Here is a 71,785-nt window from a genome sequence, read left to right on the forward strand (position 1 = left end):
TACTGGAAAAAAACACCAGCATGTGAGGAAGGTGTAAGCACTGAGCAAAATAAAAAAATAAAAAATAAAATTATGCATGGATTGAAGTGAGAAAAGAAAGATTGGAGAGTTTATTATTTTTTATCGGACAAAATTAATTGGCAAAAAATAATTGACAAGTACCTATTAATGGAAATGTTTTTTTTCAAATATTACACTATCAATTTTACCATATTATTCAAATCAGCTTTAATTTTCTATTTATTTTTATCGTAATCATTGTCAATTTATTAACATTAACATTTAATTATTAAAGGTTCCATTTTTATCTATTTTTTTCCCATTACTTTTTAGTAAACTAAACACTATTGATGGAGGGATATTGTTGTCTACTCTGCTCATCTTACACATTCCCTGCTATGCTCATCTCATATTTATTTGCTTGCTTATTCCAGTGCTTATGTTTTACAGACCATGTAATATCCATGTTCTGTTTTCAGATTTACTTGATCATAAAAAATAAAATAAAAAACTTATCCCACCATGCTGTGACCTTTCAATATTTTTGCTTCTAATTATTGAACATTTTAGTTTTTTAAAGTTACGGGGAAAAGTTTTTTGTTTTTTCCTAACCTTTGTGTTTTGCATTTTCGTTTCCCACAAAATTACCCTTCTTCACTAAATAAGAAAGCCAATGGTAACATAAGCAATGGATTCTCTCATTCTCGTCCTGCATTTGGAAAACAACAGCACAGAGTAAAAAAAAGAAAAAAAATATACAAAAAATTAAAGATTAAACAAAAATTGTGGATTTTTAAAGATATAAAAACCAAATATTTATATTTTGCAATAAAGAGATCATAGTTGTGAATTTTTAAAAATAGAATAATAAAATGTTTTAATTATAAAATAAAGAGATCATATGCCCACTAATTTTTTTTTAAAAACAAACACTACAAAATTATTTTTCAAAAAAAATTATTTTTTTTAAGTGTCAATTATCTTTTACAATGAAAATATTACTTTCATATGTCTATTAATTATGAAAATTTAGTCCCTCTTCACAATAAAATACATCTAAAATAAAAATTTTCTTGCAAAATCACACTATTTTTTAATTTATTTCCTATGTTTCTTTTATATAATTTAAATCAATTTTGAAATATTTTCAACACAATCAACTCTTATACAAATTATCTTTATGTTATATACAAACAGCATCCTGACAAATAGTATTTATGTCACTTACAGTAAAATTATACAAACAGCACCCTGACAAATATTATTTATGTCACTTATAGTCTAATGATACAAACAGCACCCTGACAAATAGTATTTATTTCGCTTATAGTTAAATACCGACCCGTGCATCACACGGGCACTCCACTAGTATACTATCTATAAAAGAGAACCCTCTGGAAATTCCTAAAATACCCCTACCTAAGATTGTGACAGCTGTCCATTTCCTTGATTTTTTGGTCTTTTAGGCTTTTCATTTCCCACTCCCTTGGTTGCTCCACGTATTGTTCCAGGTGTCCTCTTTTCTAACCTTTTCATTTTCCACTCCCTTGGTTGCTCCACGTATTGGTGTCTCCTTTTCCAATCTTCATCCCAAGTCTTTTCAGTTTTCTTTTTTATTTTTCCATTTCTCTTTCTCCCGTGGCAAAAGGCTCCTTTCTCTTTCTCTCTCACTCACTTTCTTTCTCTGTACAACTTGGAAGCTTTCTCTCTCTCAAAACAAAGCTCCTCGAGAGGGGTTTTGACAAAAATGCAGTTGAGGTTTCAGCTTCAGGGGAGAAACTCTGTAACGAAGGGAAAACAAGGGAGGGTTAAGGAGACAGAGGGTGTTTTGAATGGAGTAGTTTATTCTCACTGCCATGGCTTCTTCTCAGTTCAGAAGATTCTCAGGTTTCATTGCTTTGCAGTTTTCTTCACGAGTGTCCTTTTGTCGTGGCCATCCTTTCCAATGGATAGCATTAACATCTCGGTGTTATATTTTTTCTTACTGATTTTTCAATTTTGTTTTTGGTTCCTTTTTATTTTGTCGGGCTATCGATGAAGAAGCATCCAGCAGGCATGTTTTTTCCTCTTTTGCTGTTATGCATGTTTGTTTCATTACTATTTATTTTTATTTGCAAGGTTCTAATTTTGTTTGTTGTTATGCATGTTTGCTTCTTAATAATAGTTATTTTTTTTTACTGATTTTTCAACTCTGTTTTTGGTTCTTTTTTATTTTTCCGGGCTAATTTTTTCGTCATCTTCCCCATATGGGTTGTAAGTTATGTGTTTGATGAAATGCCTAAATGAAGTTTTAGTTTTTAATCTTAAAAATTCATGTGCATCAGTGCGCATCCTGCATTCCATGCTGGGTGTCTAATGAATGATACATGCAAGATTTTGATGATAATCATTGTAACAATTGGTTGGTATTGATATCATTTATATTCTTTAATTATTTTAATCTATTGTTCAACAGGAAGAAGCCCAGGTTTTTTGTTCAACAGGAAGAAGCGCGGGTTTTTTTCTTGCTCTCTCTTAGTTTGTGTTTTTTTTCTTCTTTAATTTTTGTTGTTGTTGTTGTTACTATTATTATTATTATTATTATTATTATTATTATTATTATTATTATTATTATTATTATTATTATTATTATGTAGTTGGGTGTCCTTTTTTATGTTATAATGACCGAGTGAACTTTGAAATTTTTCTTTGAGGTTCCTGGTGTATGTAGGTGGTGATAACAAAGAAAACCAAAAAAGATCTTAGAAGATTAAAAAGGTACTCCCTTGACTTGATTCCATTGTCTGTGTTTAAAGTCTTTATAACTATTGTTAGTCAAAAGCTTTAAAAAAAAGTGATTTTAAGATTTTGAAAAATGTGAGTTTTTATAGAGACTGTTTTAGAAGCTATTATTATTATTATTATTATTATTATTATTATTATTATTATTATTATGTAGTTGGATGTCTTTTTTTTTTGTTATAATGACCGAGTGAACTTTGAAATTAAATAGTCTCTAATATCTATTTTAAGTTTATAACATATGAAGGAAATTCTTTGGGCAATTATTTTTAACATTTTGCTTCTCAAGCAGTAGAAAAGAAGCACACTTTATTTTATTTTGATTGGTTCACTTCTTTTAATGGGTTCGAGTAACTAATGCACCTAAATCATTGTCCTTCTTTTAAGTTTGGCTTAGGACGTGGATAAACAGCACAGGTGTGGATAAGCATTCTTTAGGGAAAATGGCATCAGTAAAGAGACAAATGACAAAGCCAATCACATTTTACTTTTGTGTGTTCTGCCAACCATTGTTAGCCTTCCGAGAGACTTGATGGTTAAGAGCATTGATCTCTTTCTTGCATTATTGATGCTAAAAATGATGTGGTGTATTGCTAATGTGTTGTCGTGGCATATACTATGAAGATAATGTGGGGTATTGTTAATTTGTTCTTATTCATTTAAAGTTTTGTTTGAATTTTTTATTTTGATTTTGATATGGTGGGTGCAGCTGAGGGTTACACACATGGGGATGTATTTTTACATTAAAAAAGAACTTCTATCATTTCATAATATATCCATTGTACTGATTGTTCACTTTTATTTGATGAGGCTACAAACTTTTGCTTCCCTGTTTCATTCTTTTAGTCAATATTTTGTATTTAATTAAAAAAATGTTTAAATTGCATCTCTTGATATAAAAAATTATAATGTATGTACCTGTTTCATTCTTTTGAAAAATAACTCCTCGCCATCTGCTAAAATTTGTCCCTTTTTTATACATTTACCTCGGCGAACCTGGGGTTTTTGATGCATACAAGTATTTTTGTTGGAACGTTGATATATAGTTATAGAAATTGCTTAGTACTTTACTGATATTTCTCAATTCTTTTAAACACATTCTTTGCCTTGCTCTATTTTCCCATTTTTTTCCTAAATCATGCACACATATTGGCTGATAATATTAATGTATTGTTGCAGGCTTTAATATGTCGAATTGGTTGCCTTGAGCAGCTAGTGTTAACATGCAAAGCCGGGTGGGGATTCCGATGATATGTCGGCTGAGGTTGTCAAGAATTCTTGGAAAAATGAGCAAAGGAATCAATCGTGATTAGCAAAGGGGAGGTAAAAATTGCATCTGTAGGCTCTTCTTAGATGTGGTTTGATGCTGATGACTCAAATGGTTACCCTAAATTAGGGAAGAATTACAACTATATAATAATCGCTCAACTCTTGCTATATGGATACCGTGTAATCATGACAACTTTCTCTTTCTTTTTCCTCCTTTTAGGCTCTTTGGAATTTTTTACAATAGTAGTTACTGCTTTATATATCAAAATTTAGTGCTTTTTCTTATGCATCAATATAGGGCTCTGATTTTGTGGCAAAAGCTATGGATTTAGCAGCCAGAGAATTAATAACAAGTGCATCACTAGGACAAGGTTTGATCTGCGTTGCTTTTTGTCTCTTGCTGTGAATCCTGATATGTGCCAAATTAAATATAGGCTTCCTGCAATGGTAGTTACACAGGTACAGCTTGACCGTGCCAAGGTATCCACGAAGTCTGCAGTTCTAATGAATTTAGAGTCCAGAGTATGCTCTTTCTAACTCTCACGGGTAGTTTGAATGATATCTAATTTATTTCATTTACTCTTCTCTCTGCACCTAAATTAAAAATAATGTGTCCCTCTTGCATCTTTGCTTCCTTCTATATTATGATATATTTTGCCAAATCCCCAAAGCAACAAAAAAAATGATTGAATGTAAATAGGGAAATTAGGTATATTATTAATCTTCTTTATAAAGGAAATCTTGAATAATTCATTATTTATATTATTACAATAATTACTATTTTTTATATTCTTTGGTTTATCAGAAGGAGTAGTGGATACGGTTTAGGATCATTGTTATAATAGACAAAATTGATGGTGATCGTACATAGTGGCTAGGAAGGGATATAATGGCTACTGCGGTAGTTATTGGACTCAGTGGAGGAAAGAGACTCTTGAGTTCATCATACCATTACTTTGATATTATAGAAAAGCTTTCTTATGATAGTGATTTTGGATCCACACACTACCAAATTGGATTTAAGTATTATGACTTTTTCATCATAACCATGAACATATTTCATTTTATGTTGAGTATTGGCAATTGTTCCTTATGTTATCCTGTGCTTGGCAGGATATCAGAAGAGAGCTTGGAATGGAAATAATTGAGGAACATACGGTGATGAAATATTCTAAGGTGATGCATCCTGCAATACTTAGTAGTTTTTTTAGCAGATTTTTGTTTGTTTAAATGCTATTGTTTTTTGACAGGTCAACAAGAAATGTGAAAAATGTGGCCATGGGGAAGCTACCTATTATACTAGATAGGTATCTTTAATGTAGATTTGCCAATTCAATTTGAAGCTCTTATTTAACAGTCTAAATTTATTTATTTTAATCATTCTAATTTCAGATGAGATCAGCAGACAAAGAGCAAACTACTTTCTACACATGTACCGGCTGTGGTCATCAGTCTCAGGAGAATTAGTGGTTTACTTTAAGGTTATGCTTAGTTTGGGAGAGAAAAGTGGAAGGAATAAGAAAGATAAAGAGTGAAAACTGAGATGATTTTTTGGTAGGAGAGAAAATGAAAACAAAGTTAATTTTTCTTCTTCTTATTTGATTGTGTATAAAGAAAAAAAAAGCATGTAGGTGAAATGTAATAAATACTTAAAACTTGGAATCAAATGTAGCAATTAATCTTTTCATAAAAAAAAATATTTACAAGATTTTTTTTTTGTGCAGAATTATTTTTTTAATATATTTATTTTACTAATTATTTTTATTATTTATCACTATATATTAATATTGAATTACTGATGTACTCATGCTTAAAATTTAGACAGGCCTATAACACCGGATTCCTCTGGAAGTGCCAATTGCTTCTTGACTTTGTCATACACCTTCTTCACTGTCTCTGGTTTTGATGATTACAAAATAAGGTTTGGTCTTTAATTAAATAAAGTGTTACAGACTACGATAAAATATAAATTATAAAGCACCCAGAGTCACAGAGAGAGATTCCTCTTTCAGAGATGTTTGGTGTGTTTAAAAGGATAGCATGGAAGATCTCCCCATACGAACAAACAAAGAAAAGGGACGGTGGAAAGATTACCAAAGGAAAATAAAATCTTCTTTTGACATGCCTCTTAAGACTGAGCTTACCAAAGACAAACACCACAACACACATCTAGCCTATTACAATTTGTTGTCATCAAAGTGACTATGTGGGCTTCATCCAAACTCATGAAGCTACATATATTAAAAGTATTTGATTTCTAACATTTATTATTGTGGTTTCTCAGCCCATAATTGATGTTTCATATACCAACTTTAATACTGAGATTCGCACGGGAAACAAATCAAGTCGGTAGTGCAATGAAAATTAGAAATTTTCCTTACTTTCTCTTTTTGTATTTAATTAATTAATTAATTAATTTTGTTATTATTATTATTATTATTATTATTATTACTATTATCATTATTATTATTATTATTATTATCATTATTATTTAGTTATTATTGTTTGTTTCATGTTTTTTCTTCCTTACTGATTTTTTCCCTTTTTTCCACTTTCTAATTTTCTTGCTTGCAAGGTTCTTTCTTTGTACTTTGTTTTATGCATGTTTATTATTATTATTATTATTATTTTTTAAAAAAAATTTATGGAAGGTTCAAGCTATTTGAGAGGTACTTCAACTTCAAATTTCATGATATTGTGCTATGGATTTATATCTTCTTTCTTCATTCTTATTAATTCGTCTTTCATTTTCTTCTTTACAATTGCAGTCATGCTATTATCATACTTTTTTGTTTGCTTCTCTGATCCCTTCTCTCCACCATGAGTAGGTCAGAACAATCACGGAATTTTAAAATATTAGGATTCCTCTCATTTTTCACTTGGATTTTTTTTGGTGGTGAAGTGAATGACAATGAAAAAAATCCCATAGAAATGGTGGTGAGTTCTATTCTTTTGCATTGTCTTTTAAATTTAAGTTGTTAAGATAGTACAGTTAATAGAACATGAACATGGATTTGAAATTGTTAATTTTTCTCTATTATTGCAGGTAATTAGAGGAAATAGTGTGGTCATTGTTGAGGTGCTTCAAATTCAAGTATTTAAGTGTAAATTAACAATTGTTAAGTGACCTGACAAATGTAAATATGGAGTAATTTATATTATAATTGACATGATGTCATATATTTATAAAAAAAAACTATTTTACTTATTTGAAATTTCAATTCTCAATTTAATTACACTTTTTTTTTACTTTTTAATCCTTTTAGTTTTAAACATTTATTTTGTTTATTATGTTTAAGCCTTATGAGATTCATCTTAATATAGTTTATTAATTTTGTGATCTGAAACAATTGTTTTGCATGAACATCAAGTTTCCTTAATCAAGTGATCCATGCATATACACAGGTTTTAAATTCGCATAAACATCAACCTTTGAAGTCCCTTAATCAAGTGACTCATACGTATGCACGGGTTTCAAATTCACATGAATATCAACCTTTGAAGTTTGGTTAATCAAATGACTCAAACAATTTAACAATTGATCAACTCTATTATTTACAACTATTTAATATGAATGTTAGTTCTTTTATCTTTTTACAATCTCTTTCTTTTTATTCTTCCATCGAAAATCATTTAGACAAAAGACTCGTGCATGCGCACGGGTTACCGACTAGTAACTTTATAAATCACAGCCCTTCCTTATAGATAAATATGCTATACGTTATTCCATTTTAATGTTTATATTAGTTTAAGCTGTTCAATAATAACTCACCAGTTCAAATGTTCAATCAATAATTCAGTGAACTACTATTCCTACCGAGTCAATTATCCATTAATTCAATGTTTAAAACACAAAATTCAGCTATTTTATATGGACTAGCCGTCTAGACCTGGACTCAATTAATAGCAAATTAAGTCTTAATTAACTTATTGTTACTTAATCTTTAAAAAGATTATTATTATAATTGAGTAATTTTTACTAAATAATTCTATTAACAAATAAATATTTAAAGATGAGACATAAAATTTATTCTTGATTATAAGTTCTTTGTAATCAAACAAGTAATTTCATGATTTTTAACTTATCAAAGAGTTTTCTAATACTTAATACATATGGTAATAGTGATTTCGATACAAATATCCATAGATAATTATAATTATATCATATAATGATCTGTAATATAGTTTCTAAGTAAATTTTATAATAGTATTTTTTATTTAAAAGTTAATCTTGATAATCATTAGATTTGGATAGTAATTATAATAATAAAACACAAGAGATTGAAAAAGTAGAGATTTCAAGAAGAAATAGAGATTGAAAATAGTAAAAGGGTTTAGAAAGATGCATTAAAATAAACAAACATAAATTCATTAAAAGTAAAAATGAATGCATACACGATGATCATCTAAACTAGTAGTCAATTTTGATGTGCTACATTATCAGTGTTTGAGGAGTTAAGTGATAGTAATTCAAATTCATTGAAAATTAACAATCATAGGTCTTATTTATAAAATTCTAATACCAACAATTGAATTCTATGATTTTAACATGTATACAATCCTAAATACATAAATCTAACGTTATTTGATAACTTCATATAACTTTTTCCATAACTACTTCAACTCATATTTCGAATTTCGAAACGATCATGCTTTTGAGCATTTTCCAACCCCACCTGCCTTAAATAGAGTCATTAAAATTATCAATTTCTATCAAAATAAATTCCTTTGATGGCACATTCAACTTCTCAAATTTTAGTTCACGTATTGATCACCTTTGAATGCACTCTTAGGGGGTGTTTGATTTGGTTGTTTTCTGTTTTCATTTTCACTGAAAACAGAAAACGGTGATGAAAATGTGTTTGGTTTGATTTCTGAAAACATTTTCAGTGAAAATGAAAACAGTAAACAACTAGAAAATGAAAACAAAAAATTTTCGTTTTCAGTATTTTCAATTGAGAATAGAAACCTCATTTTGGTTAAAATGAAATTGCGGTGACAATGAATGTAGTTTTAAGCAAATCTAAAAATACAAAAAGACAATAAGTCAATATATCATAAATTTTCAGTATTTTTATTTCATGAAAACAGAAAACAAGAAATCAAACCAAACATGTTTTCAGAATTCAAATCTTTTGAAAATAAAAACAGTTTTCAGAAAATGAAAACAGGAAATGAAAACAGAAAATGAAAATGTAAACCAAACACACCCTTATTTTTCTTTAGAGACAAATTCATCAAAATTATATAAATTTCATATCTTAGAAAAATTTCACATAACAAAGATAACACTTATTTAACTCTATTTATTCTTTATATTATTTCAGCTAAATCATTTTGTGGTTTAAATTAAGAAAAAAGGGTGATATTAAAAAGAATTATATTGTGCATGATTACTAAACTAGCTACTTAGCCCTAAAGACTACCCTAGACTTTGCTTTCACTTTCACGGATATCACCCCCAAGTCACTCAAGTGAGGATTCTTGGGAGTGAGGAAATGATTGCTCATATACGACAAAGTTGGCTTACTCACATTTTTAGGTTAACAAGCTTGTACACAGAAGAAAATGAAACACTTCAGCTAGTTTGGGATCTAAAAATACCGCCAAAGGTGGCAACTTTTCATGTGGAGATTGATCCTAAATAGGTTGCCATCGCGAGATAAACTTCTTCAGCACAACATCATCACTAATGTAACTGATGTTTGTTGGAGCAAAATAGGAGAAACAAGAAACACAAAAATCAATCTAAACACATGAACTCGTGAGAGAGAAAGATTGGAGGGAAATTTTTTTTATTCTATTGTATGTATTCTGTTACACATAATGATATGTCTATATATAGACTAACTCAACTAACTAACCACCATAATTACTAACAAACTAGTAACTGTTTTTTGAATTATCCTTAACACCCCCCTTTGATTCAAAAACAGTGAATCAACAACAAGAACATTACAACAACATTTACTGAACAAAACTTCTTAATCCTCCAAACTCTGAACTCCTATTTTCCTTCTCAGCTCCTTGAATTTGTCAGCCTTAGTCATTATGTCAGCTAGTTGAACCTCAGTTCTGTAATGCACTAGCTTAACCTTTCCTTTAGCCACTTGATCTCTTAGAAAATGAAATTTAGTCTCAATGTGCTTGCTTTGATCATGAGAGACTGGATTCCTTGCAAGATCAATTGCAGATTTACTGTTTACTAACAATTCAATAGCCATTCCAGTAATGATTCCAAGTTCTTGAAGCAAAGAAGACAGCCATGAAGCTTGACAAGCAGCTGAACATGCTACAATATACTCAGCTTCACAGGTTGAAATAGCTACAACACTTTGCTTCTTTGAGCTCCAGGATATAGGTGCACCAGCAATCATGAATATATATCCCATGGTACTTTTTCTGTCCAAAACATCTCCACACCAATCAGAGTCTGAATAAGCCACAAGATGTGGTCTAACCTTCTCATCTTGATGTGGGAATAAAATGCCCATATTCAGTGTACCTCTAAGATATCTCAAAATTCTTTTGACTGCAACCATGTGAGAGTGTCTAGGATCACTCATGAATTTGCTAATCATCCCAACACTGAATGCTAACTCAGGTCTTGTATGACAAATATACCTCAAACTTCCCACAATTTGTCTGAATACCGTTCCATACACCGTAGCCTCATTCTCACACTTATCCAACTTCAAATTCACCTCAGCTGGTGTAAGTGAAACATTACAGTCCATCATATTAAACTTATGTAGTACTTCAAGTAAGTACTTTCTCTTATGCATGAATAGACCTTTCTCAGAATGCTGAAATTCTAAGCCCAGAAAATAGGATATGGTTCCTAAATCAGTCATTTCAAATTCATTTTTCAAATTCTGTTTCAGCTCTTTAATTCTCTTGGAGCTGCTTCCAGTTATGAGTAGATCATCTACATATAGGCAAATGAACAATGCCTCCTGATCCTGGTCAGTAAGCTTGACATACACACCATGCTCAACTGAACATTTCTCAAAACCAGAATTAGAGAGAAATTTATCAATTCTCTTGTTCCAGGCCCTAGGTGTCTGTTTCAACCCATAGAGTGTCTTTCTTAATCTCAACACCTTTTCCTCATTACCTTTACTAATGAAACCATGGGGTTGGTGTACATATACTTTCTCTTCTAAAGGACCATTTAGAAAAGCTGATTTTACATCCAATTGCCATAATTTCCAATTTTTCCAACTAGCTATAGCTACCAATAGTCTTACTGTTTCCAACCTAGCCACTGGTGCAAAGACCTCTGAGTAATCAAGTCTTTCCTTCTGCATGAAGCCTTTTGCCACTAACCTGGCTTTGTATTTTGCCACTGTGCCATCAGGTTTCAGCTTGACTTTAAAAACCCATTTAACAGCTATTGGTGTCTTGTTAATTGGTAAATTGACCAATTCCCAAGTACCATTCCTCTCTATGGATTTAATCTCTTCAGTCATTGCTTCTCTCCATTTACCATCTGATATTGCTTCCTCAAAACTCAAGGGTTCAGCATCAGCTAACAGCACCAAGTGTTGTGCTAAGTCATTTTTTGCAGTCACAGTACTTGAACTTGCCTGATATAATTGAAAATCTTTAAGTCTGGATGGTAGATTCCTTTGTCTTTGTGGTCTTTCTACATTTAAGTGACGTGGAGGTGAATGATTATTATTAGGAATTAAGGCATTGGGATTTACCTCAATAGCAACCTCTTCCCTCGCTGAATCATCAGAAATGTCATTTTTCCAATCCAAGTTCAAACTAGTCATAGGAGTAATACTGTCCTTAGACCAGTTTCAAGCTTCTGTTTCCACATGATGAACATCTCTACTATACACCACTTGTTTAGTCATTGGATTATACAGTTTGTATGAACCAATGGGGTTGTAGCCAATAAAGATCATTACTTCACTCTTGTTGTCTAGCTTCTTCCTTTTCTGATCAGGAATATGTTTATAGCATAAAGAGCCAAATACCTTAAAGTGTTTGATTGAAGGTTTCAATCCATACCAGGCTTCTTCAGGTGCCATCGAATCTAGCTTCTTAGTAGGACACCTATTTAGCTAATAGACAGCAATAGTAGCAGCTTCACCCCAAAAACTGTGTGGTAGATTCTTTGTTTTCAACATACTTCTCACCATATTAAGTATAGTTCTGTTTCTTCTCTCAACAAACCCATTATGTTGGGGTGTATAAGGTGCAGTGACTTCATGCATGATACCTTGATCGTTACAGTACATGTCAAACTCACTTGAGTTGAATTCTCCACCTGCATCTGTTCTGAGGATCTTCAATTTCCTTCCTGATTGCTTTTCTACCAGTGCTTTAAATTGTTTGAACACAGTAAAGACTTCACTTTTGAGTTTGATGAGATAAATCCAAACTTTCCTGCTCAGGTCATCAATAAAAGAGACAAAGTATTTATTGCCTCCAAGTGAAATAGCATCAAAAGGACCACACACGCCGGAATATACAACATGCAACAAATCACTGGCCTTGGAAGCAGTATATGAGCTGAAAGAATTTCTTGATTGCTTGCTGATCAAACAATTGTCACAGATCTTTTTTGGAGTCTGAATTGATGGTAATCCCAAAACCATATTCTTTGATTTCAGGGTTCCTAAATCTCTGAAATTAAGATGCCCTAGTCTTTGATGCCACAACCAAGATTCCTCATTTAAAGAAGTAGCATTCAGACACTGAGTTTCCATTGATGTTAGACTAACTTGAAAGGTTTTGTTTGAAGCCATAGTTGCCCTCATGACCAGCCTTTCATTCTGATCATAGATTTCCAGAAAGCCTTTTGGAAATCCTATGGTGAAGCCTTTCTCTAGGAGTTGCCCTAGACTAATCAAGTTAGTATCCATCTTTGGTACAAACAGCACATCAGTTATCATAGCATCCTTACCATCTCTTCTTTTTAACAATACATCACCTACTCCTTCAGCTTGAATTGATCTATTATCAGCAAATCTGACTGTGCTTTTTCTATTCTCATCAAAGTTAATTAACCAGTTTCTATTTCCAGTCATATGATTAGAGCAGCCTGAATCTATATACCAATTATTCTCACAGCTACTCATATCAAAATTTGTAGTCATCATAAGCAAGAGAGGTTGGTCATCAGACTTTACCTCGGTATCCTCTTTAGCCAAATATGCTTCATCATGTTGCCTGCCTTTGTTTTCATTCTGAGTGGCAGGGGCTCTGCATTCAGTAGAGAAATGCTCAAGCTTTCCACAGTTGAAGCACTTCAGTTTCTTTCTATCCACTATCTTTCTTCCACCTTTCCATTGACTGTTGCCACCTCTTCTTTCTGAGTTTTCTGACTTGTCTTGATCAGATCTTTCTTGATCCTGATAGTGAGAGTTCTTGTAATTTCCACCTCTGGAACCTTTGCCCCTTCCTCTTCCTCGAGATCCATTTCTTCCACCATTTCTCCCTTTCTTAGAAGTTTGAGCAAACAAAGCCTGATCACCAGACCTTTATGTGGATCTCTCCATGAGCCGCTGCTCATGAGCTTCAAGTGAGCCTTGAAGGTCTTCTGCCTTCAACTCATCTAGCTTCCTGGATTCTTCGATCGCCACAACAATATGGTCAAAATATGGGGTTGGCGTTCTCAATATCTTTTCAACAATAGATTGGTCAGAAACTATCTCACCACATGCCTTCATGGCATTGGTATGAGAGATAATCCGATTAAAGAACTGAGCTATCTTTTCATTTGACTCCATTTGCATCAATTCATATTGGCGGCGAAGAGTTTGTAGCCGGACCTTTTTCAATTGCTCCCCTCCTTTGTTACAAGTTTCAAGAATTGTCCATGCTTGTTTCGCATTCTTTGCATTGGAGATCTTTTCAAAATGTGCATCATCTATGCACTGGTGTAAGAGAACCAAAGTTCTACAGTCTTTCTTCTTGTTGTCCTTGAACGTGGCGCGTTGTTCTTCAATTGCCCCTTCAGCAAGATCAGGGAATCCTTGTTCCACAATGTCGTTTACATCTTGTGATCCCAACAATGCCTTCATCTGAACTCGCCATCGATCCCAATTCTTGCCGTCTAACATTGGAAAGTTCGTCGGAAAGTTTGCTCCTCCGTTTGGCCCCATGATCGCAGCGACAATCAAAACGAAACAGATGAAAGGAATGAATGATCCCTAGATCATGAACCAATGCTCTTGATACCAATTTGTTAGAACAAAATAGGAGAAACAAGAAACACAAAAATCAATCTAAACACATGAACTCATGAGAGAGAAGGATTGGAGGAAAATTTCTGTTATTCTATTGTATGTATTCTATTACACGTAATGATTTGTCTATATATAGACTAACTCAACTAACTAACCACCATCAATTACTAACAAACTAGTAACTGTTTTTTGAATTATCCCTAACAATGTTTGCTACCTGTGGTGTAATACAACGCAAGAGACAGTGGCACATGTGATCCTCTCCTACCCGAAAATATCTCAACTGTGGATGGATTGGTATATATAGACAAGAAAATGTCATAACAACTTTGCCAAACTCAATGAAGACTCACCTCTGGCAGCACATGTTCCCAGTAAGTTCGATCAAGGAGGCATGATTGAGAGCTTTGATCTGGACAAGATAGGCATTGTGTATATGGCGTGTGAGGAACAACAATATTTTTGAAGGCATGGATTTGGATACTGGAAAAATCAAGGAAGAATTCACTCTCTGCACATGGTCATGGCTCCGGTTCCTTGGAAAAGCTACCAGTTTGTCTTTCAATCAATGGTCGGCTTGTCTAGTAACATGCATTCTTGGCATTAGGTAATTGACATGCACGTTGCACATTGGTTTACCTAGCTGCATGAATTTCTATGGCAAGTGGGATTGAGGTAGTTTCACTCCATCCATAATTCTATGTTAGGACATTTATTACGTTTTGTTTTCAGGGGATTTATTACAGGTGAATCAATGGTAGGGACATTTGATAGGTAGTTGGGAAATACACAGGTTTGACTTCTTGGTGGGTTAACTCTCATTAGTGGCAACCAAAGCTATTAAAGCTATTAATGATATGTAACCCATATAGAAACACTAACAAATAGTTTGGTTAGCCCTGGTTGGGTATTTGCTTGTACCCTTTTTTTGTAATTAAACTCATATGGTATCAATACAACACTTTTTATTTGGCAAACAAAAAAAAAACCTTTAACCGATCTTATTTTAAATGATGTATCATTTTTTATTATTGGTGGAATAAATTATAAGGGAATATTTATTGTACGAAATCTTGTTGGATTTTGAGAAATGTTATTCCTAAGAATATTAGATAGAAATGACATTTCTGATTATTTCAAGAAAAATGTGTTTGATTAACTATTTGAAATCTTTTTTATATTTTTAGGAATATTTAAAATATATGTTTAATTCATATTATTATTTCTAGGAATATATGTTATATTACTAAAATATCTTTTTTATATTAAATAAATCATTATATTTTATATCAACAATCAATTATATCATGAATTGATCTACATAACTTGAATGTTGTGGATCATTAAAACATACATATATAAAATTAAATTCACACTTAAATCATAATTGAAGATGTTTGTACAATTTTCATAGGATGTGAAACAAACCAAAAAGAATCATAGAAGAAGATATAAAATGAAATTCTAATTTACAAATTAGCAAAAATATACAGTAGCGGGAATAATAAAATTGGTAGCTAAGTAAAGAAGTAGTTGAAAAATGGATATTAATAAGGAGTTACATAAGCCAAATGGGCAGGCCAGCAAAAATAGGTCACCTACTCTCTTTTTTTTCGTTTTCTTGTTTTCTTTTTGTTTTTGTTTTATTAATCAAATGATTGTATTTTTTTATTATTTTTAACATAAGTCTAACTTCTTTATTTTTTATTATTATTATTAATTTTGACGCACACCATGTTGCTCTATTCTATTTAGAGAGATAAAAATGATAATGAGAATGAGATACTTCTGTGCACATGGTAGAGAAGAGAGTTTCATAGCTTATATTCTATTTCCTAGTTCTTTGGTTTGATGGCAACACCTTCAATGACAAGCCCTGTCTTCCACATGCCACCTTCATGTTCATACATAGATATCTCCATCTCACCAACATCTTTCTCAGATGCCACAAACTCACCTACTAGAATCTCTATCCAGCTCTCCCTAGACTTCTCCATTAAATTTTCCTTGTGTTGTTGTTTCTTTCCTCCAGGAAGGACAAGTCTAACATTTATTGGAAGTTCCCACCCCTGAGCCGAATCTTTCAACATTACAATAAATGACACTTGATATAGAATTCCAGGTGAAAGCATTCCAGTGCCAAATTTTCCATTCACTTCTAGCCAGCATACCATTTTCAGTTTAGCCAACTCTATCATTGAGCCACTGCAACCAACATGCATATACATATAAAACAAGTTTAACTAGCCATATTGGACTAAGTTAACTAGACATATATATATATATATATATATATATATATATATATATATATATATATATATATATATATATATATATATATATATATATGTGTGTGTGTGTGTAACAAATTGTTATGAAGGCAAAAACAAACAATATAACTAACCTGCTTGTGAATTTTAATTTATAGATATACTCTGTTGATCATTTTTCTCTCAATTTTAATTTGAGATGATATTTTAAGGTTAAATTAGTTTTTTTTCTTTAATTTATTTTTTAGATTTAATTTGATTTTTTAATTTTTTTTTCAATTTGATTCTCTAATTTTTAAAATCGATTCAATTTGATCTTACCATCTAAATTAGGTTAATGGTATTAATAAATTATATTTTGTGGCAGTTTAAAATCGTTCAATAATTTTAAATCCCACAAAATACATATTTTTCAATATTGTTAGATTAATTTAAACGAAAAAATTAAATTGAATCAGTTTTAAAAATTAGATAATCAAATTAAATTAAAAAAAATTAAAGAATCAAATCGAACCTAAATAATAAATTAAAAAGACAAAAAATTAATTTAACATATTCTTAATTAGTATTTTTAATTTATATATCTATATATATTTTTTAGTGAAACTCTTACATAATTTGTGAAAAGTGTGTACCTTTCTTCTTTGTGCTGTACCCATTTCCAATAGTTTGGATTTTCTGCCCAGGTGATTGAGAGTGCTCTTGCGTACAGCATGAAACAGTTGCCGTTGGACTTCTTCTCTACCCAATATTTCTGTGTTACAAATAATGATAATCACTATGAAAATTGTTCAATCTGTAATTAAATAAACTCTTAAATTGCAGTTAGGGGATCGCGGTTGCAGTGAGTCAAAAAATCTTTACCTTATGAGCAATTGCAAAAAAATGCAACTAATATGGTTGTGATGCAATTGTGGTGATTCAAAAAACCTTTGCGTTGCAGCCATAATTACTATTGCAGACCACAATTTAAAACCATGAACAGAACTCTTAAATCGAATTATTAGCTCAAACTCTGGTAGCAGGAAATAATCATAATTTAAAGAACAAATTTCAATGGCTCTCAAGAATCTTTCAATTGTCAACCTAGGGAGAAAGGGTGAGGTAAGAAATTAAAGAAACTACTCTTGAAACTGATCATGAACGAATTTAAACTTGCCTTTGTTTTGTGGTCTAAGAACACCCCAGCATATAGCTTATCCAACAGAGATTTATCAACTGGTGAATCTGCATTACTTTTCAGTATATGTTCATAGTTGTGTGGGATCGGTAGTCCTTTCAAAGATTTCACTGGCATCATAGTGGCATTATTATCTACTACTGCCTTTGTTCTATCCTTGGAAGCTTTTGTGTTCCCTTGATCAGGAGGCAGCAACGATGATTCCCTTCTTCTGGTGGGTTCATGTAGCTGTGGCTGTGGCTGTTGGTGCTGTACATGTTGTGACTGTGGCTGAGGCTGTTGAGATTGCAGTTTTTCATGTGATTCAGAAGCCCCCATTTTTCTTCCTCTACTATACACGTTCAGAGTTGATTATATAGGTTTCCCTAGCTAGTTGATATATCTAAACCTAATTTTTGTGTATACAAAAATAAAATCTAAGCATTTTGTAGTGTATATTTCAAATTAGTTTAATTACCTATTTAGTCTCTATAATTTTTAAACTTATATTTTTTAGTTTATATAATTAATAAGAAAAAATTTTAATCTATAAAGTTTATACTTTAATTCTTAAAAGGTCTCTGTCTTTAATTTAACTATCATATTAAAAAATTTTAACAATAAATATCTTTTAAGAATTAAAATGTAATTTTCAGAGAATAAAAAATTTATTTATTAAACTTCAGAGACTAAAAAATTCAGTTATTAACTATATAAATTAAAATAAATAAATTTAAAAATTATAAAAACAATTAAACTTATCAAATTTCTGAACCGTTGTTATTACTTTTTCTTTTTTTATTCTAAAGGATAAGATGCTTTATGATAATGAGGAGATATATAAGAAAGACTAGTTTTTTTTTATCATTCAAGAAAGACTAGTTAAGTAGTTATATATGGTTATACGGTTTAACTTTTATAAAGGGTTAAACATATTTTTACTTATTAAAGAGTGTAGTTCAATTGGTTTTATATTTAATTCCTACGATAAAAAAAATGTTTTTTATTTTTTATAATATGTAAATGACTAAATGAACAGTGATTTTTTAACTTCATTTTGCTAAACATTTCATTAACATTCATCTTTTTATCTATCTATTTTTTCTATTACATTACTAGATGTCAAATAAGTTTTTAAGTGTAAAAGAATAAATTTTATATGAAAATATGATAAAAAATTATTTTTCTAAAATAAATAATCTTTCTATTTATCTCTCATTCATGAAAATGTTATAGATGTGATCATTGTCTTTTTCAAAAAATGCTCCTGGTCAATTCTTTTATTTATAAAAATAAAGATCACCACTCAATAGGTGTAACATAATTAACAACACATGTTATATTTGTGAGGAATGATCAGAACTTGAATCCCCACAGAATTCATTTTTAGAGAGTATAAAGAACTTTATATATGACTATATTTAAGATTAGAATGAAGTGTTCAAAATTGAGCTAAATTGTTTATCAACCATGAAACCGGTCCAAAAAAATCGAAAACCACAAAAAAATTAAAAATCACATATTTTTTGTAATTTGGTTTGATTTTTTAAATCTTTTAGTAAAAATCTGAATTAGATCACATATTATAATTATATTAATTTTATTTAATAAATGTTGAACATATTATGTAGTTAGTTTTATTTTAAATTTTTAATGATTATAGTATGTAATTTATAGTATACTTCTTTTTATAATAACTCTATAATATGTTATTTTGTTGTGCTAATTAATAATAAATATTACATAATTTATGATAATTTTTTTTGTTTTGTAATTAAGATGCATATATAATTTTTATATATCAAAAAAAAAATGTACCAATATTATGAAAAATTAATGTTAAATATCAAATGATGTATAATTTATCATTATTTTAAAAAAGAATTTGTAATTTCATTTTATAATCATGCTAAATAAAAATAAAAATAATAATTTTCAATTAAAATATGTTTTTCAAAATTAAAGAAAAAGAAAATTTATTTTAAAATAATCTAATAATCATGTAAGTTTAATTAATAAATTTTAAATTATGATAATAGATTAAGAAAAAGTAAAAACGCACGAGTGTTAATGATACTCAATGAACTATCTATGTTTTGACAACCGAAATAGTTATAAAAAAATATTCTTTACTTTCAGAAAGTTAAAATGTTATTCCAAGATAAGGCATCAGGTGCATGTGTGTGAGTTACACTACGCCAGAAGTGCAAATAGTGTCACAATCCATGTTATTCTGATTCCTTGTCATGTCTTTATCTTTCATGGTGCTCTTTGCATCTTTGCCACCAAAACACCTTTAAATAAATTACAGTTGTTCGCTTCAATTATCTTGGCATGTCAATTCACAATCCATCACGCAAGCATAAACATCGTCAAAACCTTATCAAAGGGTAGGCTTGGATACTTTTGAATAAAAAAATAACTTAATATGCAGCAGACCAAAAAAAAATATGAAAATTAAATTTGAAAACTAAAGAACAGATTGTCGTTCCCCTAACAATTGATACTATTGCATATAGTAAGTGGCAGATCCAGGACCTGTGTGTCAGTGGGGTAATTTATTTTTAAAAATAAATTTAATAATAATTACCATATGTACGATGATAAATACATAAACAGATCGAGATACAAGAAGAGTGAAAAAAAATAATGAAATATTTGTGATTTTATTAAAAATAAGAGGATTTATTTACTATTTATTTATGCAGAATCTGAAATTTTAATAAAAATTAATATTTTTATTTTATTAACTTTTAATTATTAGATAATTAAGAGTTTATATTCTACTTTGGAAGGCTTTTTAAACATTGTACGTGATCTGCGGGCTTTATCCTTAAAAAAATATAGGATAAAATTTTGAAGCATTAATTTAAAAAAATTGAAATTTTTAAATTCTTTTATTAGTAGAAATGTAAAACATAACATATTGAATTAGGTAACCGATATAAACTTACACAAATATAATATAAGAGTTTAATGATTATATATTGTTAATATAAAATAATTTTATACCGTCATTTAATTACAAATTATCATTTATAACTTTTTAGTTATTATAAAAAGTCAACAAATTTATTATATAAAATAGTTTTATAAAATTATTTTACATTATTAATGAATATTTCTTTTTCTCATATTGTAATATTAGCAAGCATGTTTGATAGTTTTATTTGTTTCGTATCTCATAAAATGAAGTTTTTTTATTTCCATGCGTTAACTTGTATTGTATGTGAAAAAATGTAACTAATTTAAATATTTATGTACATAATTTATTTATTTTTAATTTCTTGTATTAATCAATTGCTTGTTAGTGAAAAATAAAAATAAATCGGTTGTTAGTTATGATGTGGTTGGCTATTGGTGGTTATTGATCCAATATGAACTGATTTTTCTTTTAAACTATTGATTGTTATGGATAATATTTTCAAAGTTTATAAAACTTAGTTTTCTCTCTTTTAATTTTAAATCATTTGTTTGCATGTGTTATTTTGTTTTGATAAGTTTATCCATGAACGCATGTGGTTATTATCATGATGATCTCGAACTACACATTTGGGAGAGTATACTTCTAGGAGGTTGTGCTCAACTAAAAAGCATTAAAGTTAGATCACTCGTTTGAAATCACTTTAAACTAGACTTCTAAGTTTTTGCTTTTGATAACATCAATATTTATGGTTAATTTTAAACATTAATATTACTTTCTATACATTTTTTTTCATCCTTCAAACTCATTTTTTTATGACTTTTATAATATCTTTATTCTTTAAGAAAGTGTATATAACATAACTTAAATCTATAGGTTTTTCTTGCATATGAAATTTTCTTGTGTTTTTCATGTAAATTTCTTTTGTTTTTTTTATTTTCTTCTATTTTTAATATGTTTGTGCTGAATTTTCTATGATTTTGATAAAAATATTACTATTTCCTTAAATTCATTAAATTGATCCATATAAAATTTCGATATTTTTACATATTCTTGTGCAAATTTTGTTTGCATAAAAAAACATAATGTCTTGTGTAACACCCTAAAATTTCCTTCTTAATTTATTTTTTTCTATACGTGTAAAATTGCATTGTTGAGGATTTGACAACAAAAATTATGTATTGTGTAATTTAGTTATATGCTTACCTAATTTAATTTATTCTTTGTATGATATTAATTGTATAAGTTTTGTGTTAGTCATATTTATTTTTAGTGTAAATAATTTATTTAGTTAGTTAACAGAAATTTGAAAACTGTCTGAACAAAAATTTCATCTGTAGCAAAATTACATCACGCACTAAACAGTAGTGTAATTTAATTATGGGTACACGTATTCCTAGAAAGTTTAGCCCAATAACCTAATCGATTAAGATAAATTTACTAACTTTTGTATAAAAAAACAAAAATACTCATTTTTGGCAAATCATATCCCTTCCATTTTTGCTAGTTTTGCAAAAAGAAAAATCACCCATTTGAGGCATGGAGTGGCAAGTTGAAACATGGCCAACTAGGGGTCATTCAAGTGTCAATGAACATGTCAACATTGAAGCCTAAACCTTACCTCCTAGCTCATTAAAAAAAATCAAATTAGAACCCTTCATTCTCCTATTTTACACAAGTTCTACCACTACTAAAAAAAGGAGCTTCAACGACGCACCTTCAACAATGGTCACAAGCCAACTGTCTTAGTAAGGATGCAGTGGCATTTAGGTAAATAAATGTCAACTCAATAAAGACGGTGTTCAAAAACCCGTCTTTAAATGAACTATACAGCGAAGGTTGTTGCAAAGATCGTCTTAGTATGGTCTTCAGTGGCATTTTTGAATTAATGACATACAAAGACGGTGTTATTAATACATTGTCGTTAAATTCAATTATATAATTGAATTTTCGATGGGCCCTGTGTCTCGCTCAATCGAAAGCTTGGAGATCGAAATACGGTATTTGAGATTACCTATAACTTTGGAGATTGAAAGACTAGCCATGTGCCCACTTTGTTAGAAAGCGCTTGGAGATCAAAATTGTGAAGCCCTTTCTACGGCGTCTTCTGTATCATATTGTGAAGCCCTTTCCACGGAACGAACCCTCAGTCCCTGTTTTCCAGGAAATGAGCCTCTGTCGCACCACCGTGAGCTGAGGCTGGTGTCGTGGCCTTAGTGTGGCGCGCGCCCTAGCTAGGCTAAAGTTATTGTGAGCTGCAACTATTTGTTAAATTGTTCGTTCGGTAAGCTTCCCTTATGTTGTGCTTAATGTTTCAAAGTTGTAAGCACTATATTCTTATTGTTTTGTGTGCTAACCATCGTTTCAACGGTTTTCGTGTGCAAGGAAATTCTCCAAGTCTACTAAGTTGTTGCATGAAGCAAAACCAACCCACATCATCTCTCTCTGTCTCTCATTTTGATTGAGGTAATGATAAATGTTTATTACTAAAACAAGCTACATGGTTATATATTTCTTTATTATTGAATAGTGAAAAAAAGGAATATATGGCTTGAATTGGTTCTTTGCATATAAGTATGCTTTTGTTTTATTTTAACTTTTAACTATTACTATTATTAGTTGAAGACACACAGAAACATGTTCATATATTGCGTTTATTATAGTTTATAGTATATACTAGTCATTGCAAAATGGATAAGTGTTTATACTCATAGCGTAAACCTTGCACAAGGTGGCTTGATGAAGGTGCAGATCTTAAGGAGCAAATTGTTTTATCACACATTTGGGAATGTTCAATCTCAAAAAAGTGGTTGTTTGTTTGCAACCCAAAATGCTCAAAGCAGTGCTCTAAACTTCAAAATAGTAGCAATAGAAACAAGAACAGTAGCATATGGTGAGACTTGAGAGAATAAAATACAGAGTTCATACCTAAGATATTTGCCCAAATGACATATTTAGGAAAGTCTCGTACCACATACTCGATTCTTTCAAAGAGAGACATTTTTCTCACCCCAACAAATGCAAAATCTGTATTTCTGTTGGTTCTCAAAGGTCTACCTACCACAACCCCTGTACAATATTTACTTGGTCGTTTTGGATGGATCTTACGATAGATAAATCTTCTAAGATATTGAATCCAAGAATTGCAGTCACCACCTTCTGATTTCTTGACCAAGGTTTTGAAGATTGCAGTCATCACCTTCTGATTGCAGTCACCACCAAGAATTTATCTTTTTAAGTTCAAACACTCAGACTTGCATATTTCTCACATTACTAGATAGTTTTCAGATTTAGAAACCAGAGATAATTTAGCCAAAAAAAATTGCAACTAAGCCATGCCACAGGTCACAAGCAATGTAGTTTACACCTATGGCTTAAACGATTTGGGGAAATAATACAATATAATCATAATTCCAAGATGTAAAGAAAATAATCAACCTAATTTATTATGATATAAAGGATTTCTTCATTTAAAAGAATTAGTGAATGGATAATTACTTACAGAAGACAATTCTTATTGTTGATTTCCTGGCCCATGCACTCCTTGTGTTTGTTGTTGTTGTATCTGTTAGAGAAGGCTGGCAACAAACTATAGTGTTGATAGGTACCTCTGGTTCTTATCAGCCTCCAATTTTGACACTCCTTGGCCAACTCCAAATAAAGCTGGTTGAAGTTGTTGATTTGTGGGCCCTAAATTAACTTTGTCCACTGTAAAGGGCATCACAGATTATTGTTGTGATGCAGCATTGGCAACTTGATTTGATGAGGAAATAAAATTATTAGGTTGTCAGAACGCGTTAGAACTATATAAAACAGAGGCATCTGTTCCCTAAACAACTTCATAGTCTTTCTCAGTGTCATGGGGGACTTCCACCTGATATTGTTAACTGACTTGAGGAGACACAGCTACCTGTCCATTTTGAGGAGGTAAGATGAAATTAGTCATGGGTGTACACGAAACAGCACCTAGCTGCTAGAGGCTGGAATTGGTATCTTGGAAACAAGAACTGCCAGAGACCACTTGAGCAGGGTGGTCAGTAGAAGATGCATGTGGATAAGGTTGATATTGAACATTATGAATACTCCCAAATTGTTGAGGAGGATGACTAGAAGGATCAGGGATTTGCTGAGCTTGTTTCCACAAATGAGATTGATTTCCATCATTAGGTGCAACAGAAGGAAAAGATGGCTTCACAATAGAGGGACCAGCCATTTCCATTGGGCCACCTGTGGTTGATGATTGCGTAGTTGCAAGGAGTAAAGAAGTTAAACTTGCAATAAGTTCAGGTGTCCATGTAACAGCTTAGGATGCAGAAGTAGTATAAGTAGGAGCATAATCAGAAGGAACAGAATGAGCTGAAAGGGGGACATTTGTAGCTAGATGAAGTGGTTTTGGCAGATGCTTAGAATCCTCATGCAACAATCTGTTATAATCCATTGGTAAAACATGTTCCTCCTTTACCGATATTGAACCATATTCAGCTTGCAAAAGAGGAATCTGTTGCATATACTGAGTAGAGGGTGAAGGCAAATGCATTGGTTGTTGCATAGATGTGCTACTTGGAACTAATGGAAATTTAAGAACCACACCATATAAGCGTTCAGGTCCTGTGACTTTCAAAACCTTGGTTAAGAAATCAGAAGTTGGTACTCAAGAGCTATCATGTACAATTACCACAATCACACACCTCTCAGCCTATAACAACTATATGTTTTTGCTATTTTTGCATATAATTATAAATGCTATGCTCCATCAAGCACAAGGATTAACATAATATATATCATAGTTTATATGTGTACAAATATTAATAGCAAAGCTTTTACACAAGGACAATAAATGCAAATATTAGCTTTTACACCCAAAAAAAAGGCAAATGAGCATCATCATGCAGATTTTGGGCTTGTTGGTTAAACATGCAAATAAGTTATTGTAAGATTGTTGATATCTTTTTTGAATAAGAAAATTTTAATTAGCATCCACACCATGAATTAACGGATGCGAAATCAATTTAGCTTAACAAATAATCTTAGAGTCAATAATTATGGGTATAATTTTTAGAGTCAATAATAATCTTATCTTACTCAAAACACTATTACCTTTAATATAAATTGCATGTGATTTATAAAATAAGAAAAGAATTATTTTTGTAATTCACATCTAGTTAGTAAGCACAACATGAAAACTGACATGAAATTAATTCAGTTTAACCAATAATATTAAATTTTAAGACTTGAGTATAATATATTAATTACTTAGAGGCATTGTGTACACTGATAACAGTGTGAACATATCAGCTGGGGTGGTGAATGCCACACTCACAGATATTGTGTATACTGATAAGTCACTTGCCATATATCATGTGGAGCAACCTCTCATTCCTTTAGACTTCTCTAAGCCTAAGCCTATAGCTTCAGCACCAGCTATGGCCAAGGCTCCTAAAGCTGATAAGGAGAACTCTTCAGCAGAAGATGAGGATCAGGCTCAGGCAGCCAAGGACAACTCAGATACAACACGTTTTGTTGGCATTCATGGAACAATGTTGGTGTCCATTGGAGTAGCTCTGCTTACAGTAACAACTACAATGTCATTTGGAATGTTTGAGCAACATCCATTTCCAATTTCCTCCCATATTTTGTTGCTCACTTTGAATACTAAATACTAAAATGTACTTTGAAATGTGATCAAATCTTTTAACTAAATTTCAAATTTTGATATGTTGAACTTATGATTCTTATTTAATCCATCCTCATTATTGATGTATATATTTATTTTTTGGTTCGCAAATGAAACCAAAATATTAGGTTAAGCAGCTAAAGTTAATACATGTTAGAAAATACTAATTATTAACAACAAATAAATAATATCATAAATCATTTACCTCTCATTGACCATTTGTGTATGCTTTACCAATTTGTTTTAGTTGTGCCACTGCTTTGTTTGGAGGAATGGAATTACCTCTATTTGTAATGTTATACCCAATGGAACACAATATGCAATAATATTGCAATGTAGTTCATGTTGTTGAATGTGGTTTTATATTTTATATATTATGGAGTAATGAGAATAATGTTAATGCTAATTTAGTGATGTTCAACCATATTTGACTTCTTACTACTTCAATATTTTGCTTGATACTACAGTGTTGTGTACAAAAGGAGGAATTATGTTGTGTGTTCTGGACTGTGTCGTCTGCTTCCCATTCAAGACTGGAAGTGACATACTCCTTGTATTTGGTGACTATCTTTCGAGGTATGTTGTTGTATGTCCCACACTCCAAAATTGTTACATGCTTAGCTTGTTGCTTTCTGTGTATTGTTTTATATAAACACTTATGTGCATTGTGAGCGAACCTTAGTTTCCCGTTTGAGATTCAATACATTGATTAATACGGACATTTTGCATTAATCAATGTGTTGAATCTTAAATTGTCCGTTTGGACAGCTTAGGAGGGCTCTTTGTTTATAGTACTTTCATACGCATGGGTTAACTATTTATTTGTTATATTGGTCAAAATTTTGGTATACTACATTTCACTTAGTTCTCTAGGTGCATACTTGAAAGTGGTGGATCCTTAGATTTCATCACTTTCATGTCGTGTACTTAGAGATCAATGCAAAATGCTGCCGAAATTTAGGCAAAATTAATAAATAACCAAGCGTACCCATTCGTCCGAATGTACTTTAAACAGGGGCTTTCTGAACGGGATAAGGCCACACCTTTAAGGAAAAAAGTGAGATTTTCATGCATGTCGGATAACTTAGAATGGTGTTGAAGATTTTCTGCAGTTTGCTCAATCTAATGCTCTATCTCTGTGGGGGAAATATTTTTGTCCATGTGTCAGCTATGCAAATGGGAGACGACAAACAGTAAAGGACATAAGATCTCATCTTATCTGTGATGGGATAGTTCCGACTTACACAAAATGGATATGACATGGGGAATCGTCGAACATGGCAACAGTCTCACAGGCTAAGCCGGTAAATGAAGACATTGGAAATCGATTCCTGTTGTACCTGTTACAGATGGCTATGTTATTGGGAGTAGCATCAAATCGATTCCTATTGTTGGAAAGGATATTACTCTTTTTGTTCAACAGCTTATGCGGGTGGGTAATCCTTTTGGTATAAAATTAAAAGGTTATTGTGCCTGTATTATTCCCATATTTGAATATCTGTGAATTTTTGTAAACCTCTTTTTAATGTTTAAAGCTTTTAAGAGTTCACCCTATTATGAGAATATGGCATAGAATATGGTTTACTTTCTCCAGCAAGTAATGAATAATTTAAAAGCAGTATACTCTTTTGTGTTTAATTTATGTGAATCTTTTTTATTCTTTTTGTAGGGGTTCGAGGGTTCTGTCATAACATGGAAAAGAAAGATCCCTTAGAAGGCAAGCTTCTCATCTTTTTCCAAGATATATGTTGCCTACTATTTGATTATATGATTTCCTAATTTAAAATGTTATTCTTTAGTGCTCAATTTATCACTTCCTATTGTTTCTTGTGTTTCTATATTTTTTTCAGAGGTGGCAGATAAAGTTTTTGTTAGTTCCATCAATAAAGAAGCTACAAACAAGGAAATTGAAGAAGTATGTTTCACCATTCACACTCATCCATAATCCATATATATTTTTCCATTGCCTGAACTTGAGTTACTATTTTTCATGACAATGACCATATCCATGGTTTTGTATTTAGCTGAAGGATACGTAAATTCTAGTTGTAGAAATGTGTCTAGACCCACATCCTAGGTTGGCTGGATGGAAATGTTGCCCTAGTGGCTCCTATTAAATTGGAACAGATATAGATATTAGATACAAAAATATTAGTTATCATGTGGACACTTCTCATGATGTTGGTATGTGGCTAACAGCTAGCAAAAAATGATAGTTACCAATAGGTACATATGTAACCATTTGCAGCCTAATTTAGTTTAAGCGGGTTGGTATGATAATTTTTTTCTTTATGGTAGCCCTGCATTTTCTTTTATATGTGATATTGTGGAATATCCTTTATAATATTCATGTTGTGTTTCTGAGTTTTGTATGCATATTCATGCAGATATTTTCCCCTTACGGGCATGTTGAACATATCTTCTTTAAAAGCACTCATGGTTGGTCCTTGATCTTTTCATGCTATGTTTTTCATACTATATCTGTGGCTTTAAGGAATGGACTTGTATTTGATTCTGTCTTTTATTTCTTATCCAACATTTCCATTATAAGGAAAGAAGTTGTAGATAGAGCTAGAATAATAAATAGGAGAGATAGTGTGAGGCAGTGGGTGAAAATGAACTCTTTCTCTTTCTGTCAAATCTCACTTAACTAAATTTTGCTTCAACAATGACAGCTTTTGTAGAAAAAAGTACTAGTAAAATGTTAGGAGATCCCTACCGTTAATTGCTTAGTTGGAGAAAGGAATGACAATATAAATAATATGAGGGGAAAGCAAAGAGCAAGCATTGGATTTTTGGAGTGGAATTTGATTTGGGAGGGTAGAGTCCAGGTGTCTTGAATATCTGGGTATTGGGGAATATGTAGGGGATCATACTAATGTATCTTTCTTGATGTTTGTTTTTTTACCTCTCTAATACTGAACAGAGGCTATCTATTACCATAAATGTTTATATTCCAAATCAACAGACTTATTAATCAACTCATGAATTGAGTAAACTAATCTAATGATAATGAATATCTTTCGTATTATTTTATATATCATTCTAGAATAGAATTCTATTTCTATTAGAAAGAAAAATGAATATTAAAACAAAAACAAAGAAAAATAACTTTGTTATTTCAATTTATTTAATTTTGAATTAATATAGAAGAAAATAGAAAAAATATTTATACCATAAAATTACTTAAAATTTGGAACATATATGTCATCAATTTATTATTCATGGCCATGGTTTTCATTTTAACCTAACTTGTTATGTGGATGCCTTTCTTGATTTTGAAGGATATGCTTTTGTCAAATTTTCTAATAGAGAAATGGCATTGGCTACAATCAAACGGCTAAATAAAACCTTCATGATGAGAGTAAAACTAATTTATTTAATTGATACATATTACTTTATCCACTTTCAAATGCTAGCTAAAGTCTTATTTTTAATCACCTAGGGTTGTGATCATCCTTTAATTGTTCATTTTGTGGATCCTAAGAAGCCTAAGACTGGAGAATCAAGGTTTTTCTTTCTCACCCCCTTATCTTTCATATAACTATGTTTATTACAATATTTATTGTTAATATACTAATGCAGTGTTAAGATGATTCAAATTTTAATTTTAATTTTAATTTGTATAGGATGAAGGACTTGATATCATATCAGAGGGATTGGATACCTTGAAGGATCTGGCACATGAAATGAATGAGGTTTGTTGTGTTATGCATCTAGCTCTGATTAGGAATTGTGCTGAAAGATGTTGGATTTTAAGAGGATGAAGGACTTCATATCATACTGATTATTCACCTGAGAGAGTTGATTATGTTGAAATGGTTTGTTCACGCATAAATCTTATTTCAGTTGGTGACCCTAGTTTAAGTCATTCATAATATGTTTTTTAGTACACAATTTGTGAATATGGCTTAGCACCACATACTTTAGTACAATATTTATAGTGAAAGCTTGAACATATAGAGCTACTGCACAATTGCAAAACTAAATAACCAACTAAGTGGTATACATGTACAATTTTGTTATAACAGATTCTATTATTAGTGGTGTTCATGGTTATGCACTCTGCTTGTTGCTTGTCTTACCCACGTGACTAAATGTAGTCATTGAGATGGGTTGGTTTCCTAATGCACCTATTGGGCCTGTTAGTAGATGTTGGACTGGTGTTGCTAACATCACCTTCTCCTGATAAGTTTGGCTTAATGAAATAGATTCAGTCAGCTTCTATGTGGCTTTACCTGCTGGTGTATTTTTTGTTCGTGAAATGATTACTTTTGTTATTCAAATTACCGTCTTGAAATGGATTCACTTAGCTTTAGTATACCTTATTTGCTTGCTTGGATGATTGGAATTGTATTCGTTAGGTATACCTGTATCTCCTAACAAAGAACAGAAAGAATGATAACTAGTCATTTGGAATGATTAGTTATGAGTTCTTGTATATTCAATGATAACTTAGCTTTTTTTATGTGATGACTTAATTGATATGCAATGGATGGTAGAATAAATTCTTAGTTCTAGGGTTAATACATTTTTACTATAACAAGGGAATATATGTGTTGTAATTACCAATGAATACATATGTGTTGTAATTACTTAATTGATAATATTTTATACATATATGTATAAAATATTGACCTATTAAACGAACGCATTCAAAGACAGTTATTAGCGAATAACCTTCGTTGAATGGTATCATTTCTACGATGGTGTATACTTAAAAATCGTCTTAGAAATGATACCATTCAATGACGGGTTTCATCATAACCACCATCGTTGAATGATACAATTCAATGACGATATTTACGTAAAATCTGTCGTTAAATGGTTACTTGCAAAGACGGTGTTGAACAAAAAACGTCTTTGTAACGATGACCTTTCGACAATGGTGGTTTACGACCGTCATTGAAAGTCTTTGCTTTCAACGATGGCGGCTTCGAAGACGGTGCAAAATCGACGTAGAATGTTGCTAATAACTTATGTAGAAGGCATTTTCTGCACTGGTGTACCTTCAGGGAGAGAGGTCCATTTTGCTTCTTCTTCCAAGATCTTTCTAGTGCTCTTGAGTCATTAATCCATCAAGCTTAAGTAAATAAGTTACATTCTCTATTCTAGACTTGAGTTGTCTTCATTTTCTTATTCTATCTTTTCTATTAACTTAAAATTGTCATTTTTACTCATGAAGGGAAACCTTTGAAAGCTAAACATCCTTCATTCTTCCTTCTAAATTTTGTGAGTTTCATCAACAGGTAAGGAGGATCTCTCTAACTCTTGAACCCCATGCTTGTTGTTAAACTTCCTTGAATATGTTGTCTTGAAATTTTGTGCTTGTTCTCCTTCCCTAAATTTGTTTGCTGAGTTGTTTTCCTTTATTTATTTTTTATGCCAAAAATGAGCTATTTGCATGTTAAAATATAGAGTTAGCCTTAAATTGCGCTTAAATAAGAGTTTCCTAACAAAAGCTATGAATTAAACAAGCTTAAAGACCTTTTGTAGAATGAAAATTTGTCACAAACTTGGACTGAGTGTTCAGCAATATAAACTATTTTCTTAAAATTTTGACCTCAAAAATGAGGTTTTTTTGGTTTAAAAATGTAGGGCAGTATATAAGATTTATGAAAATCTAATTCCCAAAGCACCCAGAACATTAAAAAAAAGCTAAGAGTGAAACTTTATAAATTGGAGTGGCAAAGTAACTTTTGATAGCTTAACATTGAAATTTGTGCTTCTAGATAAATTACTTTAGAATTATTTATTTTTGAAATTATTGATTTAATTGTTATATGATTGTTGAGATAAACAGCAAACTCTAATGATTGATGCATGTTCTGAAATTGTGATGATTCTCTATTGATAAAATTACTTAAATGCATGCACGTATATTTATTATTGTTGTTGTTGAATGGTAAGACCGACAAAGTGTGAACTCTAACAATTATATCTATGGCATGTGAATTTATTTTATATCATATATATGTCTACATATTACCATTTTTATTTGTACGCGTTGTAGTTTGGGTCCGGAGGTGTTCGACCCTCGACAAATTATTTGTTATGTTTGTTTAGATATCTATAATTATAGTCGTTATGTTGTCCGATTGTTTTATGTGACAAGTGGTTTTACCACTTAAGGGGTCGTGACTAGTTCCTTGAGAATAGTACATAGGCTTAGTCTCGTCCCTATTTCTTGTTGGTTTGTATGTGTTCGTTGATGCACGTGGCACAAGGGCTACGCAAGCAATGCTGCAGTAACAGTCAAGAGGATTGGATAAAGATTAAGGAAACAATGGTTCTATTTTCTTCTATGAGAATGTGAGGTTACATTGAGGAAGTGGATGATGGACAGAAATACACTAGAGTATAGTGGACAGAGAGGTTGAAAGAACCTAGGAAAATTAGCGAGTGGTGACTAACCAAAATTTCGTGCACTCATTTGGCACGGGTAACTCACAGGCCTGACTTTGCTACTCTTGACATGTTGGAGTATAAGTGTGAGGTGAAGTCCCACATCCAGTAGAAGTGAAAAAATTGAGCACCATATAAGTGAGGAGAAGACCCATAAACTTGAGTCTTAAGATTTTGGGTTAAAGTGTGGTGTCAAATTCTCTTATGTGGTTGCTCATGGCTCATTGGTGTAAATCTTCCCGGTGTTTACTCCCCTCAATTTTCCAACAATTGGTATCAGAGTCGACGGCATGTTAAAGTGGAAAAGTTGAGCGCCATATAAGTGAGCCTTATGGTTTTGGGTTAAAGTGTGGTGTCAAGTTCCCTTATGTGGTTACTCATGACTCATTAGTGCAAAACTCCTCGAAAATGACAATAACTTTCAAAATGATTTTTCAATATAGAACGCTTTTTGACAATATATTTTATTCATGAGCATTTTAATTATATGTGCATCCCTTAATATATATGTGTACATATTCCTTCTTTTCCCAAAAGAAAAAAAAAGATATTTTAAAATATTTTATCAACTTAGAAATGAAAACTAAATTTAATGAAGTGTATTTCACAATATTTATTATTTAAATAATTTTAAAACTATATTTTAGAAAGAAAAAAAATTAAGGTGTTACATCTTATATTTTTTTTAATTCAGTAGTATATACATGAGAGCCCAAGGCATAAAAAAACTAAAAAGTGTTATTAATAAAGTAGAAAAAAAATTAAAAATATAGTTAAATATCAAAAAATATTTAATTAACAAAAAAATAATATCATTAAATGCTCAAAATTACCTATAAAATGCCTTTAAAAAGAAATACCTATAAAATAATATTATCAAAATTATTATATTTAATATACACGTTATAATTTTTATTATTTTGGTCCCTAAAGAAAAATTGTCAAGTGCTTCCCTTGATCGTCTATGCTTTATAGTTTTAATCTTTGCCACTAAAAAAATGGGTCAGACTGCAAACCTGCTGGACCCCTTGATGACGCCGGCAACTGCAGATGGCAAATATAATATGAACGTAAAATGTTTCAAGGATGCATTTGATTCGCATCTTTAGTAGAATGATGCAGTCATGGGTTTTACTTAAAACCCAATTGGTTCTTCACAACATTAGGCATTGACTTAAAATCCAATTAATTTTCCCTACAATTTCCTCGATAAATACAACAAATTAATCTCACGAGAAAATAGCATATACGCCAACAAGCCCGAACCTTCCCCGCTAAAGCACAAACATCAATTTTGGCCCTTATATTATTAGGTGCCTCAGTTCATACTTAGGCAAAATATATGATTACACATATATATTGAGACCAATTAACAAAAGTCAGAACCTAAACGACCATGGCACAAAACTCCCATAGGCCTTAGTAACCACAAACATTTTGACACATATCATATATATAGACTTTAAGAAAATAATATTGAAGAAGCTAAATGGCTAGGTTGAAGGTGTTGTCTGCCCTAGACACAGCAAGGACACAATACTACCACTTCAAAGCCATCATCATTGCAGGGATGGGGCTCTTCACCGATGCCTACGACCTCTTCTCAATCACTCTCATCATCAAGATAATTGGAAGGGTATATTACGGCCACCGCGAAGGTGAAAACCGGTACGAAACCCCACCGGAGGTCGTGTCCGCCTTGGTCGCCGTCGCCCTGCTGGGCACCGCCGTCGGCCAGCTGGTATTTGGCCGGCTTGGCGACCTCAAGGGGCGACGGCGAGTGTACGGATTCGCTCTTTTGTTGATGGTCTTCAGCTCCTTGGCTTCTGGCTTCTCCATTTGCATAAGAAAAACCTGCGTTCTCCTCACTCTTGGCTTCTTCAGGTCTGCCTTGCATTGTTACCAATAATTCAAAATATTAACTTGGCCAAACTTAGGACAAAATTTATATATAGTTTGTTTTTTTAACGGTTTTTAATGCTTTCTCTAATTAGAGTGGGCTAGGTTTCATTTCCTTAATTTAAGTTTCATTTACATGTGTGTACACGCGTGTGTTTAACATTTAATATATAAATTTTACCTGGATTACCAAAACTAAATCCAATTATGAAAGAATAACAACACTATATTTTATTCTCAAACTTAATGTAATGAACAACTTAAGTTATATATCAAATTAAACCATATAATTTATTGAAATAATTTTTAAAAAAAATCTTTCTTATGAATTCTTTAAATCTTCTTTATATACTATTTAGTGTGTAAATCAATTGTCATGCATTATTCCAACAAACTTAACGAGTAATTTTTGATTTGATTGTTTGAATTTCTTTTTCTAGTATATATTATTAACTGTGTAGAATAAATGATATGAAATTATTTCAATTTAATTAGTAATTTTAGTTTATCATTATATTACTATCAAGCATGTGAATTAATTCAATTATTTCAATTTAATCAAATATTTCAAATTTAAGTTATAAGTATATAATTATATTAAATATTTAAAAGAAGAATTTTATCATTTATAATAATCATACTCAACTCAACCGAGTTATTTTTTAACAAGAATACATAAGTTTAGAAAAAAAATTATTTTTATACAACTTATTAAATATTTAGATGGCGAATTTTGTCATATATATAAATTTCATCTGATTTAAGCAAATTCTAAAAAAAAATATTTTTTCTATCAAGTTTTTGTTAATAAGTAGTACTAATAATTATAATGGTTGATTTGGTTTAGGTTTTTCTTGGGGCTGGGTATTGGAGGAGACTACCCTCTGTCTTCTACCATAATGTCGGAGTTTGCGAACAAGAAGACAAGAGGGTCGTTCATAGCGGCGGTGTTTTCGATGCAAGGCTTCGGCATATTGGCCAGCTCCACCGTGACCATGGCAGTGTGCTCCATATTCGGCGCAGCGTCCAAGAATTCCGAGGCTGACGTGGCATGGAGACTCATACTCATGCTCGGTTCTGTCCCCGCAGCCATGACTTACTACTGGCGCATGATGATGCCCGAAACCGCCAGGTACCTGCTCCCATTCACTTCTTCACTTTCCACCTTCATCTTTTCTTTTAATTTATTCATTATTCAATAAAACTATACACGCACAGTATAAAAATTTGACACATATTCATTCATAATATATTTTTAAATTTATTATATCGTAAAATATAATTGAATGAAAGTATAAAATTATTTTTGATAGACATTAAACTCTTATTATTATCACTTATTTCTTGCGTCCATCCATTGAATAGGCGTGAAAGGGATGTTGTCTCGCTGTGTTTATATAATAAATTGCTTGTTCTGGTGCATAACCTTATAAAACGGAATTGACAAAGACAAGCTGATGTTTTTCCTTGTTGAATTTCTTTCACAATTAATGTGTAAATAAGAAGCAAAAACATAAAATAAGATGAATGAGTATCATCACTTTTGTTAATTAGCATAATAGTTATGTTGTAATAGTTACAAAGTTATACATAGCTTTCGCTTAAGAGTCAAATTCAAGAGATTGCTTGTAAATGCATTTTCCTCTTATGAAATGTCTTCTACAAAGATAAAATTGTAACAATTAATTGAGCATCTAAAGGACAATCCCTTGAATACATATATCCTAGATGTCGGTTGAATTTAAGGTCGAAACATTAACACTAACTTATCTAGTTCACTCTTTTCCTTTAGCCTCGACTGAAGAGCTTGTAAGTCACTTTTGCTCTTTAGTCTTAGTCTCAACTTGGGATCACAACTTCTCTCATTACTTAGGAGTTTAATAAATTATATAATTAAAATTATTCAAAAAATAATAGAAAATTAAAATGTAAAAATATAATATTTATCATTATGAATTTATTGAAATATAATATTGAAATACTAAAGTAAATATTATATATAGTACAATGATTAAAATAAAATAGTGTAATATAAAAAATCGTGCAGGAGAAATGAGTGAAAATAAATAATAAATTCATGTTTTATTTAACAAGGATAATTAAATATACTTAATAAATATTTTAAGGATAAATCCGAATAAAATATAAAAAGTTAGAAATTAATGTTTTAAGTAATATTTCAAAAAAAAGATATTAAAAGTTATTAGAAAAATTTATTTATCAAATATTCAAATAAGTTTATCACTAGTAAAAAAAATTAAAATTAACTTAAATAATTTGTCATACAATCTTTATTAATAAATAATGTGTATGTATTTCCATAAATGTTTCTTGAGCCTTTTAAGGTATGCCTTAATTAATTTTAGTAAATCTCCGAAACTCAATTCAACTAAATTTTTTAATTTAAAAAAATGTAACTCATTTTATTTTGTGTATGCACTTATTAATCCTTGTCTTTGGCGTGCAAGGAATCAGTTATTCAGTTTAGCCACTTATTAATTAGAATTGTTTTAGTCAAGGGAAAAATAGAGTTTGAAGGAACCTATGGCTTCGTATTCTTATTCATCAGGTCCATCATCCATGTCGTTGAAATTTTCGCATTTATCAAATCAAGTTGATTACACCAAAAAGACCAAGAACTGTACGTGCACCCTTAAAATTAAAGAATGCCAGGTTGCGTTAGCCGAAAAGAAAAAATGGCAAGGTTGATTAATTATAGAGTTGTTTAAGGAGCTCTCGTGATTCATGTTTGATATTATAAAAAAATCAAAATATTATCAATCGTTTGTTTGAATTTAGGTTGAATTTATTACTTTAACCACCCTCAACCATTATTTGTCTTATTTATAATAAATATATTATATATAAGAGTTTTAGGAATTGACTAAAGGCAAGAATATATAATTAAAAAATAATAATTAATATTATCTTAAAAATATCAGTAGTATTTTTCGTCTATCACTATTCACTAAGGATGTGTTTGTGATAATTGTGAAAAACTAAGGATGTGTTTGTGATAATTGTGAAAATTATATTATTTTAATAATCAATTATATGTAAAATTGATGATTATTATAATCAATTGTAATCATAATCAAATTTTATTTGGATAAGTTTGTTGAAAAATAATAATTTCGTTTGAATGAAAAAAAAAGAAATTACCTTCGTCATAGTGTTTAGGAAAAAGTAAGAGTATTTTTTGGTCAAAGTCAAACATTTCATAAACAATGCATTACTGAATTTGAATATGTATTTTATGCCTTGTCTTAACCAGCACGCACCAAGTACCAATCAGACTGTGCGCCATGCGATCAGATACAATAAATAAATAAATAAACATATATTGTATTATACTAAGGTTTAAAAAGATAAGAATTTAATTAAAATATAAACTAACCATAAAGTTTTACATCCTATTAGACTCGACCTAACAGTGAAATTTGGATAATAATTTGTAGGTCTCAAGTTTAAATCTCATTTTTTTCAATCCAGACTTAAAAAAAAAAAGACTTTTAATGTTATTCAATAATAATATCATACATTGTATGACTGTTGGCTATTATAATAGAGTTTAATCATCATTTAATAATGATATAAAATATTTTTACATTTTCGTTTAATTACAAAAAAATTGTTAATATAATTTTTAAAATAATTATCATAAAAGTTAATAAATTTATCATATATAATAAATTATAATTAAATAACGATATAAAATATTTTAAATTTTCAATATATAATCTTTTTTTCCATTATTTTAAATGTTATATATACAGGACTATTTTTAATTAATAGTCAATCTTTGCATCATCGGTATATTAAAGTTAAACTCACATAATAATGTCAATATACATTAAGATATTTAGTATGTTTCTTAACTAAAGATTGTGATGTGCAATCATTAGGTACACAGCATTAGTGGAGCAAAATGTGATGCAAGCAGCAAAGGACATGGAGAAAGTCCTTGATGTAACACTGAGCCAGATTGCTGAAGAAGATCCTTTGCCACCAACCCCGCATCCTTACCCTCTACTTTCAAGGGAATTCTTGCGTAGGCACGGTCCTGACCTATTTGCATGTTCTTCCACATGGTTCCTTGTGGACATTGTGTTCTATAGCCAAGTTTTGTTCCAAAGTGAAATATACAAACGCTACCTAGACAAAAAGGAGGACGTGGATGTGTATCAAGAGACTTTCCATGCTGCATGGATCCAAGCCGTTATTGCTGTTTGTTCCACAATTCCTGGCTACTTCTTCTCAATGTATTTCATTGACAAATGGGGAAGGGTCAAAATCCAAATGATGGGCTTTTTCTTCATGGCATTGGCCTTTTTCTCCATTGGAATTCCCTATTACTCTTATTGGACCACCAAGGAACATCATAAGAATAAAGTGTTCATGGTGTTGTATGGACTTGCTTTTTTCTTTGCCAATTTTGGGCCCAACACTACTACTTTCATAGTCCCGGCTGAGCTTTTTCCTGCTAGGTTTAGGTCAAGTTGTCATGGCATTTCTGGGGCAGTTGGCAAGGTTGGGGCAATTATTGGGTCTGTGGGGTTTCTTTGGGCTTCACATAGAAAGAAGGAGGATGGGTACCCTAAGGGAATTGGGATGAAAGTGTCCCTTATTATACTTGGAGGGGTGTGCTTATTGGGAATGGTGATCACCTACTTTTTCACGAGGGAAACCATGGGAAGGTCTTTGGAAGAGAATGAGGTTGAGATTGAAGAGCAAGATAATCTTTGATTTAAGGGTATGTATAAGGTAGTATTATGGAGCATGGTAAATGATAAGTTTCTGTTAATAAGTATTAGATATGATAGTATGACATTAAAAAAAATATCTAACAGTTATTAATGGAAAATTATTAGATTACCTTATCCAAATCCTTGATGTATTGCACCTTTTGTTATTTCTATTTAATTTTGTATAAGTAGCAATGAAAATAGGTTAGATTGTTCGGTAGAAGTCTATGGCCTAACCTACATCTGGCCTAAACTAAACCTTTTTAGAAAATAGGTCAAGATAATTTTTTTTGTAAATTAAAGTCTATCTAGTTAAACAGATTAGGCCTTAGGTCATTTATTAAAATCTTACACTTTGACTTTTTAAATGTTAATCATGTTAATTTACAAAAAAAAAAAAAAAACAAGTTAAAGTTTATAATTAAATTTATTGGGAAAAAAACTGTCATATTTAAATACCTTATTACAATTTTTTTTTAAAATAAAATAATGAATATTATATATATTAAACCTTAAAAATATGTTAATATCATATAAATAAGTTAAATTTGATTCTTATAAAGTCTTGCATACATATTTTTACATCTATCTTAGTATTAAAATATCACAAACTAATCCCTTAAAATATATTTGTAGGTCAGGCAAGACTTTTATATAGGTCATACTCGAACCCTTAAAAAAATCTTTGGCGGGTAAACATGCCAAACTCATATATATTTTTAATCCAAGTTAAGCTTAAGCCTAGCTCAACTCGGCCTATTTTCACCCCTAAGTACAAGGTTTAGGATTTTTTTTTTTTCGTGTAATGGTGACACTAAAATTTGAACCTAAAATTTTATGTGAGCTACCTACTTCTGCTTATCCCTAAGCACGTACTAGCAAGGTTTTTTTTTTTTTACAATATTTCTAGTATAAAAATAAAACGAAAGAATTAAACATACTAGTAGTTATTAATGGAAAATTTTTGTATTATCTTACACAAACCCTCATTTATTGGACCTTTTGATATCTCTATTTTATTTTGTATAAGATTCAATGTTTAGGATTTATTTTTTTGTACAATGGCAGCTCTAAAATTTGAACCTAAGACTTTAATAATTAAGTTCCTTAATTTCTCTTTACAACTAATCCAATACTAGTGAGTTTCTTATGATAAATGTAGTATAAAAACTAAATTACAGAAGAAGAAAAAATCAATGGTAAACACTATATGAAGATTTGTGTATATTATAAAATCTATTCTTCAAGATTTCACAATTAAGAATTGATTGATATGCACTAAGGTATAACATAGGGAGAAGATAAACATTCAAGTTACAACACAAGTTTTTATCATGTACATGTTGTTGAGTCTGCAACCCTTTCTGTGTTTAAATTTTTACAAACCTTCTAAACACAAATTCTAAGAAACCAAATCATTAGCCTTTTGAATCTAGCCTATTGATGAGTTTTTTTAAGTGTATTTAGAAATACAGGTTCTGAAAAGAATAGCAATTGAAATATACTCAAAGGGATGATATGAGTCACTCAGAAAGATGACAGGCTTGAAAGCTCAAAAAAAAAAAAGACTCAGAGTGTCCTTGAATATATACACTACAATGAAGTCAATAACTCACTAAATGAAGAGAAAATTCCACACATGAAAAGTAATCACCAACTCAAGGACAAGAAGAACATTTCTCTCAATAAAAAAATTATAAGAAAGCAACAAGTTCAAAAATAGACAAGATTGAAAAATCAACTTCATCTCAAAGTAAAAATCAACTAAAGTTATAGATGTTGATCTACCTTGATAATTTGACATGTGTGTAGTAATTTGAAGATTGCTTGAGTCGTATAAGTGTGTTTGAGATTATCTCATTGGTTGTGGATAGCTAAAATAAAGATGTACAACTTTCATGAAGAAGTCTTGAGCTAATATGGCTTCAATTTTGGATGAAATTTATCATGAAGATAGAGATATTATTTTTTCCTCACATTATAATACAACTACAATACTTTGAAGATTGTTTATGTTATAGTGGTCTATCTAATCTGAGACCAATGCTTAAATGTCAAGGATATAATTATCAACAAGCTCACACTAGTAGACATAACAAGTTGCAACAAGCTCACACTAGAATGTTTGGAATAGAAGTTTATGATGTTATCTCATCAAATATTCCTATAAGAACATTTAATGATTTTCCATCTACATTATCATAATAATGGAACAACAACATGTCTTTCATATGATTCACAAGTAATGAGATTTCATGAGAAAACTGGAGTTAACATCATAATGATGCATGAAACTGGAGTTAACATCATAATGATGCATGAAGCAACATTATATTTTTCATATGAATCACATTGAATAAAGATTCGTCAGATTATTGAAGTTGCCAGTAGTAGAAAATACATGAAGCAACATTATGTCTTTCATATGAATCACAATGAATGAGGATTCATCAAAAAGACTAAAGTTAACATCATTTGAAGATGCATTTTAGCCAATAAATAAATAAAAATTCTTCTTTTAATTATTTAACCAATCTTCTAAGGATGCTAGTTAGCATTTATCATATAATAAATGTAAATATGAATGCATTTCAAAAATTAATTTACCTAACATATTTAATGCATTCTCAGTAAAAAAAAAAAAACATTTAATGCATTCCAGAAATTAATTTATGAAACGCATTTAAAGCATTCTGGAAATTAATTTTCAAAATGCATTAACTTTTGCATTTAATATACTTTCATAAATGAATTTTTTAAATGCATTTAATATACTTTCATAAATGAAATTTGAAATGCATTTAATTAATTTTATTAAACACATTCAATAATTTTTATGAAACTCATTTAATGCATTCGGGGAAGAGGTATCAAGGATGAGAGGAAAGAAACATTTTTAGCATATAAAATATTAAAAGGGAATGTGCAAAAAGAAAGAGCCATCATCAAAATATGTCGACCAAAAATATATCAATCAATACAAAAAAAAAAACGGGAATAGAGAAACCCAAGCCACCTTACCCTCCTTTCAAAATATACACATGAGATATCAATCTACACTTACTCTTGGACCCTAATTTAAATCCAAGGGATCTTCCTATCCCCTAGCACGGTCTATGAACATGTCCTACAATATGCCATGACATTGCAAATTTGATAACTGAGGACACTTACATTTTTCTCAAAATCTCAAACTACAACTACTCTATATTTTAAATAATCCAGAGAGAAAAAAAAAATCAATTATCTGGATCAGACAAGTTAGAGGGGCTGTCAAGTTCGGCCATGCTAGCAGATGCAAAAGACTCGGTTGATTCCATAGAAGACAGGGATGAAACAGTATCAGAGTCTGAGACAACTTCGTCATGATGAACAATGATGTGATCTTCATCGGTGTCGGATGCCTCAGACCCTGATGCCCCAAGCAAGAGCTTGTTTATTGCTGACTTTGCAGTTTCCACAAACCATTCATCCTCAGGAAGTGCACTGATAATTGATCATGAAAAATGATTGGTGTTAGAATACTAGAACACAATACAACTGAGGACAAGGAATGGTAAATGCAGAAATCAAGAATACCTTTGTGGATCAATGCCCCTAGCAGAGAAGGTCCGGATGGCACGCGCAGTGATAGCTGATGCTATCTGATGGATGTGTCGAGATGGATACCCCGCAAAGCGAGCAATTTCAACAGTAAAGTGCATATCAAGAATTAACTGTCACAAAAAGACAGCTATGGGTGAGAGGAGTGCAGAGAAAGAAACCCTATCCACAAAATTTTACCAAACTAAAGAGAAAGACAATAATTCTCTATAATAATTTTTCCAATGGGAAAGAGCAATAATAGCATGATATTAAGTAATTTTCTCTTAAGACATAGGTTTTATTGCATAATGATACTGAAGACATACATCAAATGAATGAATGATGAATGATATGCATTATATCTTCAATTGTGGTTGATAACAAATTCTCGAGATGCAATCTACGGCTCCCATGATAACCATCACAATTATTTATTTGACAAGCCAAATAAACGACACTATTTGTGAGAAAATATTGATTTAACCAAATATTCTACAAATGATGCATCAAGACTGTGCTGGGTAAAGCTTAAGACCTAAAAGTATTTTGGATGACAGAATTTGGACATAAAAGTGTTCAATTATATATATATTTATATATATATAAAATACCTGCTGCAAACCAAGTGGCTTTAGAGGAACTGAATTATCCTCTAATGCACCCCAGAACTCTTGCTCATCAGACAACCACATGACAAGAGTCTCTGTTAACCTAGCTAGCAACATTTTCTGTATTTTCTCTTTCCCAAGTAATACATCTCCAGCCACAGTTGCTAATTGTTGCAGCTTTGCAAATAATGCCTGAAAATATAGCTATACTTGTCAGTACTAAAACAAAACACCAGAATTCAATATGAACATGTAAATAAATATATAGACACAGACCGACAGATGCACAGATACATACCTCGGTAAAATAGCATAATGCAAGAAATTATCAAATTAGTGAGCAAATAACAGCCACAGCTTCATTCAGAAAATCAATTTCTAATAATGACTGAAAAAACATGCAATCAACAGCAACATTACCAAAAAGGAAACATGGAAACGCAAAAGGATGATCAAAGAAACAAATAGAGAACAAAAACAAGGGCAGCAGCAAAAGCAGAAAAATAAGAATAATGACCTGAAATGGCAGCGAAGGCAGTGGGTCAGAATCCCAGTAAAGATCCTCTCTGTTATCACTCAAGTAAATATGTGCATTCAACCGTGTTTTTCCCTCTCTTGAATAGATGAAAGTAACAATATATTGCAGACAGAAGTGATCCCGAAGTTTGTCAAAAGAATGCTGAAGATGTTTCCTCCACTCCTTCAATTCTACACTAGCATTTGTATTGAAGGTTACATTCTCTGTTGCTCCACTATTTGGTTCCTTGGCCTTGCTTTCACTTTGCAGCATCCACCTTGATAACACAGCATTTGGTAACAGTTCATCCAATATCGTAAATGCTATTCCCAATATTGCAAGTTGTTCTGAGTCAGTCTCAGCTCTGAAAAGCGCGACCTCTTTCAGTTCTGGAAGATTGTCATCATCAGAAGGACCTGGTAGTGCTCTGGTAAGAGCATCCATGTATTTATCAAATAGTTGTAAGATTCTGTTCAGTACATTTCCTCCGAAATGCAAACTAACCGTTGGCGTTAGCTGTTCCAATATCTCCTGTTATAGCAAGACAGAGAAAAATTCCAGGCAAGTTCATTCATTTACGCTGAAGTGAAGACAATCTCTAACATACATAATAAGATATAAACAAAACAAGTGAACATACATAAAAGGAACATATTGACATTATCGCAAAAGTATGCACATATGTTGCACTGTCATTAGCACTAGTTACACATCAACTGTCAATACTTTAGCTAATTCCTCATGCCCAGAAGATCATGGATATCAAGGAACATTTACTAAAGGTCTAAAACCTGATATTATGAGGACCTTAATCAATAGTTTCTTATCAAACAGACCAATTTATTACATATTTTGTTGAGATGAGGATCAACAGTATGCTGCATATCTCTAGAATAAATGTTTTAATAACAGAGCTAGCAGGGAGAAAATGGAAAAGGAAACGAGGACAAAATTTAAAGCAAAGGCTTTTCTTATCCTGCAAAACTTTACATAATTCCATCACAGAAAAGAGTGCGTAGGCAAAATAACATAATTATTATCCATTTGAAAATAGCCACATCATGTGATATAGTTACTTACTTCAACTATGTGCATAAATCGCATTCCACTCTCAACAAGCATGCTACTAGATGAACTAGCAATTGCAGAAAGTGAAGATGCAAACTGTGGTGACAACGGGCAACATTCAGCCATGTCAAGCACTACTCTTCTAGCACGTCTAAAATTTGATTCTAAAACTTCTTCAACAGAAGGGCGCAGAAGCACCAACAGTAATTTAGACAATTTCAATCCTTGTGATTCCAAGATTGAGCAGTAGTTCAGACTAGCCTGAATGCTGATGCTAGCAGCACGTAAGGCAGAAACAGTCTCAGATAAGGGTGCATTCTCTTTCACCACTCGTACAAAATATTCAATTTCCCACTCTGCCCACTGAACAACTCTGTTGGTATAAACAGTATTATCTCCAAAAATCAAAGCAGATTCCTTTATTGTCAGTGATATTACAGAAAACACAATCTTGGATAATGTAGAAGGAAATGTTTCAGGACAGAGAGAACTTGAGGGAAGCAAAGCCTCAATTCTCTTCTGGAGGTGAGACTGATAAAACTTCAGCATTAGTTGATGTGCTAGAGGACCTTTTCCAAGTTTTATTAAACCATTTAAGGCTGTTTTCAGCTCAGGGAAACTAACAGAAGGTTGTTCAGCAATTCCAACCAGCTGGTCTTCAAGCATTGCCTTCCTTTCCAACAAGGAAGACTTGTACAAGGAAACATCATCTGAAGAGTTATTCCCTGAGCCCTTCAACTCTGCAGAATTTATTTCTTCAGCATCTAATGCTTCTAATGCTTCTTCAAACTTATGCTCAGCCAAAAGTACATCGATGGTTTCCAAGAATAATATTTTCTGGTCATTTCTCTCATTTGGTAAAGGCTCAAGGAGTTCAGGTAGTTCAGGTTCTTGCTGAATTTCAGCAACATCGTTGCTTGATTGATTCCACTCTTCCAATTCACGGCAGACACCAGTCATTAAATCCTGAACAAGAATACCTTGTGCTGAGATATGCTTTTGCAGCTCAATCAATTCATGCTTTACTTCCACAGCCTCTTCAGATATCCTATAATATCAAGAACAAACAACAAAATTTGAATGCATATAATATGGTTGAAGAAAGTGATTTGAATTGTTACAAAAGTCTGTTGTTTTATAGTTCAGGTCGCAAACTTGTCAGAAATATTAAAATAGGAACCATTCGTAGGCCTTCTACTAACAGTTTAAGCTTTTGAGAAGCTTGGTCTTTCACCCACACAGTTAAGTGTTCAATCCTTTTCACACCTATTCCCCAATTAAATTAAATTTCAGCACAAGGTAGGGAAGAGAGCTAGTGCTTTGTGCACATTTCAAGTTCAAGCCCAAAAATAACTCATGTATCAGGGTCTGTTGAACATACTAAAGTATAACCAACTTACTGGGCAATATTTTAACAGCTTGAGCTTTTTCTTGACAAAACTAAACAAATAAAAACAATACCAGCTTGTTTCTCATCTTCCACTGCAGCATCCATACAATATAGAAACCTTTAACAAGCTATGCTTGTAACTGGAATGGTGCATTACAATGTTACTTACTTTGTTCACTAATTAACATTTTGAAAAATATCACCATAACTAGTGAAGCAACAAGCAAACAAATAAATCAGAGTTCTATTCATAATAGTTTTATCACTTACCAATCAAGAAAATGAAACCTTTTTATGTCAGTTTGGTATGGGGGGTTAGAAAGGAGGTGATAAATTCATGAATCAACTCTCAATACAACTTTAATATAACTTATCTATGAATTTTCACTCCCATTTTCATTCCTATCAAGACGTTAACCATTTCCCCCCTTTTCTGAGACAGCTATTAACGGCTTATTCTAATCAACAAGTCTCCTATTCTTCCTATTCCAATTTGAAAAATAACTATAAAACTTACAGATAAATTCCTATCAAGAAATTACCAATCAAAGAAATAAGATTCTACTGCAGAATCAAAAAACAAATGACCATCTAATATTGATTCAAGAAACAAATACTAGTTAGCGCAAAAAGTTAAATCTGCACGAACAAGGCTAATGGCCACATGACCAAAGCACGATACACCATTGAAATTAAAAACATTGTACCCATCATACCCATATATGTGTGCTGGTACTTGAACTTGTAACAGTGCAATATAGACAAAAGGCACACCAATTTATAAAAGGGTCATGAAATTCCTTGGTGGGTAACTTCAAATAAATTGTGATTCAGAACAATACACAAAATGTTTACCTCAAGAAAGCCAAGAACTTGGAGTGCATATTGCCGCACAAGTTCTCCACAGAATCCTTTAAATCTAGGAGCTCACAGCAAAGCTTCCTGATCCCCTGAAAAAAAAAACACAAGTTTTTGTTTCATCACAAACATGCAATTAAACAAACAAACAAAAAAAAAGGTTTCTTCAGAGTGTGCATTGTTTGATGTTGATTGCGAAAAGAAGGAATAGAAACAGCGAACCTTTTCGGTGTGAGACTGATAGAGAGAGTCAACCTTGGACTGGGGAATGATGCTCTCAATGGAAGGGAAATCATCTTCTTCCTCGCTACTCTCCATTCTCTCCCTGAGTCTCTCTCTGTCCACCTCTCACAAGAAAGTGAAAGTGCCTCTTTAGTTGCAAAAATATTTCCTATTTTACTATTTTTTATTTTTTATTTTTTATTTTTTTAGAAATGGAAATTATTTTTTATTTTAGATTTTCTCATGTGTTAAAAAATATAGTACTTCTATAAAGTGAAAACATGATAAGAAGAAAATTCCTAAAAGGAATTTGAAAATAATGCAACCTATTCTATTCCTTTTAAATTGATTAATGTTTAAGGTTAATATACATATTCGTTTCGAATTTGAAAATATATTCTTTTCAAATTATTAATATATATATATATATATATATATATAATCAAGAAAAGTAATTATTTTGAGACAACCCGTAAATCCGAATTGATCCAAATCGATCCGAATAGTTTGAGTTAGATTATTTATGTATTTAGGTCAAAACCGAATTGAACTTATTAAAACATATCAACAAAATTTTTTTGAATTGTTTGGTTTGACGTATTACTAATATTGAGATGGTTGGAATCAAGGATCATTAGTGTTGAAATTTTTTAAGTTATTATTTTCAGATACATTGTTATTTTCATGTTTATAACATTAATAGATCGTATTTTGTTAATTTGTTTTAACAAATCTAGTGGCAACAAATATGGTTGTAGCAAATTTGGTTGCAATAAAATTTATTGTAAGAAATTAATTTGTAAGATTGATTCAGACTATTATAGTAAATCTCGTTGAATCATGATATAAGATAGTAATTCTAAAAAGAAAAAAAAAATCAAACTTAAATGGATAATCCATTTGCCAGAACCGAACAAAACGATTCATGACTGGGTTGGGTTGGATTTTTAAAAAAAAGTTGTGAAAATCAAGACGAATCAAACTGATCAAATTTAATTGGATTGAGTTCTGAATTTGACAAAAATCAACCTGAATTAGTCCACGAATACCCTAACAATAATTTATTAGAGATTAGTTTTATTAAAATATTTTTACTGTATTTATTAATTTTCATAAATACATTATTAAATATTTTAAGACAATAATATTTATTAAAGTATAAAAATAGAATAGAAGTTTCACTTAAGAGTGAAATTATTAATCATGTGAAAATATTTTTTGAATGCTAAAATATCATTTAATTTAGAATGGAGAAAGTAATATTTTTGTTGTAAAATTTTTCACTATGTTTTACTATAATTGATTTTAATTGAAATTTTTTAAAAAAATTTAAAATAATTAAAAATTAAAAAACTCATTTAATTCAATAATTTAATTAATATAAAAAATCATATGACATGTGTTATAAAATAAAATAAAATCTAATTACGTACATATGTTCTACAATAAAAAAAATGTTAAATTTATAGTATAGAAAGTTAATATTATCCTTTAGAAATATTTAAAAACTACAAAGGCAACAAAACAATATATTAGCTTTGCGTATAGTTTATTTGTTTCATATTTTGGTCAATGTCATAGAAAATTTTAAAAAAAATGGCACTTCTGTGTGAAATCACTAACAAGGCAATCATTTAAAATCAAATACACATGTCACATAAACAATGTAATTTGTAACACTCTAAGAAATATTATCTTAAATGCATGTTTTTCATATCAAATACACAGATAAAAATAAAATCATACATCACTCCTAAGTAATACTATCATATGCATGACGTAAGAGTAATTTTCTTTATATAAGGGTCCCTAAACAAAGAATATAAATTGAATACATAATTTGTGATTCAAAAAGTTAGCCTAAGAAGATATAACATAAGTATCTCCATGGGCATCTCATGTCCTCCTAGATACTTGTTCAACCCTGAAACATAAATATTAAATTAATGAGACGATGTTTTAATGAGTACTATAAACATGCAACAAGCAATGAAAGACTCATGAATGCATAATATACATAAAACCTTGTTTCACAATTTCATAAACATATAACATTAGCTTTTACATGCTTGACATTATTTTTTCCTATATTTATCCTACAACTACGTATTGAGCTCAAATTTTCAAGAAGCATCACTTCACTCTTATGTCATGATCTCATACTTATATACCCTCTGGTTCAAAGAGTTGTTTATCACTTCTTTAGGATCTCACTATCGTTGCTTATTCATCTTCATCTTCAAACACATTCATCTTCCACCACTAGAGGCATGTAGAAGGGGAAAAAGTCTTCCTCAAGACTCATATTATCATCCAAATTAACATATATAAAGCCATGTGAAAATTAATACAGTGGAAGGAAGTAAATTAATGAGGCCTATCGATGAAACTTGAAAGTGCGGTGATTTGAAGCCTCAAAAAACAACATCAATCAATGCCACTTGAAAGGTAAGGAATCCAATTGGGACTTCAACATTTGAAGAGTCTCCTTCAATTTCAAAAGTCCCTCCAACAATGTCATTATGTCAGAGATAGAGTCTTTGTCACAAGCACTACTAGAAAATGAATTTATGTGTAATGTGTGGCCCTGACACTTAACGCCATTGCGTAGGGACTTAATGCTTGCTCTTTGGAAGTCCCACACTTAGTACATAAAGAGGGATGCTTAGTGTGAAAGCCCAAGAATTCAATATTTCTTCTATGTTAAACTCATTCTCAACACACCATTGTATGTGCATAGTATGGATATGCAATGATTTGGGACTTGTTCTTTAGCCATTTCCACACTTAAGGCACCGTAGGGCGCATTCAGAGTAGTTCCCTCACTTAGTGCAAATACACTAGGAAACAACATAGACCTCACATGATTTCATGTCCGGTGTCATATTTGTACAAAAGTGCAATCTACAAATTGTAACAACATAACCCTAAGATCTCCTTTGGCCATCAACGACCCAACAACCAATCGTAACACAATAAATGCAACAACAATACTTCCACATGCCTCAAAACATCAAATCCCATAAGGAAAACTCATCAATCATATCAATCAAAGTAAAATCCTAGTGATTATGAAATTTACATGTTTTCCATGTGATTAATGAGTATTGAGATTATAAACTAAGGTGTTATTAGCAAAGGCTTATATCTACAACCTTTCATATGAATAATTAAAGTGCAATAATTGTATATAATGATGCATGCATTATATTAACAACTGAAACACATTTGTTTTATTTTATTAACAAAATGTTACCGGGCAAAAGTATGAAAAAATGATAGAAAGTTGTCATATTTCTTAATCTTAATCTTTTTTATACTTTCTCTATTTATTTCATTCATAATGTGTTATCAATATGAATAAGTTTCTAACAATGTAGCAAAATCCTTCATGATTCTTTTGAAGTTACAAATTTGCTTACTCTATCATGCATTATATTTTTCAACTTGTACAATGAAAGTAAATAATTGTTCATATTCTAAAACACGATATATGAATGTATTATTGTTTAAATTTTTAAGTAAATATCTAACTTTATATTTTTATTTTCAAGTGTCTTTAAAGTGCCAAAATTTATAAATCTAGAATTGTTGTTCTTGATATTTTTAAAGGGAATTCTATAATTATTACTTGATGTTGATATTCATCTTATCTTAATATTATAAATATTGGAGGCATTATTAAAGAAGAAAATCAAATATCCTTCCAAGATTGTGTAAAAGCAATAATTTTCCTTCGCCGTCATTTATATGAGAAATTGAAAACTAAGTAACTTACTAGTGGAAATCATTGTTTCTTTGGAATAGTGATTAATAAAAAATACAACCAAAAATAGAATAAGATTCTTTCATATGCTTGACATAATTAGCTATATTTGCAATTGCAAATTTCAAAACTATAGGCAAATATAATTTAGTACTATATTCTTAAAGAGTAGTTCTTAATTAAAATTATATAGTGAGAAAATTATTGATGAAGATGTGTTACAAAAACATATTCAACTCTTCATGCCTTGATTTACCAAGTATTTTAAGTTAATTTTTTGTTACTTATGGTTAAAAAAAATAATAAACTTTTAAGAGAAAAAAAATCTTGTATAACTAGCTCCACATTATTCCTTAAAGTGAATGTGACATTCTCTCAAGGTTGTGGTAATAAAAGAAGTCTAATGGAAAAAATATTAATGAAGATGTGTTACAAAAACATTTTCAAGGCATGAAACTATTTCTTATATTAGTTTTTGAAATATATTAAATGTGAATATTAAAGGAATTAATTGGTATTACTTATACCAACAAGATATATATATCTTTTTAGTAGTTCATCACTTAAGAACTTCACAGTTAAGCGTGTTTGGCTTGAAACAATTATGAAATGGGTGATCTTTGGGAGTGTTTCCCAAAAACATGTGAGTGAAGACAAAGCACGTTAAAAAAGTTTTGTATTGATTTGTGGGGACAACTATTGGCCCTAGAAGCAGCCAAAGCTGATTGTTGAGATATCGAAAAGGGTTAGTTACAAAGGATTCTAACCGGTGACTGATTCTAACCACCAAGAATGTCGAGTGTAGTGTCACCATGTGAAGTGTCATAGTGTGCAGCTGCTAAGAAGTCGACAATTATGGATGTTACATTATTGGTAAGAGAGACAACACACAATCACTGTCACTATCATGTTTCATAACACGAATGGTACAAAATTAATTTTTGAATGTGAAATATATTTTTTAAAATTATTATCAATAGCTTGAATAATTTTATCACTTAAACTTATAAATCAAAAAGTAAAAAATCTCACATGTTTTATCCCAATTCTTTGAAACAAAGTCTCAAACCTCTGAACTATAATTAATAGTATGATATTTTTTCTTGAAATATTACAAAATATGTGAGAAACTTAATTAGAAGGAAAGAATTGCATTTTTTTATGAATGAAACAATTGCATTTTATTAAATGTCAAATTCATGTGAAAAATGTTATTTATTGATGATTATAAGAGACTAATACATAAAATAAAAGTTATTTTAACAATGAAATTAAATTTTAGTTTTACCATTTTCAGTTTTTGATAGTGATGAGTTACCTCCTTGACACTGATGCGAGAGGAGTTTTGTTCCCTCATATGTAGTTTATTTTCTTTTGTTTGTTTATGTTTCCCTCATATTACCAAAAAAATCTCAATTTTACCAAATTGTGACTACAAGATTTAAAGTCATGTTTTGGAGTTTTAGTCAAGGTTTGCATATAAAGGAGTGATGATGTTTTGAAGCCACATTTAAGAGTTACATCCTAATCTTTACCAATACATATAATTATAACATATCCATTATTAATAGATTATAAATTAAGAAGTTGATAAAAACACAAAGGATACCATATATGAAGATTGACCATTATTAGTCATTAACAATTAAGCAAGATTCCACTTAGACAAGTAAAGATGAGTTTCAAGGAGGAAAAAAAATAAAAATAAGGTAAACATGATATTTAGTTGGTTGAAGTATTTGACTTCTAACTTTATTTATTAGAATTTTTAGATGATAAGCATAATTCAGTCACGACGCTCATACTTGCGAACCCAAATGTGTTTTCCATTTATCCGAAGCTTTGCAACGCGTTTCCCATTCAAAATTTGATCGACTGTTTCCACGGTTTTCAAAACCACCATTGCAAACAAAGACTGCTTATTTTCATCAGGGTTTCCCATAGATAAGTCCTCCAAACAATTCCCATATGCATATGTAAACAATTTTATCACCTCGTCTCTTGACACTGGAAAACCTCTAGAAAATGTTACAAACATGGATTTATCATCAGGAGTAACATCATCACAGGGCCCCTTTGTCCATATTCGCTCATCAAACAAGTCTAGGCTCACAGTATCCATTGGTGTCATATCAAAGGTACCAAACAAAGGGTGTGGAAAACCAGGGATAGTTATATGTGATATGTTACCTTGTGATGTACCAGCTCTGTTGATATTGATTCTTAGAGCTATCTGCACAAGATCAGAAAAAATTCGAGTACAAATATTTTTCAAAACACTTTTGATACCGGCTATTATGGTGTACCTTTTCTGCTTAAAGATTTTCATAGATATGCCACTTTTTGTTAGCCTTGTTGTTAAGGGTAATCCACCATTATTTGGGACGACAAAATTTTCTTCTTCTAAGCATTCCAGACAAGAGACAGCTTCATCAACAAGACCATTGACAAAAGTGTAAGGCACGTCCATCACTTCATGGGTGATTTGGGGGTATCCATTGTATTCTAGCCAAATCCATAAGGCCATGACTAGAAGGGACTTTGCTAGGTCGCGATGTAGTTTGAAGACCAGAAAACAGAAGACCTCACGGTGAGTTTTGTGAAATTGATAAAGCTCTTCTGTGGAAATCGGAGCCATCATGAAGGTGAGAAGTGGTGAAAGAGAGAGAAAACGCATTGTTTGGGAAGAAGAAATGATGACTCTAAATTGGTAAAAGAACCAACTTTATACATGTCATAAAGGTTACATATATTAATTGTGTTTGACATGTGTATGGAGAATTCAATATGTAACTGATGTAAAATATGAAAATAAGGATAAGTGTAATAAAATCAAACAATGCATTTAATTAATTAAAAAATAAGTGTGGACCTCTATCAAGAAAGTTAACTTAAGATTTTTTTTTGTATGAGGCTCTTTTATCGATACTTATTAATACCCAAAAATGTTATAATATTTTTTAGATTAAAATATGTTTTTCATCATTATAAAATATGAGAAGTTTTGGATTTCGTCATTGCAAAAAATTTTGCTCATTTTTTAACCTTATAAAATTAAAATGTGTTATATTTTGGCTTAAAACAAGGTTCTAGTACATCTGAACCTACCTGTAACAATTTTTTGCAATTATAAATTTGGGAGTTAAAAACTACCATAAATTGTAGAAAAAATGTCACAAATTTTATTTTTATATCATTTTATTTTGTAGTTTATGGCGATTATTCAGGCATTTGTGTCAGTTTTTAACTCCCAAAAACTCTAACAAAGGTTCAGATATCCAAACCTTGCTTCAGAACAAAATTTGACACATTATAATTTTACGAGGATGAAAAATTTTGTTGAGACAAAATCCAAACATTTCTATTTTATAAGGACGAAAAATATATTTTATCTTACTTTAAGTAGTTTTTATTGACTTCCTGGGTGATATATTTGAATTTTGATTCCTCATTCAAATTTTGGTCTTGATTGGTATATGATGAACACAATTCTTTATGTGAATTAATTACTTTTTTAAATTAGTTAATCAAATATAGAAAATAATTTAAAAAGTAAACTATTTAATATGTTAAGAATTAAAAATGTACTATTTTCAATAAATATGAAACATTTAATAAGTTAAATAAAATACTTATAGTTGTAACTATGTTTTAAATATTATTTCAAACATGTAAAATGTATATAATAATACTATTATACTTGTTTTCTTAATCAACTAAATTGGTTGGTTTTGTGAACCATGAATTGTGCCTGAGTTTGAATCTAAAATGCACACTATTCTTTTCTTATTTTAATAAACTCTTTTGTAAAAATGTTTTTGTCTTGTTTGGTAGAAAAGAGAGAAATATGGTGGATAAAAATAAAATGAAGTGAAAATATGTGAAAAACAAAGTAAAAAAAAGTATTTGGTTGAAGAGAAATAAACAAGATGCAATGAAACAAATAAAGAGGTGAATAAAAATATGTGGGAAATATTATAATGCACCCCACAATTTTTTAAATTATTTTTACTCTAACTCTTCTCTACCCAAAATTAAATAATTTTCACATATCTCATCTTTCCCATTTCTTCCTTACCAAACAAAGCATTTATGAGTTTCTTATTATGCAAAAGAAATACTAATATATGAGAGATTATTTAATGCAGTCCATGAAATATTTTTTAATTTAAGTATAAAAAAATAAAAACAAAGAGAAAAATTAAAATTTATAAAATAAATGCATATAATTAATTAATAAGAAAACATAGTAATTTAAGTTTAGGAAGATTTTTTTATTGGACCATATTAGTTGTTAGTTTATTAGTTTTTATTAGTGGGAGAAATTCGAACTCACAACCTCTTTCTCCCCCCTTCTTCCTTTAACCACCTAGATAACTTTATAATTCTAAGTTTAGGGAGAAATTTAACAATTAAAATAATTAATTCAAAATGAAAAGTCATTAAATTTGAGACAAATTAAATTTCATTATAAAAAAAGGAAAGTCACTAATGAACTTTGTCAAGTTAAAAATAGGAATCATCAAAGAATGCACTTATGAAAAGGAAGGTGAACTATATTGAAAAATTACTAAAACAATTAACAACTTACCAAATGAAATTTTTATTTAAAGTATGGGTGTGTTTAGCGAGTAAATTTAGTAGCATATAAGTTAATTTCATTGAAATAAACTTGCTTGTATAAAAGCTTATTTTGGTATATTCTACTTTATTTTCAAGAGTTATTTCATCTAGATTTTAAATTATAAATGTGTCAGGTCACAAATTTGAACTATCCCTCGTCTCCTTGGAGTGAGGTACATGTAAGTACCTATGTAAGTGCTCTTTAAGCCCAACAACTATCCCTCGTCTCCTTGGAGTGAGGTGTAACTTCTTTACTAACTTAATGAAAGAGCTTTATGTATTTTCTTCTTTTTTCTTCATAAGGTACAACTTGAACTGATAAATTGACTTGAAACATGCCTTCAACTAGTATCATAAAATAGAAAAATATAGCTTTATAATAAATGCATAAGATATTTGAATAATAAGGTTGATACAACACTAATAACTTAGTTGTTTTTTGAAATGCATTTTGTTTAGAGCAACGTCTGTAAAAAAAAACATCATTCATGTATTTATAAAGAGAATCAAAGTTGTTTTGAAAACAAACTTTGAATGTTTTTGATAATAATACGTATTGGACGCTTTGTATAAAAAAACATTGATGCTTAGTTCAAAAAGTGTATTAGACATTGTTGAGACAAAACCTTTCCAAAGCTAATGTTTTAATGATGACAAACCACTATGAAGCAAAACCACAAGTAACAATTTAACTACTAATGATTGTTTTAAGTGTTCTTGATTAAGAATAGAAAAAATCATAAGCATGGTACAAGTGTGAATAATAGACCTTTAGTGGAAGCTTTTAATGCCATAGATTTTGCAATAAAAAAATAAGACTACCATAATGAGAGCTCTTCAGAAGTTGAAAAGACAATCATGTTTTCTGGGTAAGATATTGGAAGTTGTGTATGATCAAAGGTATGGTGTTAGGGATAGCTTAAGACAAAAGGTAATTATCAGAAGCTACACATGACTTAAGGATTAACAAAAGTTGCATTGCAAATTGATTAGTAATGACAAACATATCTTACGAATCCAAAAAAATACACTAGTCAAGACATGCATTAGTGTTTGGACAACATTGATTCTGAAGCTACGAGTTCATTATTATCCTTGATGATGTTCAATCAAAGGAATCGAATGAGACAGTTGTCCTAGTCAACGAACCAACAACTAAGTAGAAAGAAGATTATAACATGTTTCACTACAATAATAGTGCATCTATAGAAGACATGATGCGAAAATAATGTGAAACAAATAAGACCAATGTTCTCAGAATTGGACCGATCATCGAACTGGTGAAGGCCTTGGTTCAAGGGTCAATGATTTAATCGGGGTTGAACTGGTTTTAATAAAAATATATATATATATTAAATATTTTAATATAATATCCTAGTGATATTCAACAAAAAATAACATAATGTGCATAAATTGATAATAATAATAATAATAATAATAATAATAATAATAAGTAAATTTCACTTAAAAGTGTCATAAGTTATAACATGTAGCAAATATAATTCAACATAATATCTAAGTTCAATGGTTCTTCTTTTAAGAAAAAAAACAAAGCAACGTCATTTTGAAAGTTTTTTTTAAAAAAAAAGTTTTAAGAGAAACTGGTATAACCGATAAATCCACCAATTTTACCGATTTTAGACAAGTTTAGTGGTTTTGAGTCAGTTTAAGGATGCATTAGTTCCCGATCGAAACAAACTATATGGTCTGAGTTTCAAAACCATGAGTAAGACCAAAAACTAACACTCAACATATCTTTCTTAACGAATCCTTCAACAAACACAATTTAAAATTCAAGAATGCAAGTTGGCTGACAATGGAAAAAAGCAAAGACGAAGAAGACAACTAAATGAGTCATAGAAGAAAAAGGTTGATTAGATCTAGATCAATCTATAAATTGATCAAATTTAGATTAGCAACTTACAAGGAAAGGGTGCCAAAAAGATAGGGTAAGGTCAAGTGAGCTAACCCCTTAGTAACTTCCTTAGCCAAAAACTCTGTGTGGATCTAGTAGAGCCAAATTTGAATGAGTGTAAACACATTCATCAAATGAGTCTCTCTAGAAGGCATCCCAAAAGGTATAGATTTCATCCCCTAAGATTAGAGGGAAAGAACTCATAAGAGTAGCTTGAGAACTTCTACTTCTGAAGCTTAGTGTGAACATAAGTGTTGTGTGAGACTGTGAAGCCTAAAGAGAATTTTTTTAAAAAAGAATACTTGGGTAGAGCCTACAAAGGCTAAAAGAATATTATGGTAAAATCTAAAGAAGTTTTTTGAAAGAATACTTGAAGGAAGCCTCGAAGGGATTTGCAAAAGAATACTAGGGTGAAGTCTAAAAAGGCTTTTCAAAAGAATACTCTGGTGAAACTTGCATAGACTTGTAGAATACTCATTGTAGGAGCTTGTGGAGGCTTCAGAAAATAAAGAATATTATGGTTAGGTGTTTGGTCTTAGTGGAAAAATCCTACAAGTATAAGTATTGGACGTAACCCATGTTGGGGTGAACCAATATAATTCATTTGTGTGGTTGTTTTCTTCCCAATTGCTTTATGTTTATTTTCATTGTTTTATGCTTAAAACTTATTTTTGACAAACCTTGTTTTGAAAAGACTAAATTTGATATTTGAAAAGAAATCATAAAATTGTTTTATTATTTAGAAGCAATACCTACTCTAAGTAAGAAAAGTAAAAAACCAGAAACTATTGTTTAACAAAATCTGTGATTTTGAAAGTAGGATCTAAAGCAATGGAACACAAGATTACTTAGAGGTTTTTACTCTAAAATATTCTTTTATCCACATACTTGTAAAGGAAAAGATTTACCTCTCTAATTTTCAAAAAAGAAGCTTAAGAAAAAAAATGTGCTTCTGCAAAAAATAGTTTAACCAATTTTGGTGTTATTATTCAACCTTCCCCCCTTCTAGTGCCCAACTAATTCACTTAAGACACTTAGTGTTAACTTTTTTTTATCTAAAGTCCTTTACACACATCATAAAGTGTTATAAAGAGTGACATTTTTCACACATATATGTTTGCACATATAACACACTGTTAATCTTTAAAGTCCAATAACCATTGTTATTGTCAAAACACTAATGAGTTTTGACGCTTCTAAGACTTTGGTTTCGACACTAGATTAAGTTGGTATATAACCATTGGATAACGAGCATGGAAATCTTTGTGCTGAAATATTTATATTTGCTTAGGCTCTCTTTTGAGAAACTGGTGTTATATTTTGTTTATGGGAACCCCTTGTGTATATGACTTGGTCTTTCACATGTAAAACCTTAACGAAATTCATTTTGAAAGATTGATATAATTTCTTGATACTTATTTGGGAGAAGAGTTATGCTTGAGTTTATAACTCTACATAAATATTCAATCCATATAATATTAATAATGTATTCTCCTATTTGTTATGAAGTATGGTGTTATTTATGGTAATACCCATTTAGGTGTTACAATAGGCCTCTAGATAATTATGAAACACAAACTTCCTAATTACATTGATACCAAGCCTAAATCGTGTTACTATAGGGGTCAAATCCCTACCTCCTTTCAACCGCTAGTTGGACAACAACCTCGAGATCACATTTTAAAATAAGTTTAAAAAAATGCTTAAGATTAAAAATAATTTACAAAAAAACAATAATTGAGTTGAAATAACTAACTTTGCAAAAGATTTATTGAGTTGAGTTTAAACCTTAAAAATTACTAAAATTATCTAATCTTGATTTGAGCCACTTTTGAGTTGTTCTAATGTTGTAAGCTAACGTAAAGTCATAAATATATTTTAAGATTTTGGTTTAAAGATACTTTATCCCTATAATTTTCTCGATTTTCAATTTATGTCCCTCAATTTTTTTAAAAAGGTCCTTAAAATTTGTTATTCTTTGGCATTTAGTCATTTTTTGTTAAAAAATACTAATGGTAAGTCACGTGACTAACGACTGCTAACATCAACAAATGATGACGTCAACAAGTGTCATGTTAACAAAAGAAATGTCATGCCATGGGTGTTATGTCAACATGGACTAAAAACAAAAAAAAATCTACAAGAAAGTAAAAACAAAACAAAAAGTATAATTTATAGGGACTAAAACAAAATAGTGACATATTTGTAAGATAAATTAAAATAAATATTAATGTTAAGTCATAAGATTGTTGAGTCATAAGATGAATCAGGACACTCAACAATTTTGATTAGATGAAAATAAATACAAAGGTTAAAAGTTACGTCTTATATTTAGTCAGGCGAAAACATTATATATTCATCTAAAACATCACACAGAAGCATACAAATGTTAAGATGTGATGAATCATTTAAGATTTCATTTAATACTATGTATCTGAGATTCATTTTGTAGAACTATCTTAAAAACATTCTTCCTAGGATCTGTCGAAGTCCTGAGAAGTATGAGAATATTCAACAAGTTCAAACAATCTCAAAAGATGTGCCCTACTATGTCTGTTATAACCGACCTACTTTAACAAAAAAACACATGATTTTCTACTAAAGTATGCTTCAAGAAAGCTAAAAAAAATGCTTTCTCAGCATGAAGAGGATTTGCATTAAATGCTTCAAGGGACACTTCTTCCAATGGAAACTTCCAATGAAGAAATATAATCGTTTAAAGACAACAGTCACTTGCTTAAGAATATACTATAAATATGAGAACTTTGAAGAGTGAAAGTTATGAACCTACGTAAGATTCAAAATCTCTAGTTTTCTCTTCTCAAGCTCTATCTTTGTATACTTGTAAAATTAAAAGCTCTCAAAACACTTTGTATATCTTGCGAGAAAAGACTAAGTGCTTAAGTTGTATAATCGTTTGTAAGATGTTAAAAACTAGTTAGTGAACAAACCAACCAACAACAAATATTTTGATTTGTTTAGAGCCAATAGTGACTTGATAGAACAAAGAATACTAGGTAATTTTAAGTTTGGTGATAAACTTGGGTTGTAAGAGTCAGAAGTGACTGTAAAAAATACTTGTAACTTGTTTAAAGTTAGTGAAACTTGATGGATTGTCAAGATTGAATGTTGTCTCAGTGGTAGAAACGAATCAATATAAAAACTTTGCATCTTATATCTCGATATCTTTTGTGCTAATTGACTTAAGGTTTGAATTTGATTTTGTTGTGCAATGAAACATTTTTTACAAAATATGTTACTATCGTTTGGTAGTGTCAATTTGTGAAAACCTATTATTTACTTTCAAAAGTTATATCAGACGATAGCTTTATTTGTTGAACAGGTTTAGAAAAAATTCTAAAATCACACTTCAACCTCCCTTGTGATATTTTTCTTTATAACTAATATAAAATAAATACATAACAACAAGTTTTAGAATTACAAAAGTTCGACTTGGTATGTTTTCTTGTTATAAGCTAATTTTTAAGGCTTCATCTTCCATGTTTGAAGGTTTAGCTTATTCTAAAATGTTTTACATGAACATGAATTACCACATGTTTTACATAACCACAATGTTGAGTCACATTTGCAATGATAAGGAAAAATTATTTTGAAGATTTGTTCTAACTTAAAAGCCTAGATACATGACCTACTCGGTTTGAAGGCTTTGTGATGGTGACACCATTATTTGTAGTTTCTCAAAAGTCTCACAATTGGCCTAATCCATGGTATAATCCTTAAACACAATCACTTATAACCAATTGTAAATCTAGGATCCTAAGTTGTGGGGGACAAAATATACACATTCAAAATAGAATAAGAGAGATAATAATGTTATCATTCCTATTGGTGCTAACATGGCACCCATGACATGGCATTTGTAGATCTAATCATTTGTTGATATGACACTTATTGATGTTAGACATGTTAGCAAAAAATTAACAAATTTTAGGCACCTTTTTAATTTTTTTACAGGGACAAAAGTAATAAAAATGAGTATATTATAAGGACAAAAAGTATATCTATGCCTAAGATTTTTATTGTTTTGAAAAAAATAAATGATTAATTTTTTAATATTAAAGTAATGATTTGTATTATTTAATGATATTTTTGTCTCAATATAATTTATTTTAAAATATACCATGTTATCAAACTTTAATTTTAAAATTTCATCACTTCACACATGTTATCAAACTTGAATTCTATATAATTTAATTTTATAATGTTATAAATTAGAATACACAATTAAGAGAATGAAATTTAGTTTCTTTATTCTTTTAAAGTATATTTCACATATTATCCTTTTAAACTGTAAAATTATAATCACAACCTTCTAAAACTGCCATCATTTTATTTTTATATGTATATTTGATCTCCTTTAACCCTCATCCTTCTCAATTTGTCATGTTTTATCTCTAAACTAAATTTCAATATTTTAAAGAAATTATCAGAGACAAAAAACAATCATATATTACCAAGTTACTAGTTCGAGTGATATGAGACTCGATTTCATTAAGCAAAATCTCAAGATCGAGTCTTGTGGATAAAAAAATATGGTTGGGAGAGAAGACCTCACTAAAGGTGATCACTTCTTTAACGAAAATTAGTCATCAACAAAATTGATAGATACTTCAAGCTAATATCACAATGACACAAAAATTAATCATATATTATAATTTAAGTTATGCATTAAAAATAAAATATATTTTACACATTTAAAAGTATATATTTGTTATAAATTTTAATTACAATATATTTATATGTTGAAAAACATTTATTTATTATAATTTGTTGTTATATAAAATTAAATATTTATCATATTTAACATGCATATGTTTTTATCAACAAATATTAGTTGTTTGTTAGTGGGAGAATCTAACCTCTAACCTTTCCCTCCCTCCCTTCTCCTTTTACCATCCAACTAACCTTATAATTCCATTTAAAGGGCATGTTAAAATGCCAGTTTTTGTTTTTTTTTTTAATAGAACAAGTTTAATAATTCATTTTAAAAAAGAATAGGTTTAATAATTTATGACTTAAATATATTTTTATGTCTCTAAAATTCAAGAAATTTTATTTTTAGTCTCAAAAATTTAAAATTGATTTTTTAATTATATAATTTGAAAAGAAAAACTTATTTTCGGCAGAGGCATTTAAACAATTTTTTTTTTCAAATTATAGGTTGATTGAATAAAAATATTTTTTCTTCTTCATTTTCTACTTTCTCTCCTATTATACTCTCTCCCTTTTATTATTAATAACTAATAATTCGGCTTAATTATATAATTTGTCTCTTTATTATATTTTAAGGTTTAATTTGATCCCTCAATTATTAAAAGATTCAATTTGGTCCTTCAATTATTTAAAATATTTCAATTGGATCCCTCAATTATTTGAAGTCCAATTAGGTCCTTTAAATATTTAAAACATTACAATTAAGTTCTTTTCTATAATGAATTATAAGTTAAAATGCAATTTTCGTCCCCCTATTTTCTCAAATCCATGATTTTAGTTATATTGTTATTTAATTGAGATATTTCATTCTCACTTTTAAAAAGTTTGCATTTTTAGTTTCCCATTTTTTAATTGAAACATTTTTTCTCCTACTTTTAAAAAATACACAATTTTGATTTTTGTGGTCAATTTCAAACTTTGATTTTTGTATTATGTAAATGTTGATTGACACATGTTTATTTATTATTCAAATGATAATTTTTAAAATTATCTAATTGCTAAGAAGCTTGATTTGTTAAAAAAAAGAGTTAAAAAAGCACATAGTCAAGTCTCAATTTGATAAATGGGACTAAAGTCAAAGTTTTTTTAAAAGTGGGGGACAAAATGTCTCAGTTAAAAAATAGGAAGACTAAAATGAAAAAACAGGAGAGGACAAAATTTGTATTTTAACCTAAAATATATAAGTTTTGATTAAATTTTTTAATAATTAAGGGACCTAATTCAACTTTTTAATAGTTAAGGGACCTAATTGATTTTTTTTTAAAAATAATTAAAGGACTTGAATTTTTTAACAATTGAGAAACCCATTGAATGTTTTAAAATAGTTAAAGGATCTTATTCAACATTTTAGTAATTGAGGGATCCAAGGAACTTTTAATTATAGTTAAGAGACCAATTATATAATTAAGCCTAGTAATTGACCCACCATCTAGCTTATCATGAATAGTCAAATACTATCTCGATTTAAAATTAAGTGTTGTCTTAATGTTTTATACAAATAGAGAAAAACTAATAAATAGATAAAAGATAATAATAGTTTAAAAAACTAATTAGATAGATGAAAGAGAATAGTATTAACGTAACATTTACTAGAAGCATTATTTTGAGTGCTTCATATATTAAAAAATTTATTTCGATTTCATGTCATAAGCTATTATTAGGAAACAAAATTTGAAAACTAAAGTAAAACAAAAGTTTTAAGTTATAGAGAATTAAGATAATCAAAAAATTTATTAGAAATTTAAAATAAAATTGGGTCATTTAGGAGAGACTTTAAGTATATTTAACCCTTTTTATTTTGTATTTTTTAAAGGCCCATTGTTTTGCTTCTCTTTCACGTGCAGATCACGTGCCCACTCTCTAATTAAGATTAGTCAAGGTCAACGTAAATTCAAGTTTTGAATCCAACAAAATGTGACTTGGGCCGTGGGCCGAACATCGTAACCCGACCCGAACAACTTAACCCGATAGACGTGTACCCTAGTTCCTTCTAGCGTCTTCCCCAAACACAAAACCCGCTAATAACAACATTCAACAATTTTCTTTTTCTTCATCTTTTTTTCTTTTTCCCAGCGGTTCAGGAAACTCTTCTTCGTCACTGTGGTTGAAAATCGAATCCTTTCTCTCTCTCTCTCTCTCTAGGCAATAAAGTGAAACGCATCAGAGAAATTCAATTCAATGGATGCAAATCGCGAGCAAATTGTGGACGTTGGGTCGGTGGTGGAAGCCGTTTCTGCTGACGACGGTGACGCTCCTCTCTACAGCCTCGAAAGTCTCTGCATGCGTTGCGGTGAAAACGTAACTTTTCCTCCTTTCTCCCTTTTTTTCCGCTTCTCTTTAATTCACTGTGTCCGTTTCTTCTTCTTTTTCCCGCATTTCCTGCGTTTGTAACTGAGCTTTTCAATACTCCATTTTTTTTTTACTTTTTTCTCTCTCTTGCATATTCATTAATTGAGTCGGTGAACGTTATTATGAATCACACTTTTTTTTTTGCATCTTTATGACTCGGTGGTGAACGTTACTATTATGAACTAGGAAGCTTATGCATCACACTTTGTTTTTTCTTCCTCCTTCTTCGTTTAATACGTATTCAATGCACGATTTTTTTACTCTTTTTTTTTCTGCATCTTTATGAGTCGGTGGTGAACGTTACTATTATGAAGTTTATGCATTAAACTTTGTTTTCTTTTTCTTTTTATGCGTTTAATTCATATTCAATATACGATTTTTTTTACTTTTTTTTTCTGCATCTTTATTACTCGGCGGTGAACTTTAAAGCTTATGAATTGCACTTTGCACCATTTTTTTTTACTCTTTTTTCCTTTTTCCTTCTTAGTTCTTTTTATTTGATGTAGAAACGTTTATGAAGTTTAAAATTGAACACTGGGCTTCGACTTTTACTTCCATACGTCAATGCGTTTAATTCGTATTCAATACTCAATTTTTTTTACTCTTTTTTTCTCCTGTAGTTTAAAGGCCTTGTATTTTTCTTCCCTAGTCAATGTGTTAATTTATGAGTCGGTGGGGTTTAATTTTTTCATCAATTCATTTAGCTGTATTAAACACTTTTTGGAACTATCCACCGTTTGAATTTGAGGTAATGTAGTTTGGCGGCATACTATACTGAATTTGGGGTGTTTGAAAGAGTTTTTACCGAAGCTTGTAAAAGTAACTTGTAAGTTTTTTATAGCTTATTTCAATAAGCATTTGGTAGAAATTTATCAGTATAAGCTATTTTTAGTTTATTTTAATAGGTTCAATAATCAAATTTGTGATGAGAACTTAATTAAGCTCTTAATTGAGTTATTTGGCTAAACACTTTCATTGTGTATGAGTTGGGAACTAAGGATACGTTTTGTGTATGTTGAAGGATATGACAAGTTGAATAGGGTAGCACTAAGCCCAATCAACTAAGCCCAAACAACTAAGTAAAAAGCAAAACATTTTGTTTTCTCAATTGTATTGGGTTGGTGCACTGCGAAAGTAGAATAGGTTAGCAGTTGGCATGGGCAAGACTTTTTGTTTTGTCTATTGTATCGGGTTGATGCACTGCACCTGTAGAATAGGTTAGCACTTGGCAGTTAGCACAAGCAATGCTTTTTTGTCTATTGTATGATATAAGTTCTCAACTCTTATGTGATAGGAACTTAATTAAGCTCTTAATTAGATTGTTTGCCTAAACATGTTCATTGTGTATGAGTTGGTAACTAAGGATACGTTGTGCATATGGAAGGATGGGACAAGTAGAATAGGTTAGCACTTAGCACAAGCAATTGAGTTTCAAGCAAAACATTTTGTCTATTTATCAGGTTGGTGCACTGCACTAGTATAGTAGAATAGACTAGCACTTAGCACAAGCAAAATTTTTTTTTTTGTCTATTGTTTCAGAGTCGATGCAGTGCACACATGGAATAGGTTAGCACAAAAATGTTTATTTTGTCTATTGTATCAGGTCTGTGCATTGCACGTGTAGAGTAGGTTAGTATTTAGCACAAGCAAAACCTTTTTTGTCTATTGTATTGTGTCGATGCACCGCTCACTTAGATATGGTTAGCTCTTAGCACAAACAAAACTTTTTGTTTTGTCAATTGTATCAGGTCGATGCACTGCACATGTAGAATTGGTTAGAGTACTTAGTAGAATTTGCTTTTGTTTTGTCTGTTTTGTTGTATTGGGTAGATGCATTGCACTTGTTGAATAGGTTAGCACTTAGCACAAGAAAATCCTTTTGTTTTGTCTATTATATCATGTTGACGCACTGCACACAGAGAATTGGTTAGCTCTTAGTACAAAAAAAAAACTTGTTGTTTTGTAAATTGTATCAGGACAATGCACTGTACTTGTAGAATTGGTTAGAGCACTTAGCACAAACAAAATTTTTTGTTTTGTATATTGTATCGGGTATATGCATTGCACTTGTAGAATAGGTTATCACTTGGCAAAAGCAAAACCCTTTGTTTGTCTATTGTGTCGATGCACTGCACATATAGAATTGGTTAGCTCTTAGCACGAACAATATTTTGTCAATTGTACAAGGTTGATGCACTGTACATGTAGAATTTGTTAGAGCACTTAGCACAAGCAAAACTTCTTTTTTTGTCTATTGTTATGGGGGTTGATGTACTGCACAAGCAGCTTGGAGGTGGGGCAGGGGTTGGGTTATTCTTCATTGGTGTTAATGGGTGGCCTTGTGCATGGGAGTAGAGTTATATCATATATGTGTCAAGTTCAACTTATTGAAGAAATAATCATTTACTTTTGTTAGTTTACTAAAAGAATATTTAGGAAAAAGGAGCAATTATTTCACGGAACTAATCTATTTCCAAGCAACACTATCACTTGGCTTATTGAGTAATGAATATTTACACTTTTTTTGTGTGTTTCATCTTTTGTGTTGTTCTATCCATGGCCATGTTAAAAATCAATGAAACAAATAATTTTGTGCGGTTCAATTATTTATTACTTGGCTAACAAGTCAAATGCACCTTAAACTTATCATCTGACATCAATTTCTTTCATGTTTGTCAGGGGACTTCAAGATTTTTATTGACTTTAATTCCTAACTTTAGAAAGGTATGCTTTATCTGTCGTTCTATTTCCTCTTGAGATTGACATGTGGTTACTAATTTTCATCAGTAGGTATTGGGATATATCATATATGTATGTTAAATTTCATCTTTATTTCTACCTCTCCTTATGCTTATGTTTCATTCATTCCCTCCCCTTAAGGGTGTGTTTGATCTAGAGGAGAGAAATAGAAGATAAATTTTTGAATTAAATTAGAGTATAAGAGGTGTGGGTGGGTCCTATGGAATAAAGTACAACATTTCTTTGGTATGTTATTTCTCTCCTTCATACCAAACACAATCTAAGTTATGTGTTAGTACTTAAATTAAAATGGATTAGCACTATTCACAAATTAGATGATGGATCTTATAACAGTGTTTTACTGTAATGTTGCGTTTTGTGAATGACCACACAACCTTTATTTATAATGAGTAAATATGATCAATATTGATTACATAGGGTCAATCTAATATATCTAATCATAATAACAAAATATGTAATCATAACACTCCCCCTCAAGCTTGAGCATATGGTCGAGCTTGTTACAAAATTGGTCAACCCGATGGAAACTAAAGGTGATTCGAGTCATGTGATTGCGATAGATAAACATGGCTTTGCGGCAGCTAACGAAGGCCCACAGTGATGATGAATACAATGTGACGCTTGTCAGAGATGCATCACGTATTGTGTGGGTGAACTTCATGTGCTAGGGCCTTGTGTGAGGCCTTGTGCAGCGGTGTTTTGAGTTGGCTGTGCATGTGGATGATGTGGCAGTCTTTGGTGATGGCGATGGGTACTGTTCACCCATGAAAAAAGCAACAAGATCCATCGCGGATGCCTTGAGGTGGAGGGAGAGAAGATCAATGTGACGCTGGCGGCAATGCGTCATGCATCCCGTGCATGAACTTAACGTGCCAGGACCCTTCATGGGGTTGCATGTGACGTTGTTTGAGTTGGCTGCGCACGTGGAAAGTGTGACAGTCATATGCGATGGGCGACAATGGTCAAAGGTATGCTACAGCGAAAAGTCATTGGAAAAGGAGAAAGGGTGCTGGAAGACGGGCAGCGAGCAGAATGGTCCACCACGGACACTAGGTCCCTGGTGGAGAACCACTTTCGTTCTGTCAAGCATAACGTAGCTCTAATACCATATAACAGTGTTCTATTGTAATATTGTGTTTTGTGTATGACCACGTAACCTTTATTTATAACGAGTAAATATGATCAATATTGATTACATAGGATCACTCTAATGAGTAATAATGACTAAATCACTAATTACTATCTAATCATAATAACAGAATATGTAATCTTAACAGATCTGATCACATATTGTTATTTTTAAGTGCTGTTTCTTATGTCTGCCCATTAGTTTTCTAGAAATATAACCCATTGCCACATTTACCTTTCCTGCAGATTTTGTTGTCAGCTTTTGAATGTCCACACTGTGGTGAGAGGTAAACATCCCTTTAGTCTATGCCCTCCTCTTAAAACTGTGCAATGAACATAAGTGGTCCCTTTGATCTTCCTTGGAAGCTAATATTTTTGTTTTCTAAATTATTGTTTTGATCTGTTAGGAACAATGAAGTACAGTTTGCTGGTGAAATTCAACCACGTGGTTGTTGTTACTCTTTGGAGATCCCATCATGCGAACAAAAGGTTTGTGTTGATTCAAATTTCAACTACCCTCCCAAAAGAAAAAAAGAATTATCGTTATTTATAATATATGAATTAAAACATGGTGTAGTAATGACTTGAATGGAGGTGCTCAAGTGTGGTCCAGGTATTTTTGTTCAAGAACTATGTTAAAAACTTTGTTGGAAAACAGCATTAATTATTAACATCCTAGCCTGCCTTAAATTGAGACCTCATGCACCTTCATTGTGATGTGAGGGGGTGGGTGTAGTCCCAGTTGACCAGAGATAAGGCTTAAGTAGTGCTTATAAAGCTTGGATTCATTGTTGGGGCCACCTACATTGGGACTCTAGGCCGATAGCCCTAGGCGGGAGGGGGGGGGGGGGGCGGGGTTGTTGGAATGCTGCATTAATTATGGACACCCGTGACCCACCATAATTTGCGGCCTCATGCACCTTCGTTGTTATTGGTGTGAAGGGGTGGGTATGGTTCCACATTGACTCGACGGCTTAAGTAGTGCCTTATAAAGCTTGGGCAATTCTCTCCTTACAAGCTAGTTTTGTGTGGTTGAGTTAGGCCCTAAGCCCAAATTCTAAGAAAAAGTTAAACAACACAACATTCTTATCAGCAAAAAAAAAAAAAGAACAAGAGTTTCTTTGTCGCACATTTCTGATATACTATTTGGATATTATAACTTGCTTTAAGTATAATTTTTCAATTTAAGTTTGTTTTAATACTGAGTTAGAGGTTATTTTCTTAATTTATGGTATATTTATGCATATGCATATTACATATAAGTATAATTTTTGCATTTTAGGTGAAAAATAGGATCTTACAATCTTAGTTATGATCTTCGAGTTACGAGTTTTCAAGCCCTGCCAGATCCTAGGTAGAATGTCGAGTTGAACATCGTAAAAGACATTTGTCTTAAAGGGGTAATGATGTAAAACGATTTGAAGTAAGATGGCATACAATGATACAAATGTGTGGCAAAACTTAAATCACGTGAAACTTTGTAAGAACTGCAATGCTGAGGCAGAATACAGCTGGATTCTTCAGTCTTCATCCATTCTCAGATGGCCAAAATTTTAAGTAAGAAAGACATGGAATATCTTGGGATAGTAACATGAGAAATGCTAGGAATACACTGTTTTATTAATTGAAATTTATTGAAAATGACAAAAAGTTGTGGGTCCCACATCATATTTAATGTTTCTCTCTCCTGATTTTGTAGTTTTCAATAAATTTTAACCATTCTAAGGTTGTGTTTGGAGGAGTGTGTTAGAGTATGGCACTCCTCTAATAACATTTGTTCAAATTGTAAAAGAACTTTCTAGATTTTTTTTTTAAATCAACAAAAGTAATATTGTATTATGTATGAATCAGTACAAGTTGTACTGTGAAAATTTCACCTGGGTGCCAAATTGAGCAGAAATATGGTGCCCTAATACAAGTTATTCATCATTAATTAAAAAGCATATTTCTGACTGTAAACCTGGCTCACTGTTACAGACACTTATAAAAATATCCTTCCCTAATCCCAAAAAGCCTCCCTCATATTACTGCCAGGTCTGACCTCTGCTGCCATTATCCCTTCCTAACACGTGATGGAGGAAGTGCTATCTCGGGTTTTGTGGTAATGCACCTGAAATATTTGTCCATGATTATGATTCCCACCAAAGCGGTAAAATTTTGTTGCAGTTAAAAAAAATGTGTGCTGCATCCTCTTCTTGATTTGTGCAGAATGGGCAGGTTGGATCATATATTTCCACATTTCTCCTATGCAGGTTTACTCTAGTTGGCAGTCTATCCTTGATTAGCCTCCACATGAAGAAAGAAACTTTACTAGGGACCTTTACCTTCCATAGCGCATTAAAAGCACCATCCTGATTTTCATCAGTTTGGTCTTTCATCAGCATCTTATATACACTCCACACTGTATATGCAGCAGATGCATCTTCCCTCCATATCCATTTATCTTGTTGATCTGGATGAATGTTGATACCATCTAATTTTTCCAAGAACTTTGCAGCTATGTCTATCTCACCATCAAACAGTTGTCGTCCCCATTGAAAATCCCATTCCCACCCTTCAGCTGTGAAACTTCCATCTGCTGTATAACATTTTGTTGTTGATAGGACATAGAAAACAGTGTAGGGTACTTCAGCTTAAGTGACACTCTATCCTCCTTCCATCCATCCTCCAAGAATTTAACCTTTTCTCCACATACCACTGACCATCCTTTTTATCGCTTTATCTAACCAGCTGTCGTCTACACCGGAATGAGCTATGCGATTGACATCCTTCCACCATGCTGATTCACTGCTGCCCCTACTTTCCCCCTCACAGTCCGCCATTTGCCATATTTTGACATTAGTATCTTAGCCCAGAATTCTCCTTCCATCTCCACTTTCCAGAAGTGCATAATTAAACTTTCTTATGTCCTTGAGTCCCATATCCCCTT

At 31.0% G+C, this 71,785-nt stretch overlaps 6 protein-coding genes, 1 long non-coding RNA gene and 1 pseudogene across 13 annotated transcripts in view; 4 read left to right on the forward strand and 4 right to left on the reverse strand.

Moving 5' to 3' along the window:
- Positions 1-3,860: 3,860 nt before the first annotated feature.
- On the forward strand, positions 3,861-5,772 carry LOC114403051 (mitochondrial-processing peptidase subunit alpha-like). Of its 3 annotated transcripts, XR_003664575.1 has the most exons (6): positions 3,861-4,104; positions 4,349-4,421; positions 4,502-4,572; positions 5,164-5,226; positions 5,301-5,357; positions 5,443-5,772. XR_003664575.1 is itself a non-coding variant. In XM_028365764.1 (5 exons), the coding sequence occupies exons 1-4, from the start codon at positions 4,373-4,375 to the stop codon at positions 5,355-5,357; spliced, it is 240 nt and encodes a 79-aa protein (XP_028221565.1). In that variant the 5' UTR covers positions 4,111-4,372; the 3' UTR covers positions 5,443-5,772. The 3 variants fall into 3 exon arrangements, 1 of the variants encoding a protein (XP_028221565.1); XR_003664574.1 differs by having other exon boundaries at positions 3,869-4,104; positions 4,349-4,572; XM_028365764.1 differs by lacking the exon at positions 3,861-4,104 and having other exon boundaries at positions 4,111-4,421.
- A 9,923-nt stretch (positions 5,773-15,695) lies between these two features.
- Positions 15,696-18,050, reverse strand: LOC114402460 (protein PHLOEM PROTEIN 2-LIKE A1-like). The gene is made up of 3 exons (XM_028365034.1): positions 17,688-18,050; positions 17,164-17,282; positions 15,696-16,460 (listed from the first exon to the last, which is right to left on the reverse strand). The coding sequence occupies exons 1-3, from the start codon at positions 18,024-18,026 to the stop codon at positions 16,091-16,093; spliced, it is 828 nt and encodes a 275-aa protein (XP_028220835.1). The 5' UTR covers positions 18,027-18,050; the 3' UTR covers positions 15,696-16,090.
- Positions 18,051-22,284: 4,234 nt separating this feature from the next.
- Positions 22,285-28,004, forward strand: LOC114403524. 2 transcript variants are annotated; one of them, XR_003664664.1, is made up of 5 exons: positions 22,285-22,894; positions 22,996-23,076; positions 26,752-26,860; positions 27,453-27,716; positions 27,954-28,004. It is a non-coding gene; the product is annotated as an uncharacterized LOC114403524 (long non-coding RNA). The 2 variants fall into 2 exon arrangements; XR_003664663.1 differs by having other exon boundaries at positions 22,289-23,076.
- On the reverse strand, positions 24,125-25,061 carry LOC114403523 (annotated as a pseudogene).
- Positions 28,005-28,137: 133 nt separating the features above from the next.
- On the forward strand, positions 28,138-39,474 carry LOC114403521 (probable inorganic phosphate transporter 1-8). 3 transcript variants are annotated; one of them, XM_028366537.1, is made up of 8 exons: positions 28,138-28,199; positions 28,672-28,723; positions 29,730-29,794; positions 29,914-29,982; positions 31,470-31,533; positions 34,187-34,573; positions 35,436-35,720; positions 38,494-39,474. In XM_028366537.1, the coding sequence occupies exons 6-8, from the start codon at positions 34,260-34,262 to the stop codon at positions 39,332-39,334; spliced, it is 1,440 nt and encodes a 479-aa protein (XP_028222338.1). In that variant the 5' UTR covers positions 28,138-28,199; positions 28,672-28,723; positions 29,730-29,794; positions 29,914-29,982; positions 31,470-31,533; positions 34,187-34,259; the 3' UTR covers positions 39,335-39,474. The 3 variants fall into 3 exon arrangements, with proteins under 3 accessions (XP_028222338.1, XP_028222339.1, XP_028222337.1); XM_028366538.1 differs by lacking the exon at positions 28,672-28,723; XM_028366536.1 differs by lacking the exons at positions 28,138-28,199; positions 28,672-28,723; positions 29,730-29,794; positions 29,914-29,982; positions 31,470-31,533 and having other exon boundaries at positions 33,539-34,573.
- Positions 39,475-42,257: 2,783 nt separating this feature from the next.
- Positions 42,258-47,723, reverse strand: LOC114403593 (exocyst complex component EXO84C-like). Its single transcript, XM_028366627.1, has 7 exons — positions 47,582-47,723; positions 47,357-47,451; positions 45,124-46,159; positions 44,044-44,574; positions 43,530-43,718; positions 42,913-43,049; positions 42,258-42,819 (listed from the first exon to the last, which is right to left on the reverse strand). The coding sequence occupies exons 1-7, from the start codon at positions 47,675-47,677 to the stop codon at positions 42,573-42,575; spliced, it is 2,331 nt and encodes a 776-aa protein (XP_028222428.1). The 5' UTR covers positions 47,678-47,723; the 3' UTR covers positions 42,258-42,572.
- A 5,410-nt stretch (positions 47,724-53,133) lies between these two features.
- On the reverse strand, positions 53,134-54,024 carry LOC114403556. Its single transcript, XM_028366574.1, has one exon. The coding sequence runs from the start codon at positions 54,022-54,024 to the stop codon at positions 53,134-53,136; it is 891 nt and encodes a 296-aa protein (XP_028222375.1).
- Positions 54,025-64,633: 10,609 nt separating this feature from the next.
- The window catches only part of LOC114403199 (zinc finger protein ZPR1-like), a 19,731-nt gene continuing 12,579 nt past the window's right edge, over positions 64,634-71,785 (forward strand). Inside the window, exons 1-4 of one of the 2 annotated variants that reach the window (XM_028365996.1) lie at positions 64,634-64,917; positions 67,648-67,692; positions 69,103-69,143; positions 69,264-69,345. In XM_028365996.1, the coding sequence (XP_028221797.1) occupies positions 64,798-64,917; positions 67,648-67,692; positions 69,103-69,143; positions 69,264-69,345 (288 nt within the window). In that variant the 5' untranslated portion in view covers positions 64,634-64,797. Of the gene's footprint in view, positions 64,918-67,647; positions 67,693-69,100; positions 69,144-69,263; positions 69,346-71,785 lie in introns of those variants that run through there. The other variant, XM_028365997.1, reaches the window with a different exon arrangement.

The sequence above is a fragment of the Glycine soja genome, chromosome 20 (genome assembly GCF_004193775.1).
Source record: "Glycine soja cultivar W05 chromosome 20, ASM419377v2, whole genome shotgun sequence".
Lineage (NCBI taxonomy): Eukaryota > Viridiplantae > Streptophyta > Magnoliopsida > Fabales > Fabaceae > Glycine > Glycine soja.

Bases quoted from the DNA above. Each gene is read 5' to 3' on its own strand.
- LOC114403051 (XM_028365764.1), top strand. From the start codon at position 4,373: ATGGATTTAGCAGCCAGAGAATTAATAACAAGTGCATCACTAGGACAA. The intron at 4,422-4,501 runs GTTTGATCTGCG...CTGCAATGGTAG, and splicing joins AAGTGCATCACTAGGACAAG to TTACACAGGTACAGCTTGAC. The intron at 5,227-5,300 runs GTGATGCATCCT...GTTTTTTGACAG, and splicing joins CGGTGATGAAATATTCTAAG to GTCAACAAGAAATGTGAAAA.
- LOC114402460 (XM_028365034.1), bottom strand. From the start codon at position 18,026: ATGGGGGCTTCTGAATCACATGAAAAACTGCAATCTCAACAGCCTCAG. The intron at 17,283-17,687 runs GCAAGTTTAAAT...TTTGTAACACAG, and splicing joins TCTTAGACCACAAAACAAAG to AAATATTGGGTAGAGAAGAA. The intron at 16,461-17,163 runs GTACACACTTTT...TGTTGGTTGCAG, and splicing joins GTACAGCACAAAGAAGAAAG to TGGCTCAATGATAGAGTTGG.
- LOC114403521 (XM_028366536.1), top strand. From the start codon at position 34,179: ATGGCTAGGTTGAAGGTGTTGTCTGCCCTAGACACAGCAAGGACACAA. The intron at 34,574-35,435 runs GTCTGCCTTGCA...GATTTGGTTTAG, and splicing joins CTCACTCTTGGCTTCTTCAG to GTTTTTCTTGGGGCTGGGTA. The intron at 35,721-38,493 runs GTACCTGCTCCC...TGCAATCATTAG, and splicing joins ATGATGCCCGAAACCGCCAG to GTACACAGCATTAGTGGAGC.
- LOC114403593 (XM_028366627.1), bottom strand. From the start codon at position 47,677: ATGGAGAGTAGCGAGGAAGAAGATGATTTCCCTTCCATTGAGAGCATC. The intron at 44,575-45,123 runs GTAAGTAACTAT...TTGCTATAACAG, and splicing joins GATTTATGCACATAGTTGAA to GAGATATTGGAACAGCTAAC. The intron at 42,820-42,912 runs GTATTCTTGATT...ATCAATTATCAG, and splicing joins AGGGGCATTGATCCACAAAG to TGCACTTCCTGAGGATGAAT.
- LOC114403556 (XM_028366574.1), bottom strand. From the start codon at position 54,024: ATGCGTTTTCTCTCTCTTTCACCACTTCTCACCTTCATGATGGCTCCG.